Source organism: Leiobunum rupestre, chromosome 8, assembly GCF_980474605.1.
Source record: "Leiobunum rupestre chromosome 8, qqLeiRupe1.1.hap1, whole genome shotgun sequence".
In the NCBI taxonomy this organism is placed as follows: domain Eukaryota; kingdom Metazoa; phylum Arthropoda; class Arachnida; order Opiliones; family Sclerosomatidae; genus Leiobunum; species Leiobunum rupestre.
Genome location: NC_143391.1, coordinates 27,280,428 through 27,352,516, shown reverse-complemented (window position 1 = coordinate 27,352,516; position 72,089 = coordinate 27,280,428). Strand labels below are relative to the sequence as shown.

At 36.3% G+C, this 72,089-nt stretch overlaps 3 protein-coding genes and 2 long non-coding RNA genes across 6 annotated transcripts in view; 1 reads left to right on the top strand and 4 right to left on the bottom strand.

The window, feature by feature from the left end:
* The window catches only part of LOC149932971 (gamma-aminobutyric acid receptor subunit rho-1-like), a 2,960-nt gene extending 1,239 nt beyond the window's left edge, over positions 1 to 1,721 (bottom strand). Inside the window, exons 1-9 of the mRNA XM_090157212.1 lie at positions 1,654 to 1,721; positions 1,523 to 1,602; positions 1,379 to 1,446; positions 961 to 1,067; positions 784 to 903; positions 705 to 717; positions 635 to 644; positions 417 to 557; positions 12 to 346 (exon numbers count right to left, since the gene is read on the bottom strand). Of these exons, the coding sequence (XP_090013338.1) occupies positions 12 to 346; positions 417 to 557; positions 635 to 644; positions 705 to 717; positions 784 to 903; positions 961 to 1,067; positions 1,379 to 1,446; positions 1,523 to 1,602; positions 1,654 to 1,721 (942 nt within the window). The remainder of the gene's footprint in view (positions 1 to 11; positions 347 to 416; positions 558 to 634; positions 645 to 704; positions 718 to 783; positions 904 to 960; positions 1,068 to 1,378; positions 1,447 to 1,522; positions 1,603 to 1,653) is intronic.
* Positions 1,722 to 10,414: 8,693 nt separating this feature from the next.
* On the top strand, positions 10,415 to 11,667 carry LOC149932970 (uncharacterized). Of its 2 annotated transcripts, XR_016472969.1 has the most exons (4): positions 10,415 to 10,557; positions 10,609 to 10,698; positions 10,777 to 11,022; positions 11,080 to 11,667. It is a non-coding gene; the product is annotated as an uncharacterized LOC149932970 (long non-coding RNA). The 2 variants fall into 2 exon arrangements; XR_016472968.1 differs by having other exon boundaries at positions 10,415 to 10,698.
* A 10,110-nt stretch (positions 11,668 to 21,777) lies between these two features.
* On the bottom strand, positions 21,778 to 28,735 carry LOC149932969 (glycine receptor subunit alpha-2-like). Its single transcript, XM_090157211.1, has 9 exons — positions 28,641 to 28,735; positions 27,179 to 27,346; positions 26,935 to 27,108; positions 23,735 to 23,844; positions 23,590 to 23,657; positions 23,288 to 23,523; positions 22,989 to 23,077; positions 22,127 to 22,458; positions 21,778 to 22,065 (listed from the first exon to the last, which is right to left on the bottom strand). The coding sequence occupies exons 1-9, from the start codon at positions 28,733 to 28,735 to the stop codon at positions 21,778 to 21,780; spliced, it is 1,560 nt and encodes a 519-aa protein (XP_090013337.1).
* A 27,441-nt stretch (positions 28,736 to 56,176) lies between these two features.
* Positions 56,177 to 56,660, bottom strand: LOC149932968 (uncharacterized). Its single transcript, XR_016472823.1, has 3 exons — positions 56,512 to 56,660; positions 56,368 to 56,450; positions 56,177 to 56,299 (listed from the first exon to the last, which is right to left on the bottom strand). It is a non-coding gene; the product is annotated as an uncharacterized LOC149932968 (long non-coding RNA).
* A 10,224-nt stretch (positions 56,661 to 66,884) lies between these two features.
* Positions 66,885 to 69,911, bottom strand: LOC149932967 (gamma-aminobutyric acid receptor subunit alpha-5-like). Its single transcript, XM_090157210.1, has 8 exons — positions 69,871 to 69,911; positions 69,720 to 69,793; positions 69,470 to 69,537; positions 69,288 to 69,401; positions 68,736 to 68,818; positions 68,521 to 68,666; positions 67,245 to 67,630; positions 66,885 to 67,172 (listed from the first exon to the last, which is right to left on the bottom strand). Exons 1-8 carry the CDS (start codon positions 69,909 to 69,911, stop codon positions 66,885 to 66,887), a joined length of 1,200 nt encoding a protein of 399 aa, XP_090013336.1.
* Positions 69,912 to 72,089: the final 2,178 nt, after the last annotated feature.

The window sequence follows — 72,089 nt, the reverse complement described above, 5'->3', positions numbered from 1 at the left end:
GTCTGGCGTACTTCGCTTCTAGAAGTTTTTCGCGCCCAGGCTTGGGCCACCGTGAATTCGACGAGAGAAAGAAAGACCATGACAAGACATCCGAACAGCCAGATATCCATGGCAGTCATGTAGTCCAGGGAGGGAAGCGACCCTCGAGCGTGGGCTATATGGGTGGCCAAAGTCAACAGAGCCGTCACACCCAAAGTCACCCGACCCGGAACGGCAGTCACGTCCAACCAAAACGAAATCCAAGACAGACACACCACCAAAAAGCTCGGGATGTAGGTGTTGATCAAACTGGACTTGATGGAGCGAGCGAAAGCAAAGTTACAGAATAATCGAGTGTAGTTGACTCCTTCATAAATAAACCAAAAACAACAGCAACGTCACGCAGACAGGCAATATAAACCATATGAAAAACTAACCTTTTTGGAAAACGTGGTGATGTATAGTTGGCTCTAAGACTTTCAGCGTGAAACTTAGAGGTTTGACGGCGTCGAAGAAGTTGACGGGAGGCCTTTTATCCTTCACCCAAACTAGTACGGCTTCATCCGATCTTGTAGACACTTTAATAAAAATATTTTGAAACTTAATTTTTTTAATTGAAAATTGGTATATTAAAAAAAGTTTCCGAGATACATACTGAAAGCAATCTGAAAAGAACAGTACTGTATGTCTAGCGGAAAGTTGTAGAATTCCATATTACAACTTACCGTTAATTTATACCTAAATTAATTAAATTAAATAAGGGAAATTATCAAGAAATTGAGTAAATTTCATCAAAGACAGAACCTGGTGTGCCGGTGAAGGTGCTTGTTCGGTTTAACCTTTAAATAGGTGTTGGGGATTGTTAGGTCGAACAAGGTCGCTTCTTTGCAATTAGGGAAGATAATGTCCGGTTGCCAGATACATCTATAAAGTCGATTATATAATAGTGATAATAAATTCTACAGATTTACCGATACCGACTTAGCAACGTGTTCGGGTACTTTTTCGGAAATATTGAGTTGAACGTTGTCGAGTCTTAAGGAAGGATCCACCCAATATTCGGTGAAAAATGTTTGAAGACCAAATTGCTGAAACCGATCACGGGACGTATTACGAAAAATCAATCAAAACATATTCCAAGTGTAATCAGGGTCTTGCAAAGACATTTCAGACCCCAGGACCAAGTGTAATCAGGGTCTTGCAAAGACATTTCAGACCCCAGGACCAAGTGTCATCGCGGGCTCTTCTAACTGGAATTTAGAGGGGCTGCTGATGAAGAGCTAGACGATGGGCCCTTATCGTACCGGGCCTGCAAAAAAATCAAGCTTGTGGGCTCTTTTCCGCCAAGCCCTGGGGATTTAGCCCCTCTCTGCACGGCTCTGAGTGTACTTAGACGTACCATTTTTTCTTCGCTGACGTCGTACACGTCCGTGATTCCCAATCGAATTTTCACCACCAAAGGCCCTTCTATTGAGAAGTTAGTAATAAATTAGACAAAGGTTATCCAAAATTCTAAGATTATTTCCAAAACTTGAAGTATTACTTGACGTATCGATAGCGAAGTGATCGTCAGCCGTACATATTTTCGGTTTATGCACCAGCCAATCAATTACCCCTGCCCATCTGAAATAATTTTTGCGTAAAAAGGTATTTATATATCGAACGAAAGCTTACCCGTGGAAGCTGCTTTGCAGAAGTAAGACGGAGGTAATAATCAGTCGTACTGGCTCGCGAGCGGGCATAATTGCACTCTGTCTCTTGCTAAAACTCGAACATTTTCAGTAATACGGACTTTTAATGAATTATATCGAACAATTTATGCCATGGAAATAAGTATTCTGACGTGACTAAAGCGTTCTAATTTATATTTTCCCAAAACTCAATTTGAGAGAGAACTGTTGATCTTTCGTAAACGTGCTATTTGCGGATAAAGGCATAGTGACTTGGTGAGAAGATAAACACCTTTGCGGACGCGTTTCACCAAGAAAAAAAACTCGGTCTGGAGAAACGTTAGAAAGATTCTTTTTGGTATTAAGAATTACTAATATCGAGGAGGTACATGTATGTGCACTTTTCCTAGAAAGACCAAAAATGAAGTTAGCGCCTTCAACAATCAATATCGAGTAAGAATAAAACGACGTACTACGCCAAACTAACAAGTATTTGCACTTATAAAGGTCGTCGTAATGCGTGAGGCGTTCATCTACGCAAACGAATTGTAGCATTACGTAAACGGTTATTAATCGCTGTAAGAAGGCCTTTCATTTTTGTTTTATAAATTAGGGCGTGTGGGACAATTTAGGTCGCTCGTCCAAATAATTAATCAGGGGTGTGATCTATGTCAAGGCCACACCAACGGCGGAATACTTGGATAGGGATGGAACACCCGTGGCGCAAGGGTAACAACGACCCGTTGGGAAATTGATGGTTATCCACTCAAGCCTCGCCACATTATTGGTCTATAAAAGACGCATAGGATTACAGAACTACGCCACTAGCCCCGGCTTATAAGGAAAATGAGTCCAGATGGTGGCCTAGGCGTAAAGGCAAGACGCGAAAGATAAAAAAGGCATGCCATTAGTATTCCGAATTAGATACGACGACGTCACGTTAAAGCTGCGCCTGAGAGCAAAGTTCACGTAACGTTTAGGCGAATATTTTGAAATTTAATATTGATTTCAATATTTGCCAGAGTATGGGACTTGATAAAATGTAGAAATTTTGGTTATATATAACATTCGAGGCTTCGCCATTGGTATCGCAAGTCATCGTAGATTATAAATAACTCTTTTAAACAGAAACCATGTAACTCGACGTACATGGCTTTTGCTTTCCGGCAATGATATGTAATGCAACGAAATAAAACGAAACATTGAACTTTTAATATATTTACCATAATTAGCCCTATCAAAATTTACACGCTACACCGTCCAGAAATTCGGGCTTAACATAAAATCGACAACACAATTAGGGAAAATACTCATTCATAATTGTTTTGAAAAAAAAAACCCCAAAACAATAATTGCACTTCACGTTATTACGTTCAGCATAAATAACGATAATTACGGTTTGTTGCTTGTTTTTAACACAGCCACTGAAATTTAGATCTAACCTTTTCTGGTCAGTTTAGAAGTTTGCCAATGTAGAAGTATTCAACTTTGAACAGCATTTATCGGACACTCGTGTGCCGACGCGATAATGACGTATTTTTTATGGGCCTCCAAAACTCCAGCTAGGCCTTTGCCGTGGGTGACCACAGAGATTTTCTAAGGAGGGGGTTCAATTTTTATAGCTATATTAGCTAATAAGAGGGGGTCATTTATCGTGTTAGCCCTACCACAGGCAACCATGGCCAGGAGTGAATTTTTAACCACCAGGGCACCTATAGCCGTGACCTTTATTAGGGTGCCCTGAAATGTGTTTTAGTCTCGTCACGGGCACTCTTACCTTTTGGAAAGCTGCCCTTATGCTTAAGCCTATCCATCCTATCCTGGCCAGTGCGACGCCAGACGTCTTCTATAAAACTAAAAAGTATGTAAATCTGTGGCGGAAAATCAAAAGAGAGTAAAACTTGTTTGTGGGTAAAATAGTAAGGTCATGATAACATTTTTAGAGCACAATGTTTTTACTAACTTATTTTCTATATTTATTTTAATTTTCATTGGTTGCCATACGTTTTCCCGCGCTTGATTAGTATCGCTATTATACGATTGGTTGCGCCTTGGTAAGGGCGGATTTTCACTAAATTGGGCAAGAGGTGACTCATAAGTTCAACTTGATGAAAAAATGGTCCATATAATCCCTTTACACCTTTACTCTTAAATTTTTTACCGTACAGATAAATTATCTCTCGCCTTTTAATCGGAATAAAATAACGGCGTACAGTACGAGGGGTGCATACCGATTACGTCAAGTGATCATAATCACTTTACTTAATCGGTGTAAAAGCCTTTATCTTTGGTAGCGCTAAAGTCATTACGTAACTAGAATTGCCAGTTACATACCCCAATAATCGGTGTACAGGAAGTGGTCAGAGGATAACCATGTAACTCTCTCAAAACTCAACTATTTCGCCAATTTTGTCTGAAATTTTCTTGGCTTCCCCGCAAAAATGCCAAAAGTACCAACTTGTGAAGATGATCATTATCGCTGGAAAAAGGAAGCGACACACTCGGTCCAAAATGTTATCATTTTTTTCCGAAGGATTATCCTTCACCATTTTGCGTTTAATTCTGCTAGCGAACCCTTTAGTAGAGGTTTTGGGTCGTTTTATCAACTTTTTGTCCCTCGTGGATAATTCTTTTCGGTAAGGAAGGGCCCAGGCTGTTAAATCCTTCTCCATCGACGAAGAAAAATACGTTTGCTTCTTTGAAATTATTTTGTTCACCGGCTATAAATAAAATTATAAGTGACTAGAATGATCGGCTTGAGTCTATTTGATCGATTCCCAAATGATCGAACGGGTCCCATTTGATCTAATTTCCATTTGATCGAATTGCATTTGATCGAATGGCATTTGATCGAACGAAGTTTGATCGAAAGCTACTGTAGGGTAAAACTACTAGTTTTTGGGAGTAAATCGAAAAGGCAACATCTAGTCAAAATGAGATACAGTAGACTCTATGAATAATAATTATTCACCTATAATATTCAACATTGGCCTTCGAGGCTCTTTCTTTGACGTATAAAAAATCGTCAAAACAAACACATTTACCGACAACACGATAGTTGGATGCCATAGTAACAACCTATAATAACAGATTCAAACTATTCTCCGCTATATTTATAATACAACTAAAAAACAACAAAAATTCAAAAATAATATACAGAAAAAAACCTGAGCGCAGTGACGTAGAAAACAAAATATTTTCTCGGACATAATTAATAGAAAGACCTATTAAAAAAACGAACTCTGTACCTAATTTTTAGAAGGGCCGTGAACGTGGTCAGACAATGGTGCATCATCAACCTAACCTAACCTGACCTGACCCTATTTATATATATCAATATCAACGGGCCGTTATCGTTGATGTCATAAAAAATTCCATCATATAGTGTATAAAGTAAAAATCTCTTCATTTTTGTGGCTTAATACAGTTAAAGCAATGAATTATTCCATCATTATTCCTTCTGCACTTAAGCAATGAATTATTCCATCATTATTCCTTCTGCACTTCATATTGACATTCGGTAAAATAAAAACATACCAACTGGTACTATAAATACTTTTGAATTCGATCAAATAGTATTCGATCATTTGAAGGTTTGATCTTATGAAACAAATGACAAATGGGATTCGATCAATTGCAACGTATAATGATCGACTGTCGATCACATATTTTTCGATCAAATGGATCAACACCGAATGATCTTGTCTTTGATGAGTACACTGTAATAATAATTCATCAAATTCTTACGGGAGGTTCGGGGCTGATCTTTCGCCGCGTTAAAGCTTGGGCGCACGTAAACTCTATTAACGACAAGAAGACCATGACCATGCATCCGAGTAGCCAGATGTCCATGGCAGTCATGTAGTCTAAGGTGGGAAGCGCGTTTCGGGTGCTAACGATTTGGGTTGAGAGGGTAAGAATCGCCGTCACTCCCAAAGTGATCCTTCCGGGAACAGCGGTGACGTCCAACCAGAACGATACCATCGATACGCAGACAATTAGACCACTTGGAATGTACGTGTTGACCACGCTGGCCGTCAAAGAACGAACGAAGAGTAAATTCGCGTGAAGAACTTGGGATATTTCATTTCCTGTCATTGAAATTTAAGACGTAGTTACTGAGATATTGATGTCTAAAAGACGAAGTCAAGCTTACTAGTTAGACGCCTTTCGGAGCGAGTAGGGCTCAAAAACACTATCTTAAAATTCAAAGGTTTGATTTTGAAGTTGAGTCGAAGAGGTCTGATGTTCAAACTTTCGACATCAAATATCCAACCTAGACCCACTTCGCTTTTTCTCGAATAAACTGTGGGATATATATTCTATTTACGAATAAAACACAATAAGAGAGATTAAGCTCTGGAAGTTTGAACGACAACCTCGAGGATAATGTCATCATTTTTAACGGTTGGTTTTCGCGTTTATACTTCGGAGACGAATATTTTAGAACTTCAAGACTATGCAATATTTCTGTCGAGCTTAAGTAACATTTTGTATAATATCAGGAGTAATTAGGGGGAGTAGGCATTTGTAGCTTTGACCAGTGCAACTTGTGCAAGTCGGCGTCTTATACAGGGAAGGGGGGGGGTGAAGCAAAAAATAAGATAATATTTGAATTTAGCCAATCATAGAACACTTTGGAAAAGATCGACGGGTGCGCTTGCCTGACGGAGCAAAGCCAGTACGCCACCAATCAGTCACTGAGGTAATTAAATAACGCGTACGTGGAGAGGTAATCGGCGCCGGATTCGATAATGTACACTCTGTTTAAAAAGTCTTCGACTGGTGAAATTTTTGCCCTTTTTCTAATTCTGCTAGAAAACTATAATAGATAGATCGATAAAACCAATTGCAACTATTATTTATTTTCCAATATCTTTCGTTATTTATCGGTTTCGTCCGCCCAAAATTAATAGTTTGGCGGGAACCGTCCAAACTCATTTTTGAAAACTTTTTAAATATTGGTTCTACGGCACTGAGTCGCGCGTTTTTGAATTAACAAGGGTCAGTTCATATTTAAAAAGTGGAAAAATTATCCCTCTACAACCAACGGTTGAGAAGTTATCGCGTTTACAAACTTTCGTCGAAACTAGGAAACACCTAAAATGCATCAAGCGATTATTAATAACGCAACTTCGACAGCGATCCAACAACATATATTTAACTAAAGGCTGGTTTAAAATTGTGGTTACAATTATTATAAACAATTTATAACGCAAATAGCTTTTTAAAAGCTTTAGCGTATAAAAAAGGATATTCTCAAAACCACTTGCCAAGTTGTCCGAGGAATTTGTTTTTTTTAAACCGGCCTTTAATTAAATATATTTTCAATGTTATTAAAAGGTGTAGAAAGCCCGCGAAAAAGAGATAGTAAAAACCAGTGACGTTGGTTAGTGAAAACGGTGACGCTGTTCAGCGCGTGTAGTGGGCCAATATCCGGTATGGTCAGAAAAGAACTCGAAGGTTTCGAGGAAACAATTTCCAACTGAAAAAGGTCAGAATCGCTCAGGGTTCCTACTCTGACCACGATCCCGATACGTTGTGAAGCAGTGATGTTCCGGAATGAAAAGTCCGGTGATAACTTTACCCGAAAATAGTGATAGCGTGTTCGGATTGTACACGGTCAACTTTGATCACGCGTTGTTCACGCTACAGTGGCCAGCCCATTCGTTGAAGTTTCTATGTTAACCTATGAGCAAAAGATATCTGTAAGGTTTGAGCGCCCCTAGCGGAATATTAATTTTAAAATAGTTTTTGCATTGAAGCCAATATAAAAACGAGCGTGGCGCTGAACTCTTACAGTTTATAGGGGGAAAATTCTTGCTCACAGAATTTCAACGAATGGGTTGCGCGAGAGTTCAAAGTTGGCCGTGGATTGTAGTAGCAATTAAGCCAGTTCGCATCTGCAGCGCGTTTCAACTTGCCAATTATAGCTACGTAAGGAACCTCAAAATGCCGTAAGAGCTGCTGCTGCTAAGAGTTCTCGCAGTATAAATCGGAACAAAGCCGGTCAAAGAGTTCATGGTCGCCATAACCGTACCAATGAGCTAAGTACTGTAGAACATTCAAACCCTCCCCACTCGCATTAGCGAAGGTTTATATCCACTAGGTGGCTTAAGTTAGGTGCAGTGGGTTATGGCAATTACTATACCATAGCGACGTTAGTGGTTAGTTTAACCAAGAGTGTTTTAAACCGTCTATATTAGTATCGACAGTGCACTGACAAGTAATTAGGTTACGTAACCGCAAATACGTATTGTCTGTATATATTTTAAGCCCAATCTAAATCGTATTATTAGATTTTCAGGCATACTTCCGTGATTTAATGTTACTTAATATTGTAGTCATAATTTTCACCATGCTGAATTAAATTTTGTTTAGTATCCTAAATCGAGATCCTTCTCTTCACTTCCCATACATTTATTATTATTAATTAGATTATTTAGAATTTATCCAGCAGACACTACTGAGTTGGTGGCCTTTAAGATCTGAGAAAGGTAACTAGAGGTATCTGCTATATGTTAACGGATAAATATTTAAGCCTGGGGATAAAGACACATTTAAATACTTCAGACTTCCTCCCAGCATTCCAAATTAAACGTTTTTGCGTTACAAATAGTTAAAATATTAACCCTCGACCGAAACGCCAGCTAGATCTGGGGCGCTTAAACGCGTCTTACTTGCTCGGAGCATTGTATATTATAGTTGGTTGTATTCATCCATGTAAAAACTCCAGAAAGGAGAAAGAAAAGCTGGGAAAATTCTTGAGCAGAATATGTTGAGACGAATTTAAGAGTGGTTCACATTCCCCCTCATGCTCCATCCCCCTAAATATAAACCAATCAATCACGTATTGCAATGTTTTCCTAAGACTTACGCCTTTCAACGCGATTACAGCTGTGGATAAATTCGACCTATTCCCGCATATCGTTTCAATATTGTCATTCACCCTACGTATAAATAAATACGTGTTTTCTCATACACTGTTAAAAATATTCGTTCAGAAGACGTTCAACTTAGAACAGTCTGTTCAAAAATGAACGATAGCGTTCTAAAGGTATGTAACAGAGAACGGTGTGTTCAAGATATTTTATTTCGTTCAAATGAGAACGAATGCTCTTTCGCCCTCTGGAGGAAGAGTTGTAAACTACACAATACAATAGATTCGTTCCCCTAAGGTTTTACACACAATCCTATGTGGATTTCTTTGTATTGGTTTCATGTACATGTACTAACATATAAGTGTGACATTATTTTGCGGAAAACGTCGTAAAGCCAAAAGTAACAAGTAAGTGTGACACTATTTTGCGGAAAACTTCGTATGGCCAAAAGTAACAAACAAGTATAACATCCATAAAGCAATAAATGAGTGGTTTAGAGTGCGCTTTGTTACGGGTAGTTTTTTCGTACATTATTATGTTGTTATAAGTTAGTGTACTGGTTGATTAAACTATTACTCATAGTAATTTATTTACAGGGTGAGTTAGCACATGTTGTAAGTTTTTTTTTAGTTGTATGTACAGTGTGTTTGGAAATTTACCGAAGATTCAATTTCATTGTTGGAGCGTAGCTCCTTCACTAGCGATTCAAATTGCGTTAGGTCTGTAACGCTGTTTCTCAGAAACTACCCCACCTATTGAAAAGAAACTTTACACAAATAACGATATAAATAACCTCCGTGTCCTAACGAAGTGGAAAACGAAAAAGGGTTATGAAAGGTCCGAATTTATAGGACACGCACCGTTTTTTTTAAGTATATTTTTATTTGATTGGCAAGGTAGACGAAATTCGTTCGGAAATGTAATTGCCCAAGTTCTAGAATTAAAGTTTACAGAAAATATTTCGTAATATACTGCAATTAGGTTTGACGTTTTCAGCATAGAAATAAATTAGAAAATCGTTTGTTACCAGTTCTCGGCCTTTCAGCTGAGAATAGAATGTAATATCTTTTACGCTATGAAAAGGTTTTAATAATATTGCGCATATCATTTTCGTGGTAGATGTTTTAAGCTTGATAGGATGGTTGTAGTTGCGGTTGGAACAAAATTCAAATAATCTAGTTACAAGCCTGGTTTTCCTTTACGGTGGGCAATGGGTTAGGTTAGGTTACTTTTATTAATTTATCATGATGAACCGCCGGCAGGAGACATGAGCTATAATTTTGAAAGCAATAATTTTATGTACTTTTTGTATATGATAACGATAAAGCATTCCAAGTCGAACGAGAAAATGATCCACGGTGAACGACAAAACGTTCTAATTTGAACAAAGAAGGTTTGTTCAATATAGAACATCTAAAATCAATATCAACCATCGTTCTTTATCGAACGAATATTTTTTGTTCATATTAGAACAAAATGGCGTTCTTTCACAGGGACAACCTTCTGAACGGCGATTTGTTCAAATTAGAACAATTTTTTTTAACAGTGTAGTGTTAAAAACAAAACAAAGAATATTATCATTTTCAAGCGGAACGAATCGAAAGAGAATTATTCCATGTTGTTCTTATTTTAGATATATATTATAATGTATAATAATAATCAGCTAGGCTTCAACCCAAGACACCACCTTAAGCCCAAGTCATCGAGCGACTTTTAATGCCTTTAAATAAGTGGCCGGGTTACAATGCGTAGGAGGGTGGTGGCAAGCCCTTCATGCCACGCGAGCCTACAGCTTCCAACACTTACTATTACCGTTAACCTCTACACGTTTTTATTTAGCTAATCACTTCCTTAAAGTCTGTAGACCGATTATAAATGAGTACCACCTTTATTCATGTCGAATATGTAATCTTATTTTATGCGTAATCACTTTAGTACAGTCATCAAAGCTACCGAGTTTCACAGCGATTACCATAAGTAATCAGCCTCTAGCGCTAAAAGCCGATTTTAAAATCGCGAACCTCCAGGTACTCCTGACGTTTCAATCTTCTAGAGCTTAACATAATCTCACTAATTAGATAGTGGTATCTTACGCAAGGCGATATTCATGGAGCAGTTTTGCGAATCGAGTGGGAACAGATGGAAATCCATGCCACAAGCCACCTTCAGTTTGTATCTACATATAGCAATATAAGTCGTCATTATTGTAATATCTTACTATGGACTCTTACATCCCCGATCGATAGATCATCCCCATCGGAAAGGTCAATTTGGTGTATTTATTAGGCAATGTTTGATCAAAAAGCTTGACTTCTTTGCTATTCTGAAAAACCGTATCGGGCTGCCACAAACATCGGAGAAACCACTCCGGAATGATCTTGTTTCCTTCGATATCTTCCAATTCATCCGGAAGCGTGATATATGGATCAGACCAGATCTCCACCAGTTGAACCGCCATACCGTACTCCTTCAAAGAATTATTTTCAAATCACGTAATATCAGAAGTGTATTATACATGTATATTTCTTACGACAGAATTATCCATCTAGGTCATTAAAACGAAACATGGTTCTTCGCGGCTTCGAGGCACTTAATTTCAAAGCGCGTCAAATTCCCGTCGAAACGAGGATGTGTATACCGCACCACGGCTTCAAATTTACGACATGGAAAGATGTAAAATAAAAAAAATTAATGGTTTTAGAAAGTTAGTATACGTCTATATTTGTTAAATAATTAGGGTAATGTCGTATATGTTTGAATATATCCTAATTAAAGACAACATTAAAATTTTGTTAAATGAAAAACCATTTAAAATTCAGTGAATAAATTAATTTTAGAACCGTAAATAATAACTTCTAAACCGAAAATTGTAAAATTGTAGTTCTTTAAAAAAAATTATTTTTCCATTTAATATATGTAGCGTATTTTCCCTCGTAGAAAGGGCGCGAATATTTTCTTTTGTATAGAGTATATTGATTCTAATATCCCCGTGTATACTAGAAAGTGCCACGTCACCTCAATCTCTTCCGAGAAAATGGAGTAACCCACTAACCCCTTAGCTTCGTTCGACAAAGGGTCGAAAAAACTGTAGTTAATAGTCGGACCAAAAGTCTCTTCGCAAAAGTGAAATTAATAAAAATTCTAGTCGTTTCCAAATGAAACTTTGCCGTTATTTTAAAAATTTTATAGTATAGTATAGCATAAAAAGTTCATCGCTAATTAGCCGTTCTATCAATTTGTTTCAGTCCGCTTTGATATAATTAAAAAATAGCTCACCCAAAATAAAAGAACCTAATAGTAGGAGGTTAAAAATAGTTAGCCTAAAATCAAACGAATATTCCATATTCTTCAATATTAAAAGGTGGGTAAAAACTACGAAATTTTAATTTATATGGATACGATAATTTCCTGTCTGGCGTAGTTTCGTGTTTTCTTTTTAAAATTATCTGCGTTTCAGATGACGTGTAACGAAATAGCAGTTTCTTATTGGTCTTTCATATAAATTAAATTTTTCTAGGTGGGTTGGCATTTTTTTTACCAACCTTTAAATATAGGCGCATATTATGTATTTCACCCACACAATTTTTTAATCCGAAGTATATTTTAAAAAATAAAAATAATCCGGGATTGGTACATGTTTAGTAGAATGGAAAGATGAATATTTCTGGCGTAACCGATATATTATCAACTGGTGGTAATCTAGATTTTGTCGCGTATACCATTCTCGCTTCTGAAATATCATAGACTGCGTTTACCGTCAGCATTATTTTAAGGTCAATCGGGTCGTTAACTGAAAAAAATGAAGATTTTGAAAACGTCTCATATACCCAGCCTATAATAACTATATACCCGGTAAAGTGTAATTTTCCTCGTAAACGCAGATTTTAGGTTTGAGATCTTTCCATTTGAAACTGGGAATCGTATCCGGCGGCGTATCTTCGCTATATTTTACAGTACCATTATTGTCAAGAGCCGTTAAAAATACTTTAAAAAACTCACCAAATGCATGGTAAAGTCAGATACGTCATTCTCAGATAAGTCATCCAAATATTAAACGCGTTGAAAGAGAAAATGAAGGTTCCGCTCATTACGCTTCGTATTCGCTACTAGTCTAACAAATGAACGCGACTTTTCAAATCATCAATTTTTAATTAAATAAACATAGTTTAATCTAGGAGCAACAAACACAAGGAGAACGCAGCTAGCCTTTAAACTCGCTAACGAAGGGTTGTGTACGAATTTCATTGGACGAGCGTCACGAGCCTTTACGCTGAACGTTTTACGGGCGGGGGGAAGACAATTTCCGAATTTTCCCCTTCCGTAGGCAGCAGGCACTAAAGCGTCTAGCCAATGAAAAACTTACGCGAGAAAATCCACGACTTGGGACGGGTTGCGTTCTCCTTGTGTGTGGTGTTGTGTTTGTTGCTCCTAGGTTTAATTAACTAAAAGGCTATACGAATTTAGAACTAGATTAGCGGTTTTCGTGGAATAATAATAAGTCTTCGGCACCGAAATTAATAACGTAAACATTTAAGCGGTCACCCAGTCGCTCATTAAACATTGATTCCACAGAAATCAAATAATAATATTAAGTAGTGCATTAGCAGTCTGAGCGAAATGCGGTAAAAAGTCTATATTCGTATTATGTACTCTGTACGCAATCAGTATTTACATTTCATTTGACCTTTTAACGTAGTAAAGGTCAAGAACACGCAACTGCAAATGATCATGGCGCCAAGAAATGCAATTCTCGCAGCCCGGTCGGAGACATTGTCTTTCTTTCCTTCTGTAGCACATTTCAGTCGGGCCAACGTTGGCCAAAGCCCTCGATGGCTAGGCTGACCGATAGTCGGCCGACATTCGCTTTTACTGTCGAAATGTTTTAGGGGCCCAATTTCAAAACGTTACTCTATGCCGACTATAGATGTGATGGTTAACCAACACAGTCAGCCCAATTTCCAAACGCGACTCTATGCCGGCTATAAATGTGATGGTATACCGACTTCAAAACGTCGTCGGGCCACAGTTGGCCCAATTTCAAAACGTGACTCTATACCGGCTATAAATGTGATGGTATACCGACTCCAAAACGTCGTCGGGCTACATGCAGTTGGGTCATTTTCAAAACGTGACTCTATACCAGCTGTAAATATGATAGTTAACTGACTCCGAAACGTCGTCGGGTCACTGTCAGCTCAATTTCAAAACGTGACTCAATAACGTCTATAAATATGATGGTTAACCGAAACGTCGTCGGACCGTCTGAATAAAATGTTGTATTTCCTACTGAAAACTGACTATAATAATGATTTAATATCATACAATACATAAATTATAAATAAAACAGAACAGTGAATTTTCAACAAAGGGCTGTTTTATTTCTAGTTCACGTATCATTTACATATTTATTTTCTACGATTACACGAAAACAATTAACTGATAGAGACAATTTTATTGATAAAATAACACTTAAAAATGCTCAAGATGATTATATCCAAAACAAAATTTTTAAACAACTATTAAATACCACTTGTATTTATAAACGTATAAAATATAGGAAGATATTTTAACCCTATAAAATATAGGAAGATATTTTCACCTTTTAAAATATAGGAAGATATTTTAACCTTATAAAATATAGGAAGATATTTTAACCTTTTAAAATATAGGAAGATATTTTAACCTTATAAAGTAAAGGAAGACATTTTAACCTTATAAAATAAAAGAAGATATTTTAGCCTTATAAAATATGGGAACATTATCTTATATCACCTTATTTCAAATGTTATAAGTTTATTTTATATTTTCCACTTCGCTCTGGGGATTACTTATGTACATTCAAATTTAGACACTTTTAAACTTTGATAAATTTGAAAACACAGAACGTCTTTATAAACTAAAATCTAGTATGACTCTGAAGAAGTCTGAACTGCACTGTACAGATGTAATTAATCCACAGAGCGAAGTGTAAAATATAAAATAACCTTATAATATTTTAAAAAGGTGATATAAGATGATTCTATATTTTATAAAGATATAAATATCTTCATTTATTTTATACGTTTATAAATGGTATTTAATAGTTTAATAACTAAAAGTTATTAGTACCTTAAAGTTGTTTGAAAAATTTTGTGTTGGAGAAAATAATCTTGAGCATTTTTAAAGTTTTAATTTATCAATAAAATGAAAGACGTCATTGTCTCTATCAATTCCTTTTTTGTGTAATCATAGGAAATATATACTGTATATATATATATATATATATATATATATATATATATATATATATATATATATATATATATATATATATATATAGAGTTCCGCGGAACACCTTTTGGAAACCGCTGTTTTAGACTATCGAGTCGGGTAACAAGTATCTGAATTTGCTTTCGTCGAGTATCGAGTCGGGTAGTATTTTTGTCGAGTCGGGTAATCGAGTACTCGATTAAGCCAAAACAATTCCTTATTTGAGTAGTCGAGTTGGAGTACTCGATCGACTTTTTTTCTGGGTAATTTTCTTTAATTATTCATAACGAGGCGATTCATATGGGCATACTTGATTATTAATAGCTGTATAAGTTGGTTGATTAACCGTATTAAACATTTAAACTACTAAATTGATAGCTAAGTAAACTAAGCCTAACGGCGCCGAAGCCGCCAAACCGTCATCCGAACTAGAGTTCTTAAATTACGGTAATTTAATAAATCAGTAAATTACGCGGTTATTTACCGCGTAATTTACCGTGTTGCGGTAAATTACCGTAATTTTCTTTTTTTTTAAAGTTTTTTTTACAATTAAAACAAGGAATACAAAGAAGAAACCGTTTGTTGCTCAAAATATTTCTGAATAACTAGGTCTACTTTCTTTTTTTTAACAATTTTACCAAATAAAACTTTATTTACTTATTTAAATGATATGAAATTATAGAAAGAATACTATATTCTTTCGTTAGACTACTTCGAAGTAACGCTAAACCAACGCAGATGCTCAGAATAACCACGGCCAACTTTGATCGTGCGGTGTTCGCGCTACAGCGGCCCACACATTCGTCTAAATTCCGCGAGCAACGATTTCCCCCCTATAAACTGTACTTTAATGTGTAGGAGTTCAGCGCCACGCTCGGTTTTTATATTGACTTCAATGTAAAAACTATTCTAAAAATAATAATACGCTAGGGGCGTTCACGTCGTACACATCTTTTGCTCATAGGTTAACACAGAAACGTCAACGAATGAGATGGCTGCTGTAGCGCGAGAGATCAAAGTTGGCCGTGAGAATAAGACTAACATTTTAGCAGACGACAGATGAATCATTAATGTGATTTTTCTTAAACAGGGCTAGACATAAGTATTCTTCCTATTAAACGTATCAAACTATTCTAACACGGCCTTCGACTTCTTGGAAATTCGCAACCAAAACGAATCTAGGTGGCGCAGCGGTGCCTAGCTCTTCAAGTTAGTGCGTTACGCCTATGACCTAGTGTTTGCTGGAGTGAAATTACATTATTAAACGATGCAAAAATACACTAAAACGCGAATAACGTTAGGTTTTGAGTTTTGTAATCTTGCGCGACGTATTTTAGGTACATTTTAGCCCGAAAGATCAAAGAAAATTGAGAAACAGTGAAACACGAATACGATGGTAAATTACCATGGTGATTACCATTTTCGTAATTTACCTGAGAAAATTGTAAATTACTGTTACCAGGGTAATTTACCGCGTAAATTACCAGGGTAAATTACCGATTCGTATCTCTAATCCGAACTCAAGGGGAAGAAAGTCACCAAAGTGTTAAAGTGACACTCAAAACCAAAACTAAAACTGAACTCTAGTCGAACGAGGAATTTCCAAATCGTGCAGCCGCTCTACGGAACAATTGTCGAATGTCGATGTCGTCGACTGTACTTTCTCTCAAGGTCATGGAAGGGGGTTAAACGGTTTTTACCGTTCAAACATTGTTTCAATCCCTTCCCTTTCCCGGACCTCTCTTTCAGTTACAAACCTTCTCTTATACAGTAATATCAGAATTATATAATTCGCGAATAAGTAGATTAGTCCATTATGATTTTTTTTATTAAAAAAGTAGTAGTAAAAGTGGTTTCTACTGAAAATCTGTTTTTATTTGGTAAAAATGGTTAATATTTGTGCTTTTACGCATTGCTAGTAAAACAATAATAATAATAATAATAATAATAATAATAATTTATTGATGACATTATTTGATACATTTGTTTTTGTCTTAAATAATTACATCTCCCCCGATTCCACTTAAGCCGTAGCTCGTGCGTGGAAAAGGTTTCATTCCATAAGTAGGATTAAATTAGAATAAATATAAATATTCTTTCTTATTTAAAATCTTTATATAACTATAGGTTTCCCTTATCTAAACTTACAATACTTTATCAATGGAAAATTGCTGTAAATCGTGACAACTGGTCACCTTCAAATCATGATTTAATTTGTAATGATCACTTTTTAAAACGGGATATACAAATTGTAAATGGTAAAAGGTGGGTCACGCCAACTTGGGTTTTGTTTCCATAGAATTAAAACAAGTCTATTTTTTTATTTAATGTAAAGAAATTACATCCACTTGAAAGTGAAATAGAAAAAACTTTAATTTTTGACCAAGGATCATTTTGTGTAGGTTTAATTATGTTATTATAATTTCAGCGAGATCTCCTTGGTTTTTAGCCAATTTTGTTAAGTTGTTATGAAGAGATATTCTTCTCTCTTTAAAAGAAATGTAGTCTAAGAACTTGCTGTATTACGAAATATTGTTGGCATGGACATCTTCCCAGATCTCCACGAACATATTTTTGATGCTGAAGTTGGAACCGAAGATCATCGCATCAGTTTGATTAAGAAAGTTATTAATTTATATTGCAAGCTCAGACTCCACAAATTAGCGAAGCACAAAAATCTAGAAATGAAGGGTCAAGCCATCAAACTTAAATTGTCAAAGCTCATTTTATTTCAAGGACAATAGCTACAAATCTTTTGTAGAAACATCCATTTCATCGAAATTCCATTTACTTTTGTTTACAATTTAGAATCTTCGAATATTTCCATAACAATCCATAACCACAACACCTGTATAGTACACGAGTTACTTAAGCCTTTGACAAAATATCATTTCGTCAATTAGAATTTTTTTTTATTAAAAGATTATCTGTTGCTTTTTATTTGGGTTTCGACGGAATTAATTGACTTATTTACAAATTATAATTAAAATTAACCTTATTTAAATTCTCACAGCCGAAATATTCGCGAATCACGTCAGAGTACCTAAAAACTTACAAACACGAACACGTGATGATTTTTTTATTTTCTCACCTACTCGACAGGCGTCGCTTAAAAGTAGTACCCCAGGAATACGGAACAACTACCGGTTGTCTGCTTGGCGTCGCCTCCGTATTAACCACCTGTAGAATCTTGGCTCCATTTCTTTATTATATCTATGAGAGAGAAGCTCAGGTCGAAGGTCAGGCCTGACAAGAGAGGGGGGACGCCGGTACAAATTACCGGGACCCGTACAAGCTTTGGGGCCCCGCGTTTGATTCCTTCTACTATTCTTCTCCCGCGAAACATGGTCAATTAGAAAAATAAGGTAGCTCTTGGGGCCCGAAAGTATTGTTTTTCCAGGGCCCGGGCCCGCTCTCGGCGGCCCTGCGAAGGGTAAAACGCGTTATCCGCTCTTGTGTCGTAAAGCGCGAGATAATATAAAGTGTTGAGGATAGTAGTTTAATATCGGATGATTATGCTACTAAATAATCTTAATAATCGGGATTTTATTTTAATTTAATCGTCGATAAATGGTGGGTGAAAGAGTGAGGTTTGAAAGTGGGCGGAATTGGCTGCCTGATAAAGGTTTTTATAATGAATCCTATTTTATTAATTTTTTGGTCAGGAAGACTATTCACGTGCTTATTTTATATATAAATGTTTGTAGTTTTCACTGCTTTTTCGCATATAGATAAATATCTTTTGCATCTAGTTTCTTAGAGGGAAATGACAGCTTATATTGTGAGGAGTGTTGGGCAACATTCCCTTAAATTTGCATAACCTTAATAGGACTAATTCGCGGTGTCGTGTAATTAGACTCATATCTTCCTTAGTTCTTCGAATTTCATTTAGCCTTGAAGTGATATTTTGCTGATAGCTATTTAATCAAGGTATATAATAGACCTTCATTTGAAGGTCTACAATTGCGTATATCAAAAGTAAACTAATATGAACAAAAGTAGTCGGAATTGGAAGTGTCCGGAATTACACGCCACCACCCTACTTTATTTTTTTTAAATAATTCCTAAAAAATCTCTAAATTTAAAATATCATTAATAGTCTCCAGCTTACGACGTTAGTTCCCCCTTAATTCTGCATTTAAAATGCTTTGGTAAAAGCATTTTTGTTTTAATATAAAATAGGCGTTAAAACTCTCTGAATGTTTGAAGGCTATTGATTTTGAGTAATAAACTTATGGTTAATAATGTTTCGATATACGGCACTAAAGTCTTAAAATTACCGTAAGTTAGTAGCCCCAACAAATCGTGGGATAAAATTGTTTTCCCAATTGATCTCTTTGCGAGAACTTTAGAAGCACTAGAGAAGGCTGGCGGGCTTATTGATTTTCAACTACTCGAAGAAAACGCCAATGCCATCTATAACACAAAAAAAACGAATAAACTTCAAACATGAGCGGTTCCAGAAATTGTTTCCTGGTTGGGCCTTTGTTTTTTTTCTGTGACCGGGTTCTCTAATTTTTATCATTTATAGGTCTATACAAATTTTTATTTTTCTAGTGAATTTAAAATATCCCCGATTGAGATTTATTGGATTCTAAAGAAATTTGGTCACCCATGTATTGCTCTTGGGGCAGCTGGAATTGTTTTGTCCGAGGGGTAAGACACTCTGCGAACTCGGTGTACACTGCCGTACCTTTGACAGTTTTAAATGGAACACGCGAACTCTTGAAAATATGTATCTTTAACAGTGCTAAATGCACGAACTCGGTGTACAGGTTATCTGAGACCGTCTTACCCCTCGGTCTAGTCATATAAGATCTTGATTGTTTTTGTTTGTTTTTTTCAATATACGGGTACTTCATTACAAAATTGATGATTCCTCAAGTTTTCGGAATTAGGGACACAGGCTTTAGGACCATATCAAGCATGCCCGTGTTTTCTGTAAAACGATTTTCCATTTTACCAAACATTTTGTCGATGACTTCGAAGAAAGTCGTTTTCAAGGTAGTTTCTAAATCAATGCCAGAATTTTTGCGATTCTTGTCTTATGAACCCTTTTTCCATGGTCGCCTTGCGTTTTAATTGATCCTGACTTCAGACTTTTCGGCTCTGGCTTTAGCCGTCGATAAAATCTCGTGGAAAGGCTCATGGAACATTCCTCGTGCAGGGGGACATTTACTAGTGTAAAATTTAACCCAACGGTTCTCGAGATAGATAGATTCCTACTACACGTGGAATGTTCCATAGCAATTTTAAATTAAAAAAAATTAATTTATTATATTTAGTATTTACTAGTGTAAAATTTAACCCAACGGTTCTCGAGATAGATAGATTCCTACTACACGTGGAATGTTCCATAGCAATTTTAAATTAAAAAAAAATTAATTTATTATATTTAGTATTTTAGTGGACCCCCTTGTTGATCTAACCATATCAGTTGCTGAAAACAAATCAAGGCTAGTAGCCCTGGACATATTTCGAATTTTGTGATTTAGGGTACATCATAAGATCTATATTTTAGAATTCTGGACATAAAAATCTATGTTACGGCACCATTATTTAGTTATTAAAATTAACTTTCAAACATTTACAGGTTAATCACTTCGCCGAAATTTTACCCATTGTTGACGTCAACAATTATTGCGGGGAGAAAGAAATTTAGAAGTTTTCCTACCTAATTCCTACCGTTCTAGTTTTTGTAAGGATTAAATACGTGTATAATATGATGGGTTGGATTTTTGGGAGCGCTCTTAATATTTGAGAGGAGTGTGGCTCACCTAATTTTGCGCGTTCCCTTCAAAAATTAAAAATTAAAACGCGCGCGCTCAATAACTTTAAGAGTGCATCAATATTTTTCGAAAGCTTATTACATAATCGTTGGTTTTGGAAATAAGGTATTGATTTCTGTTTATTGAGAATCAAATTCCTTTTACGTAAAAAAATTAGTGTTCTCCATAAGGGTTAAAATTATTTTTGAAAATCCCAAAGTTAGGCTTAAGATATTAGGCTTGTGAAATTTTTGTCCTTTTATTTTATATCTGGTTTCCCTCTAAACAATCCATTCGGCTCACTCTATTAGCAACTAATATAAACAATGACGGCTATAAATAGTCACCCAAGGAATGCAGGGAAGTCTACCCTTCCATTTAAGAACTTCAATTGGATAGTGACTATTTTATTTCAAGTAAAATCGTCATTACCATTATAATTAAAATTATCTATTTATATAGCCCACGCAAAATCTAATACACCAAGAAAATTCTGACACTATCTCTTTAAGTTGAACGAAATTTTTTGGGTGGGCACTGGGCCACCCCCTAAAACCGCACCCGACTACAAAGTGTATTGATTGTACATCTCAAGTAAAAATAAAAAATTAATAAATAAATATATGATGTGTGTATTTATTTACGGTACGGGGTATACAAATCTTAAGTGACTGTACATCGCAAGTGCTCAAATCTTCCTTATCTCGATAGCATAATTCAGTAAATCTTAAGTCTTGAAAGTGGGAAACTAACACCTATTTCAGCCCAAAGATTACACGAAATTAAATTTCGATCTTGCCAATTTAAAATCACGTATTTAGATGCTTTAAAAAAGCCAAGAAGCTAAGTAAACTCCAATTCGAGACAAGGCGTAATTAAGGTCGACCAGGAGCGGAGTCTAGCTTATTAAAGGGGCTCCAAAGTTCGGTGGCAAAAAAGAAAAGAAAATTGAGCATGCTTTGCATCCCCCCCAACCCCTCACTCGGCCTTGGCAAAGGCGGACAGAGTCAACCGTAAATTTCGCACTTTACTGACTTTATACACATTTTTCCACCGAACTTTGGAGCCCCTTTAAGTCTTAGACATTTCAAGTAAATCCATATATAGTTTCTTGGTTATGGGTAAATACACTACTTAAACAGAAAGACAAAAAATTAAATTAAGACTGTTCCCTTATATAAAACATTAAAAATAAATACTTATAGATTTTACGAGTGTAAAGCGTAACTTTTAGCGTTTGGCGTAGGCATTGTGAAGATAAGAGCCCCAATATCCACAACTGAAAATTAACATCACGAATGGAAATAGAATTCTCGATGTTTTGTCGAAGTTGTTGTCTTTCTTTCGTTGTAAAATCGTCGCTACTACTGGACTCTTCGGTTGTTCTTTTTGATTTGATTGAACGGCTACATTTCGGTTAGAGAGCCTGGGTCTTGTATTAGAAAAATGTTCCTTCTCATTCCAAGGAGAGGCTATCTCGGGCTTAAAGTTTCCCATCGAATTCGTTATTTGGTTATTCTGAAAAGAATGTTTGCGATAAATTAACGCAAATTTAATTTTAAATGTTTGCCTAACTTACAAACGTTTTTCTGGAGAACGAATGAGCGAAAGTAAACTCGATCAAGGACAAAAAGACCATTACTAAACACGCCAGCAACCAAACGTCCATGGCTGTCATGTAGTCCAATATTGGTAATCCGGCTCGAGCTTGAACTATCTGAGTAGACAAGGTCAAGATGGCGGTAACGCCGAGAGTGACCCGACCAGGCACGGCGTCGACGTCCAACCAGAACGACACCATGGACAAGCAAACAACGAGAAAACTGGGAATGTACGTGTTGAAGAGACTGGCGCTCAGAGATCGTTCGAAAACAAAATTTTCGTGTAAGTATTGAACAACAAAAGCACTCCCTACAAATATTTTTTCAATGAGAGGAGCTCAGCCGTGATGCCTATGACTATTCACATGCCTAGAAGTATATAATATCGGTCTCGGAAGAGAAATATCCATCTACGACGAAAAATGAAACATGTTGCCTCGCAATCTCGAGTCTGTTTTCATTTCCCCGCCAACATGTAAAATGCAAATCTTATTTCCGTAGCAGATTCATTTAATCCGATTAAATATTTTTTGAAAATCACAATCCCCCCGAATAATGACAATCAGTATAAAAACGAATCTATCCGAAGGTTTTTCTGGCGAAACGTATTTCGAAAGCGTAAAGCATTTACAGTATAGGAAGCATGGGTACTTCTCTCAAAGATAAAAGGCTTCAAAAGTCGCTTGATGACTTAGGCCTAAGGTGGTGCCTTGGGTATTAGCCTAGCTGATTATTATTATTATTATTATTATTATTATATTTATTATATCCATCTGGTATAAATAATATCTGAATACCTGAAATTTTCCAACTTGATTTTGTAGACTTTAGTGTTCTTACATCGTAATTCAGGGGTGTGAGATCGGCTAGAGTCCAATTCACGTTCCTCGGGTGCCAAGTCATGTTTATATCGTTTTGGCTTGATTCGACTGATTCCGCGTTAATTAAAAATAAATTACAAGAAAAGCTATAAACGTATTGGCTGCTGGTTTCTTACGCAGTGAAATATTTAGAGAACAAAATTGGGAATCCATTGGGTAATATTCAAACTTCATGGGACAAGCCAGCCTTACATTATACCTATAGTAAAGAATACTTTACAATAGATCAGGGCCGAAATATATTAAGCTCATATGTACCGGCTTCCTCGAAAAAATTCTTGGTCTGCAATAGAAAATTTGTAAAATTTATTCGGTTTTGTGACGTGGTACAAAGTTTCTTCTTTGGCGTTAGCAATAATCGTGTCTGGTTTCCAAATACACTTTGATATTTCTTCCGGGACGTGCAGGTGGACCCTTTCTTTAATATCTAGATTTGGAAATTTCATGTAGGGATCTTTCCAGGATTCGCCCATGAAGAGTTGAATCGCAAATTCCTGAAGATAAACAATTGTATTGATAAATATATATATATCAAGTTACTGAGGTTCAGAAATACGAACCATTTTTTCTTCAGAAATATCGTAAATAGCGAAAATCTTTACCGAAATCCCTAAATCAATAGGGTCGTCTAGAAATAACGATATATGAACATTCTATAATCTACGAAAATGATTGGAAACGCCAAAACAAGTACTCGGCACTAACCTGGCAAGGTGAAGTTCAAGGCTCCGAAACAGGTATCCGGCATGTGTTTGCTCCAATCTATCGAGTAGTCCGAACGAACGCGTCTACCGCAAACATCGGCAAACAAGCATCTACGAACGGAAATAAGTGAAACAAGTTGGGAAGCCAAAATATACCTCTCCTCGTAAGAGCTTTCCTGTTATATTTTCTATTTTCACTATCGTGAGATGAAAGTCAATGAATCAGTGGTAAGCAATTCGCCTGCTTAAATTATGACCCGGGTTCGATTCTTGGCCACGGTCACATTTTATAGTAAAATAATTAATTAATTTTAATTTTAATTTTAATTTAACTTCTAAATAAATAAATTGACGTTAATATGTTTATAATAGCGTAAAGGAAAACAGACTTTTGCCATAGCTGTTTTTCTAAATATCGTTGTAGCGTAATATGTGTCGGCATAAATCTAAAATATTATTCCATAAGTTTGTCACTTTGGGGGATATTTTAGTGAGACATAGTAACGAAGTGATCGCTGGATTTCTTTTTATTCAACATTTAAATTTCTTCTACGCAATAATTTAAATCGAACACGAAATCTCGTTCTATTTAAATAAGAACCAAAATTTAAAACTCTATTAGGCCTAACTATTAATATACGCTTCCGCTTAAGCGGAATTTCTAATTTACTACGAAAGTTTCGGTACTTCTATAGTATAGTCAAGCAGGAGGGCCTGGGATCAAGTCCCATCCGACGCTTTAGTAAATTGATAACAAGACGTATATTGTTAACATTTAGTGGAAACCCAGCCATTTGTATGCTAAGACGTTTAACGTAACCCTTAGCGCTCGGTCCGTCCTAAGAGTCAGTAACTAGTAGCGGACGAAGGGTAGAAATACAAAAAACCTCAACATACACTTTATAATACACAAATAACACGGCACTAATACGCCATAATACACACAAACAACACTTACAAATTGCACGTACACACATACTATGCCCAATGGAAGACAGACCGGTTTTTGGAAACACCTTTTCCACAATTTCAGAAACTGCGAACGCGGTTTTTACACTACGTCCTGATACTGCGAACATGGCGATTGTAAAACCTCTCTTAGGAAACATAAGTTCATCGGAGAGGTAAAATTAACTTCCATTTATTACAAACCCAGAATACCAGTTACAGTTACTCACAAATATAGGACACAAGTGCTAAGATTGACAATGTAAAAAGCGAAGGGAGTTCTGACGGTTTCCATTCGCATTGCAATGCCACCGAAAACTTCAACGATATATTTCTGACTAAAATGGAAGGTCTCTGAAATCGCTCAGAAATGCTAATAACTAGAAGGCTAAGATATTTTAACCACGCGTTACTTCCTTACCCGCACTAGTGCTATAGTCTTTTTATTTAAGGCACGCCCGACTTTCTTCCAGTTCTTTAACGTTCCGATTTAAATGTTGCCCGCACTCTCCTGAGTACTTTACCTTAGAATGGCTCTTCGTATTAGGCAAACTAACACCTCAGAACCAAAACTATTTCGACCTAATCGATGGATATCTCGGTTTAAACAGCGAAAACCATTTATCGGTACTCACGAAAAAAGCTTTTAACGCAAATTGAATTCTGAAAGTTGCATCGTGTTGAGGTATAAAACTCTACGTTCAGCAAAGCCTGTTGAAAGTAACCACAAAGTAATTTAATAATAACTATTTTATTGATACGACTATTCAACTGTAGATACACTAATGGGCTGATTAAAATATTGTATATATGCAATAAAATATTCCGTGGTTCTGCGGTAGAACGCTCAGCTGTCGTGCAAGAGGGCTCGGGTTCGACTCCCGGCCGGTTAAAAAATTATACTACACCCAATGACAAAAAGAGGGCGCTTTTGGAAAAACCTTTGCCCTGATTCTAAGAAACTGGGTACACAGTGATTACTCTTTGCCCCGAAAATGCGAACGCGTTCGCAGGCCTGGCAGACAGACCCACCCACAGACAGACACAGTGGTGGTATAACCCCTCCTAGGGTACTAAGTCCCCTCGGAGAGGTAAAAACGTAATGTTTAGCTTTTATTCTTATTTACATTTATATAAAAAAACCAACCTCCTATAAAGGAGGATAAAAAACTTCACGACTAAGAGTCGATATCGTTATCTTCAACACATCGAAATGAGATCGAAAACATAAATGATATTCCTGACTAATACAAAAAGTCCCTAAAGTCGCCAAGAAATGTCTAATTACTCGGAGTGAGTCTTCCTTCGTTACACGATCCCGCTAATAATTTTGGCTAGCAACTTTATGGCTTTAGAGTTCTTATTAAAATGTTTTTTTTCCGAGAACCATTACACTGTTCCACATTTTCATGGTTACTTTGTGAAGCCTGGAAATTGTCTGCTTATGTTCAAACCATGTACGAGAGACAATCTGTAAAATACTCTTTTATTTATAATAATATATTTTTACCAATTTGGTAGCGGCATTGTGCGAACAGAAAATACAAATATATTTCTCTAGAAGAGAGAACACACTAAAAGAATTCGGCCCGCTAGTTCACACTTCGGAACCAAAGAGACCTTGTCCAGTGGGCCCCTCGGAGAATTCCGAAGGTGGACAACGCGAGCGAGGATAAGTCATCCCTACCTTAACCAGCAGCGATGGCCCAAAACAACGAGATAACTCTCTGAAGTAAAGAAAGGCTGTTAGGGACAATGCCTAGTAAAATATACTATAATGAACATCAAAATAGGTTTTAAACGGAGGTACACATGGACGTTAACGTACAAATTTATTACAATTGAGTTAGCTTTATTGTTGAGCGTAGCTCTCTTAGCAGCGAGTTCATTGGGAAAGTTTTGTCCGTCCGTCCGTTCGTTAGTAAGTTTCAAAGCAGGGGGGCGCAAGAGAAAGAGGAATGGTATGAGCCACGGGTTGCGGGAGAGAGAGAGAGCGCGTGAGAGGGTAGGGGGGCGCTAGACGGGGATAGGAGCGAAATGTACGGAAACGTTTTGTAGATAAGTGGAGGGGGTGGTAGGGGGCGCTAGAGGGGGTGTCAGAGGCCAACGTATAGCGGCTCGTTAGCAGAAGAGAGACAGAGCGAGAACTGGTTTAAATTTTGTCCGTTCGCGCTCCGAGGGGATGCTAGAGAAAAGGGGTAGATAGGTAAAGACTACATAAAACCATTTCGAATTTTTAAATTTTTATTCTACGATTGGATTACACATTTATTACCCCCACTGCCAGTTTCCTCCACCTCAACTACTCTTCTCCCTAATTTCATCACAGTTTCCCCAGACATTAAAGTGAACGGTATCGAACTGGCCAATTTGTCGAATTCGTCGTCACTGTCGACGTTAAACTCCAGATCGTCCGAAAGGTTTCTCCTTTTAGAATTACGTAATTTAATAAAAAAATAAAATATTTTAGAAATTCATGAACGGGAAAAATAGTTACTTTGCTGGAGGGGCGGCTGCCTTTTTAACGGGCGTTTTGTGGGCCGGAGAAGTATAGAAATCAACAGCTGCCTTTTTAACGGGTGTTTTGCAAGCCGTCGACGGAGTAGGGAAGCGGGTTGATTTGGTGGTTGTAAGCGGTCGCGCAACAGAATTGCAAAGGGAACGTCTAAGAATATATTACAAACGGAAGACAGACGTAATTTTATAATGACAAACGTAATTTTATGATGGAAATTTTATAATGGCAAACGGAAATTTTATAATGGAAATATTGAAATATATTGTGCAATTACCTTTCGCTAGCTTAAAAAAAAAGAACTCGAGAGACTGAAACTACTATGATATAAAGTTATTACCTTAATTTCTTTAAATGTGTGTTCAATATTTGAATTATTTATATCGCCGCTAGCTCGCTCCACTTAGGGTTTTGTAAAAAATACCCGTTGGGGTTTTGTGACGCCCTAGTAAAATACAATTTGAAATGGTTTTTACCCACAATCCCAGATCCCCAAGCGGTTTGGGTGTACTTAAAATAACGTTTCAATCGTTAGGAATAAAATTGGAATTGATTTGCCAATCGATGGTGCATCACCAACCCTCGATCTGCCAAAAATTAATTTCGACGATTGGGGCCCAGAAGTTGGTCAGATGCCCACTTTATAATGATTTTTGACAATTTTTGCTGATTTTAAGTAGTATCAGCCAATCAATTTGGGTTCATTCAAATACATTTGGGTAAATCCATAAAATTTCGGTTAACTCAAAAAAATTGGGTTAAACCGTGAAATATTAATTTATTCAATTAAATTTGGGTTAAACCATCAAATATTTATTAAATTGGGTAAAACTCTCCAAAATGAATAAAAGTGGGTAAAACCATCAAATTTGCGTTAATTCAAATGAAATTGGGTAAAACCATCAAATTGGGGTTAATTCAAAAGAAATTTGGGTAAAACCATCAAATTTGGATTAATTCAAATGATATTGGGTAAAACCCACACATTTGGATTATTTCAAATAAAATTGGGTAAAACCAACATTTTTTTATTATTCCAAATGAAATAGGGTAAAGCTATCAAATAAAAATCAACTGATGTTCAAGTTTTCAAATAAGTTAAAGCGTAGGTCTTCAAAAAATATGTTGTGTTTGTTGTAAAATAGATATAATAATAAAGTTTAAATATTTCCACGCGTAAATAATAAATTGTACTTAAACTAATTTAAATGTGGTAAATACAATGACTAGAAAATTCCATAAGCCTTTAATAATATCGGAGTTTTAGAAATTTTAAAGTTAAAGTAATTTAATGGCTCTTAAAGCAATTCCTTATTTTAAAAATATTAAATAAACATATTGATTTTAAAGGCTATTACCACAATACTTTTAAAAATGAATATGCTAATCATTATAAAAGCATTAGAAACACAAAATATCTCTGTAATGTACACATTTTATAAACCTATCCTTAGCGCAATTAGGTGGGACACAAGAAGGGGAATCTTTTGCAGCAAATGTCAAGCAAGCTTCTTTGTGGCTTTGCATCGCAAAGTCCATGTGAGAGTCAATAATACTTGATCAAAGCGTTAAAAATTGGTGCGGAAAATTGGTGGTGTAGTCGAGATTGTAAACGTATTATGTTGTTTCTTGACGTTTATCGTAAATCAATTGCTTTGTTTGACCTGACCATGAATCCAAAATAAGAAGAAATTCTTGATTAATCGATGTTAAAACAACATTGTCAAGAAAATATTCCACATGGGAAGTCGATACGCTACAAGTCAGCGTGACGAAAGGTCCTTCTTGTACTATATGACCTAATCTGCCTGACCGTTCCGGCAAACAAACATAAACATCTACAATAATATTTCCGCCCATGCTAATTTCATATTGCGCAGTACTAGAGTGCGTGACAAGGTTTGAAGGCGATTTATCGTACCCAAAAGTTAACTTCTCTCCGTTGAGAGTTAATGTTCAGCCTGCATTGAGCTCGTAAAAGAACTGGGCTTGATCGGTATTTGTTACGTACTGAGGGTCGTAATTTGGTGATATTGATTTAATCAAAGCCTGAAATTCTTTGGCATATTCACCAGGACCGTAGCCAGGTTTTTTAGTTGAGGGGACCCAGCAAATTCCTAAGGGACACCCTTAAAACATTTTTTTCTTCCAAATACCTAAAAGGCTAGGATGAATTTAAAATGAGCTGAAGGGTCCACACGCGCCCCACTGGCGTTTGGCATTCGAACACGTGGTTTAAATAAATATAAATTAAATTTATATAAAACGAAAATCGAAGTGGAATTACAATCACCTTAGTAGGTCTTTATTTCTTTGTGTTTTTACCACACATTTATCTATACCTAGACTCACAATGACTTGATTAATATCACGCGAGTCGATAGCGAAACTAAAATAGTGTATTGGGCTTTCGTTGGGAACATGGTGAAGCAGACGCTATTTTAACAGGGTTGCCATGCATATTTCGTTCTAAATTATTTATTTCGCATCGAAAATGTATGACAGCCATGCGTTCCAGCAACTTATTCACAGGGTTGCGATACATTTTCGGTGTGAAATAAATAATTTAGAACAAAAAATGCATGGCAACCCTGTTAAAACAGCGTCTGCTTCACCATGTTCCACACGAAAGCTTCCGAAAACCGCCGCTTGAGGGAAATACGAACAACGCCAATTGAGAACCTTCTATTATTCTGAACCATAGAACGTCACTACACGGAGGGAATCAAGTGAAATAAGCCGCAGTTAGTGTACGTGGGTTAAGCTAAATAAATGACGACACCGTACAATAGCATATAGACTACAGTATTACGGGAAATTAACCTTAGTTTGTATAGCCCAATCAATATTTGTACCTGATTACGTGCCATATTATTGTTTATGTTACAGCTAAAACTTTCAACTTCAAATGGTGAAAGTGATACTAATATATAGTAAAGCAAGGTACACGAAAGTAATGTGAATAGGATATTTTTTATTGATTTTGTTTACTTACTTTAATATTTTTCTAGGGGCACAATGATATTTTTAAGTTGGCACAGAGACCTTTTAAGGGGGCACGATGGGGCACAATATTTCTTTTTTACTCTCAATAAAGCAGCTATCTGTAATTTCATAAGGTATTTCAACTCCATTGGCATTAACTAGTGGAGTTTAGCGGTACAAAGATCCAAAACTACTGGTTGATGTTTGAGGTGAAGTGGTCGAGTGACACTCTGTACGGATACATTATAACAAATACTACCAGTTAAACGAAAATGTATAAATGTTTTACATATAAAAAGCTTCATGTCTTTGCGAAGCAGAATAGCAAGGAGATGGGACGATATTTCTTAACATCTTCAACGAATCAATTTTGAAAAATGGAGAGACCACGACGATCTTCTACAATGACGGGATAATGCCACTGTCGAGTGAAAGATTGAACGCATGGCAAAGAAGTGTTGCACAGCTTTTGATGACGAACAGTGGTATGTTATCTATGCCTGTCGATTTTGTAAGTTTTAGTTCCTTGGCCGCGATAAGAATTTGAGCTTCGTTCACTAGGATGTGAGAAAGTGGATCGAATATGGCTTTTTTGCCTGGAAGCTGCTTGCTTATTTTATCACGAAGAGTGTACGAAGCAATATCTGATATTTTGTTCGAGTGTTCCGTGAGTGTTATCGGAAGCGATTTATTCTTCATTCGGTCATTAACGAAATTCCACTGGTGTTTATGGTTTTTTAATGATTTTTCGTAAGCCAGGTCTGCATTCTGATTTTGGTCGCGTGTGAGAAATCATTTGACGTTTTTTTTTTAATAATCCGTAGGCTTCTCAAAAGTACCAACAGGGGTACTTATGACTCGATCACCGCGGCGTGTAGCTTTAGGAATGTATTTGTCTCTTGAACACGACGTGTAAGGTCTTCAACGCATTTGTTGACATCTTGAGAACTGCTAAATCGTTATAGAGACTCGCATAAACTCCCCCCTGAAAGTTATATTTGTCGTTGGTTTAACAGGCGGTGCTATTTCACTGTGGTAGGTGATGACTAGATTTGGGTGGCAAGGGTTGAGCGAAACCAGTCTATCCTGAACTACTTCTGAGGTTACGAGGTGAACCTTGCCTTTTTGGTTATGAACGTCATTTAGTTTAGATTTCATTTTGACATAGACTAAGAAATGTTTACATTTCTAAGTCTATGATTCCGAACAGAAGTCGATGACTGCTTGCACCTTGTTGCGAAGATATTAATTTCAGTTGATATTGGATAGAAACGACCAATCTACTCCAGGGACGTTAAAGTCGCCTAGTTGTATTAGGTCGTCATCGATATTAGGGAGTTTATCTGATAGTAGAGTAATATTATACTTGATTTCCTGGCGGCTAAGTCAAGGTGAGAAATACAGGTTTCCAATGATAAGAGTGCCGTCGTTTGAAGTTTTTCCCTGTACAAATATGCATTCCTGGATTGATTTCAAGTTTGATCCCGGTGAGTTGTCTACCGATTCCGCACCTAAAACATCGGCTTTGTGTTTCTAGCCCTTGCTTTTAGAAGAGAGCGTTCTGTGTTTGTCATTTCAGCAGTTTTATCTAATGATAAAATGTATACATCTCCCCAGAGTCAGAGAATGATAATTCTTTTTAAGTAGTTAGCTTTAATAAAATAACGATGAACGTTAAAGCAAAATGTATATTTTGTTCCGGTTTCCGGCACAAAAATCCCCGAAAAAATAATCCCGGCATAAAAAACCCACAGAAAAAAAAGTCGAAGTTCAAAAAAATTCAAACGTAAAAAAAATCCATACAGTTTGTTTATTTTTTGTAAATCGTTAAAATAAGAGTATTTACATTATCTAAATCTAATATTGTGTGATATCGCTCTCAAAAATGTAGGTATATCCCTAGTTCTATCTAGCCTCTCTTAAATAATTCTGAGTAAACGTTTCGTCGTTTCTTTGGTGGTAAATTTCCTATCACACGTGGGACCAACTTGGTTTCGTCCGCTGCCACTTCAAGTCGAATCTTTTCGATTAGAGTCCAAAGAACAGGATGTTTGTGACAAACCAAAATTGATAATCGATTGTTCCAACCTTCACATTCGTTATTAGTTCGATTATCGTCATTTAAAGTTGTCTCGTGCACGTTCCAAAGTTTTGGGGGAAATATTGGTTAGAGGCAAAAAAAAAAAGAGTTCCGTTAATCGTACCAACAAAGTGTCTGAATTGCTCGTCACATCTATACGTCGTTTCTAATCCCAAGTTTTGAGTACTTTGAGTTAAAGGATAAAAACATCCACAAACCTCGATATCATCTCCAAAAACGTCTTTTGGTGCTTGAATTACAGCTTTTTCGAAGTCGACGTCAATAGAAGTTGGATTGGGGTATATGTCTTTCGCGGCACACGCGTCAAGAATGGTTTCAAACATATCTTTATAAGTTTTTTCCGATTTAGATTCAAGAAAACAGTAAACTGCTTTAGTAAAAATCTTTTTTACCTGAACTCGAATTACGTAGAGTTGCAAAAAATGTTTAGGTGCTAAAGAAAAATTTCGATCCATAAACCACACGGAAGCCTTTTCTAGATTGCGAAGACCGTACGTCATCCGTCGAAAATATAATAATTCGCTCTTTTGCACTTGAACCATTATCACTTAACAGTAATCTTTTATTTTCCGGTTCTCCAGTAGTGCATCATTCACCTTCAATCTTAATGTCGTCGAGACAACTTGGTTTTTAGGGTGGTGTGAAGTTTTCAAGTTTCTAATTGTCCTCCTGATGGTGTTTTTGGGTGGCTACATATGCCCAACCCAACATCATTTGTCGTTTCCTTGGTTTGATTTCACTATTTCCATTACCAATTAAGACTCGAAGCAAAGTGACTAAAATTTTTTTTCCCTCGTAGTTTGTCGTGATAATATGTTTTTATCTCTGGATTTTATTGAAATGGATTTTTTATTTGACTTTTATTTCCGTGGATTTTTTTTATTTGGATTTTTTTTGGCAACTACCGTTTTGTTCCAGTACTTCTCACTCAGCTCAAACGAATGCAATATCAAATCTTCTTAAACATTTGGGAGTAAGTGTTTAGGGCTATGGCAAATTTTAAATTATAAATATTTGGTGATTTCGTACAAGGTAATGTTACGCATATTTTGCTTTATAAAGAAATAGACTGATAGATAATAATTTCGAGCAATTATTCTTACTTAAAGCCAATGTTCCTAAATAGAGTATTTTATTTTAAAATACTAAAATAAAGTATTTTTGAAATACTTTTTCAAGAGAGTATTTAGTATTTTATTTTAAAATACTAAAATAAAGTATTTTTGAAATACTTTTTCAAGAGAGTATTTAGTATTTTATTTTAAAATACTAAAATAAAGTATTTTTGAAATACTTTTTCAAGAGAGTATTTAGTATTTTATTTTAAATACTTTTTCCAAAGAGTATTTAGAATTTAATTTTTAATACTTTTTCCAAAGAGTATTTAGAATTTTATTTTAAATACTTTTTCCAAAGAGTATTTAGTATTTTATTTTAAATGCTTTTTCCAAAGTGTATTTAGTATTTTATTTTAAATACTTTTTACAAAGAGTATTTAGTATTTTATTTTAAATACTTATTCTATCATTTATTTAGTATTTTATTTTAAATACTTATTCTAGCAAGTATTTAGTATTTTATTTTAAATATTGAGAACTAAATATTTTACCCAACACTGGCTCAGTTAAACATATAATGATAAAATTGTTGAATAGAATATTTTTATAAAGTTTTAGATGTTGAAGGAATAGCGTCTAACTCTGAGATCGTAAAAGTCGAGCATCGTTGGCAAAAATTGAGTTTTTTCATAAAAACCCAAAAAACCGATTTTTTACTTTCAAACATGTTTTGTTTTGCCTAAAACTAGTTTTTTATTCCTACAAATAAAATAATGTTTAAAACATGTTTTTTTATTTGCTGAGTTAAGCTTCTGTAGAACCCTTCAGTGTTGGCTAAAATACGTAACAATATTTAATCTTAAGTTCTAAATATTTTTAGGGAATTATTTAACATAAAATATTTTATTTTAGTAATTTAAAATACTTGATTCTTTAGAAGTCAGTACCCAAACAATTTGTTTTAAACATGCCAAGTTGCCAACCCAGGCTGAATCGGAGATAAAAGATAATTTTGTTTATCCTTGACGACGCGTCGTGGGAAGTGTTTTAGCAGCGCATATTTAAAACCAATGAAAATATAAACAAGGAATGGAAACTGTATCACAACAAACATTTTATATCGAGGTTTAAAATAAATTTTTAGTCATCATTTTCGTTACTACTGTCGCTTAATAATTTATGTCTCATATTACGCTTTCAAAACTTCTAAACACTTAACAACTATTACTTTTTTATTTATGTACTTTACGGCCGAGATATGATTAGTTTTGGGGTGAAACACGAATAATTATTTTCTGGTTACAAAACATTTATCTTGGATTTATTACTGTATAATATAACACATGTATGCTGATAACATTTAAAAGAGTTGCTGCTACTTTATCCGTTGCACTAATAACTCTAAAACAGTTGGACATTCTTTTATCAGGTGCACTAGGAATTGATTTCCATGTACAATAACATAGTTTAGCTTCCATTTACAATTTTAATCTTTCTAGCACAACTTATTAAATATGTCATTGAATAATATTCAAGTGGTGCTCATTTTTTATAATGAATGAACGTGCAATTAAGAATTCCTGAAGGTATACTTACGACGTTAGTTAAATTCCAGTGGAACACACTTACTCTTCGTAGCTCTAAAGGAGAATATATTATTCAAAAACAGTTTTCCGAAATGAAAAACAACCGTGTTTATTCTTATTTAATTTCACATTAATAATACTCATAGAATGACCTATAAAATTAAAGCATTTTCATTTTGCAAATAAGTATCACTGAGATTTTGACCACCACGAGGAAATTTCAAATTCGGGCCCCTCCAGGAACAATGTTTAGCATAAATCACAGTCACTTGGGAAAATTGAACAAAACTTTGAAATTGGTTGTGAACCTTTAATATCTGTCCCCTCTAAGCCGCAAAATTTACATGAATAACCACGGTTTTTTCAGTTCGGAGAACTGTTTTTGTATAATTAAATATTACTATAACGAGTTGCGTGTTTGAGTTCGTGAAAATAAGATTTTTTAGATTTAGTGGTGCTCTACCAAAAATATTACAGTGAGTCTGTATGAATTTTCAAAGCTGTATGAATATTACGAATAATTTAGGTGTTTCTTATTACCATGCGCTCCCACTGCATTTGCGCGAATACACTACTTAAACAGCAAAGACATCAAATATATAATAAAGTTTGTTCAATTAAATTAAACATTAAAAGTAAATTACTTATATAAATAGCTAAGCTATTTACGAGTGAAGAGCGTCACTTTTAGCGTTTTGCGTAAGCTTTGTGAAGATAGTAACTCCAATATCCACAACTAAAAATGAACATCACGAAAGGAAATAGAATTCTTGATGTAGTGTCGAAGGTGTTGTCTTTTTTTCGTTGCAAAATCGCAGCTACTACTGGACTCTTCGGTTGTTCTTTAACATTTGATTGGATGGTTACATTTCGGTCAGTAAGCCTGTGTCTTGCATTAGAATAAAATTCCTTCTCGCTCCAAGCTATCTCGGGTTTAGAGTCTGCCATCGACTTCGTTAGTTTTTTATTCTGTAGCTAGAAATAGCGGTAAATTTACGAAATATTCATTCCAAATGTTTGTTTAACTTACATTCGGTTTTTTAGAGAACGAATGAGCGAAAGTAAACTCGATCAAGGACAAAAAGACTAGTAGTAAACACGCCAGCAACCAAACGTCCATGGCTGTCATGTAGTCCAATATTGGTAATCCGGCTCGAGCTTGAACTATCTGAGTAGACAAGGTCAAGATGGCGGTAACGCCGAGAGTGACCCGACCAGGCACGGCGTCGACGTCCAACCAGAACGACACCGTGGACAAGCAAACCACGAGAAAACTGGGAATGTACGTGTTGAAGAGGCTGGCGCTCAGAGATCGTTCGAAAACCAAATTTTCGTGTAAAAATTGAACAACAAAAGCGCCTCCTACAAATATTTTTTCTATGAGAGGAGCTAAGATTTGAGGTTTTTGAAAACGCGTATTCCTAGATGTATACAATAATTGTCTCTCAAGAGAAGTAGGCATCTACGACAAAAAATGAATCTCAGGCAGTTTCCATTTTCCCCAGTGGTGTATTCCGGTTAGGGCGCCACCCCGGTGCTTTTTTCAAAGGCCAGCTCCTGCTCCGGCTCTGTTTCAGACTTAAACGCTATCGGCTCCATTCGTCTCCGGCTCCAGTTCCGATGAAGGCCGGAGCCGGATCTATAGCCACGGCTCCGGCGTCAATGGTTTTAAACCGGCTCCAGGAGCCGGCTCCGAATTAAAGAAGCCGGCTCCAATACTTTTATGGTATTTTTTAGCGGTCACTCTTTAAGCACCAAAACTAATTACCAGTGAGTAAGCCTTGGTTTTGAATTTTTGGTCTTCTACTTTATGTCTAAGCTTTTTTCACGGCTCCGGCTCCGAGATCGGAGCCGGATTTGTGGAGCACTACTTTTTAGGGCGTGCCTTGCTTCTATTTTGTAAATCATTAGGTGAAAACTATTCGCCAGTCCTGGACTGCTCAAAGAACTGTTCGGGACTGAGCTCTGACGTCAGCAAAATAACCCGGACAGTTCGGGACTAGATCACGAATAGTCTAACCTAAAATAAAAATTAAAAAATGGCGGCCGTAATGGGCATGTTACTTAATTTATTAAATTCAGATATATCAAGCTCAGAATCCTCATCTGATGATGAAATGGAAGTAATAGAAAATGTTTTAAGTACGGCGCAAAATTTCCGAATGAGTATAATGAGTTATGATAGTTTAATTGTTAATCACTATCATGATATTGAATTTAAGAGTATGTTTAGAGTTAGGCCTATCATTTAGTAAGAGCAAGCCAGGAAATTTGGTAGCTCATAGCATCTGAACATTCTTCAGGGATGTTTCATTACTTAATATTGTAATGGTTTAAATAAAATTGTAACATAATTATAGGGCGTGGAAGACAGGTATTGTCACCAGATAAACGTCTATTAGTATTCCTCTGGTTTGCTAGACATTGTAGTGTATCATTCCATGAAACTTCAGACAGATTCAACATAACATAAAACAGTGTTAGAAACCAAGGCTCCTACAAGCGCTCGAACACACTGGTTAGAAATATCTTAAAAAGACTCAATACATTTTTGTATTATGTGTCTGCAAGTATAATTCGATAGCCAGAAGATAAAGAAGGTTTACGGTTTGAAAAGATATCAGATTTACCTAATTTCTATGGGATTTTAATGAACTCTTTAATATAATTCAGGGCATTTTTTAAAACAAACCTTGAGCAAAGGAAAAACAATAAAACTAGTACAACCGTAAATTGTCCATTTTTATAGAAAACTAGCTTTAATACCCGGCTTCGCCCGGGGTATTTTTTTTATTTGTACGTAATAAAAGTACGGTCCCATAACAAAACCTTCTTCACAAAACTTCGTATTTTTATTTCCTTTTGACGATTCTTCCTAATACCTTTTTGGAGAGCTAACTTTGAGTTTGTTCTTTAATTAGCCCACTGAAAAGCTAACTAAGATTTAAAAACCCAGCAAAACCCGCTAACTTTCAATACGTGAAAGAATACGGGCGAAAAGCAAAACGCGCTAACTTTCAATACGCGAAAGAAAACCGAAAAATAAAACGGTACGCGAAAAGCAAAACTCGAAAGAATACCGAAAAATAATACGGTAAAGAATACGGGCGAAAAGCAAAACGCGCTAACTTTCAATACGCGAAAGAAAACCGAAAAATAAAACGGTACGCGAAAAGCAAAACTCGAAAGAATACCGAAAAATAATACGGTAAAGAATACGGGCGAAAAGCAAAACTCGCTACCTTTCAATACGCGAAAGAAAACCGAAAAATAAAACGGTACGCGAAAAGCAAAACTCGAAAGAATACCGAAAAATAATACGGTAAAGAATACGGGCGAAAAGCAAAACGCGCTAACTTTCAATACGCGAAAGAAAACCGAAAAATAAAACGGTACGCGAAAAGCAAAACTCGAAAGAATACCGAAAAATAATACGGTAAAGAATACGGGCGAAAAGCAAAACTCGCTACCTTTCAATACGCGAAAGAAAACCGAAAAATAAAACGGTACGCGAAAAGCAAAACTCGAAAGAATACCGAAAAATAATACGGTAAAGAATACGGGCGAAAAGCAAAACGCGCTAACTTTCATTACGCGAAAGAAAACCGAAAAATAAAACGGTACGCGAAAAGCAAAACTCGAAAGAATACCGAAAAATAATACGGTAAAGAATACGGGCGAAAAGCAAAACGCGCTAACTTTCAATACGCGAAAGAAAACCGAAAAATAAAACGGTACGCGAAAAGCAAAACTCGAAAGAATACCGAAAAATAATACGGTAAAGAATACGGGCGAAAAGCAAAACTCGCTACCTTTCAATACGCGAAAGAAAACCGAAAAATAAAACGGTACGCGAAAAGCAAAACTCGAAAGAATACCGAAAAATAATACGGTAAAGAATACGGGCGAAAAGCAAAACGCGCTAACTTTCAATACGCGAAAGAAAACCGAAAAATAAAACGGTACGCGAAAAGCAAAACTCGAAAGAATACCGAAAAATAATACGGTAAAGAATACGGGCGAAAAGCAAAACGCGCTAACTTTCAATACGCGAAAGAAAACCGAAAAATAAAACGGTACGCGAAAAGCAAAACTCGAAAGAATACCGAAAAATAATACGGTAAAGAATACGGGCGAAAAGCAAAACGCGCTAACTTTCAATACGCGAAAGAAAACCGAAAAATAAAACGGTACGCGAAAAGCGAAACTCGAAAGAATACCGAAAACTAATACGGTAAAAAATACGGGCGAAAAGCAAAACTCGCTACCTTTCAATACGCGAAAGAAAACCGAAAAGATACGGTACGCGAAAAGCCAAACTCGAAAGAATACCGAAAACTAATACGGAAAAAATACGGGCGAAAAGCAAAACTCGCTACCTTTCAATACGCGAAAGAAAACCGAAAAGATACGGTACGCGAAAAGCCAAACTCGAAAGAATACCGAAAACTAATACGGTAAAAAATACGGGCGAAAAGCAAAACTCGCTACCTTTCAATACGCGAAAGAAAACCGAAAAGATACGGTACGCGAAAAGCCAAACTCGAAAGAATACCGAAAACTAATACGGTAAAAAATACGGGCGAAAAGCAAAACTCGCTACCTTTCAATACGCGAAAGAAAACCGAAAAGATACGGTACGCGAAAAGCCAAACTCGAAAGAATACCGAAAACTAATACGTTAAAAAATACGGGCGAAAAGCAAAACTCGCTACCTTTCAATACGCGAAAGAAAACCGAAAAGATACGGTACGCGAAAAGCCAAACTCGAAAGAATACCGAAAACTAATACGTTAAAAAATACGGGCGAAAAGCAAAACTCGCTACCTTTCAATACGCGAAAGAAAACCGAAAAGATACGGTACGCGAAAAGCCAAACTCGAAAGAATACCGAAAACTAATACGGTAAAAAATACGGGCGAAAAGCAAAACTCGCTACCTTTCAATACGCGAAAGAAAACCGAAAAGATACGGTACGCGAAAAGCCAAACTCGAAAGAATACCGAAAACTAATACGGTAAAAAATACGGGCGAAAAGCAAAACTCGCTACCTTTCAATACGCGAAAGAAAACCGAAAAGATACGGTACGCGAAAAGCCAAACTCGAAAGAATACCGAAAACTAATACGGAAAAAATACGGGCGAAAGGAAAAACTCGCTACCTTTCAATACGCGAAAGAAAACCGAAAAGATACGGTACGCGAAAAGCCAAACTCGAAAGAATACCGAAAACTAATACGGTAAAAAATACGGGCGAAAAGCAAAACTCGCTACCTTTCAATACGCGAAAGAAAACCGAAAAGATACGGTACGCGAAAAGCCAAACTCGAAAGAATACCGAAAACTAATACGGTAAAAAATACGGGCGAAAAGCAAAACTCGCTACCTTTCAATACGCGAAAGAAAACCGAAAAGATACGGTACGCGAAAAGCCAAACTCGAAAGAATACCGAAAACTAATACGTTAAAAAATACGGGCGAAAAGCAAAACTCGCTACCTTTCAATACGCGAAAGAAAACCGAAAAGATACGGTACGCGAAAAGCCAAACTCGAAAGAATACCGAAAACTAATACGGTAAAAAATACGGGCGAAAAGCAAAACTCGCTACCTTTCAATACGCGAAAGAAAACCGAAAAGATACGGTACGCGAAAAGCCAAACTCGAAAGAATACCGAAAACTAATACGGTAAAAAATACGGGCGAAAAGCAAAACTCGCTACCTTTCAATACGCGAAAGAAAACCTAAAAGATACGGTACGCGAAAAGCCAAACTCGAAAGAATACCGAAAACTAATACGTTAAAAAATACGGGCGAAAAGCAAAACTCGCTACGTTTCAATACGCGAAAGAAAACCGAAAAGATACGGTACGCGAAAAGCCAAACTCGAAAGAATACCGAAAACTAATACGTTAAAAAATACGGGCGAAAAGCAAAACTCGCTACCTTTCAATACGCGAAAGAAAACCGAAAAGATACGGTACGCGAAAAGCCAAACTCGAAAGAATACCGAAAACTAATACGTTAAAAAATACGGGCGAAAAGCAAAACTCGCTACCTTTCAATACGCGAAAGAAAACCGAAAAGATACGGTACGCGAAAAGCCAAACTCGAAAGAATACCGAAAACTAATACGGTAAAAAATACGGGCGAAAAGCAAAACTCGCTACCTTTCAATACGCGAAAGAAAACCGAAAAGATACGGTACGCGAAAAGCCAAACTCGAAAGAATACCGAAAACTAATACGGTAAAAAATACGGGCGAAAAGCAAAACTCGCTACCTTTCAATACGCGAAAGAAAACCGAAAAGATACGGTACGCGAAAAGCCAAACTCGAAAGAATACCGAAAACTAATACGGTAAAAAATACGGGCGAAAAGCAAAACTCGCTACCTTTCAATACGCGAAAGAAAACCGAAAAGATACGGTACGCGAAAAGCCAAACTCGAAAGAATACCGAAAACTAATACGGTAAAAAATACGGGCGAAAAGCAAAACTCGCTACCTTTCAATACGCGAAAGAAAACCGAAAAGATACGGTACGCGAAAAGCCAAACTCGAAAGAATACCGAAAACTAATACGTTAAAAAATACGGGCGAAAAGCAAAACTCGCTACGTTTCAATACGCGAAAGAAAACCGAAAAGATACGGTACGCGAAAAGCCAAACTCGAAAGAATACCGAAAACTAATACGTTAAAAAATACGGGCGAAAAGCAAAACTCGCTACCTTTCAATACGCGAAAGAAAACCGAAAAGATACGGTACGCGAAAAGCCAAACTCGAAAGAATACCGAAAACTAATACGTTAAAAAATACGGGCGAAAAGCAAAACTCGCTACCTTTCAATACGCGAAAGAAAACCGAAAAGATACGGTACGCGAAAAGCCAAACTCGAAAGAATACCGAAAACTAATACGGTAAAAAATACGGGCGAAAAGCAAAACTCGCTACCTTTCAATACGCGAAAGAAAACCGAAAAGATACGGTACGCGAAAAGCCAAACTCGAAAGAATACCGAAAACTAATACGGTAAAAAATACGGGCGAAAAGCAAAACTCGCTACCTTTCAATACGCGAAAGAAAACCGAAAAGATACGGTACGCGAAAAGCCAAACTCGAAAGAATACCGAAAACTAATACGGAAAAAATACGGGCGAAAGGAAAAACTCGCTACCTTTCAATACGCGAAAGAAAACCGAAAAGATACGGTACGCGAAAAGCCAAACTCGAAAGAATACCGAAAACTAATACGGTAAAAAATACGGGCGAAAAGCAAAACTCGCTACCTTTCAATACGCGAAAGAAAACCGAAAAGATACGGTACGCGAAAAGCCAAACTCGAAAGAATACCGAAAACTAATACGGTAAAAAATACGGGCGAAAAGCAAAACTCGCTACCTTTCAATACGCGAAAGAAAACCGAAAAGATACGGTACGCGAAAAGCCAAACTCGAAAGAATACCGAAAACTAATACGTTAAAAAATACGGGCGAAAAGCAAAACTCGCTACCTTTCAATACGCGAAAGAAAACCGAAAAGATACGGTACGCGAAAAGCCAAACTCGAAAGAATACCGAAAACTAATACGGAAAAAATACGGGCGAAAAGCAAAACTCGCTACCTTTCAATACGCGAAAGAAAACCGAAAAGATACGGTACGCGAAAAGCCAAACTCGAAAGAATACCGAAAACTAATACGGTAAAAAATACGGGCGAAAAGCAAAACTCGCTACCTTTCAATACGCGAAAGAAAACCGAAAAGATACGGTACGCGAAAAGCCAAACTCGAAAGAATACCGAAAACTAATACGGTAAAAAATACGGGCGAAAAGCAAAACTCGCTACCTTTCAATACGCGAAAGAAAACCGAAAAGATACGGTACGCGAAAAGCCAAACTCGAAAGAATACCGAAAACTAATACGGTAAAAAATACGGGCGAAAAGCAAAACTCGCTACCTTTCAATACGCGAAAGAAAAACGATAAAGAATACGGTAAAAAATAATTGTTGGCTGGGGACTAATTAGCGGCTGCGGGAGGGCGAAAAAGGAGGGGGCAACCGGAACGGGTTCAAGAGAGAGAGCGAGAGACCGAGAGCGAGGGGGGAGTAAAGTTAGGGGACGGTCGTCGATCGGTTCACGGAAGCCACAAACATACAAACACACAAACACACAAACACACAAACATTGAGGATTATATATAAGATATAATATATGTTATATTGATTTTTAGTACCTTTTATCCATTTACTAATTTATCTTCACGTTTCCTTATTTACTGCCAGCCTTCATATAAACCCCGTCACTCTAGTGTGTTTAAGCGTCCGGTTACCGTAACAATAACGGCTGTTTCTAGACTCCAAGTTTTTTCTCAATTTAAATTTTATAATAATATTAGCGAATGATATTATATTTAGAAAACACGATTATGGTGTTTGGTTATCGTAGTCTAGACCACAAATTACGTTTAATGATTGTTAGAAAATATAAATTTTTATTTCAAAGATTATACGTAGAATTCGGTGACATAGGAATGCTGAGTATTACCATTAGTAATCAAGTATGCCACTGTACCTTTATTCCATTCAAAAATCTTCACTAACGGTGTGTTTCACCACGAACCAGTAAAAAGGTGGACTACGTTAGATTGAACCTTTTTATTCATCCGAGTAATTTTGGGAGTCGCACTATTGGCTACTAACATATGTATTTAAGCCAATGGAAAACCTCTAAATTTAGAAGGAATTGTTTGTGTCGGAATTATAGTTAGCCCAATGTAGCTTTATCGAAATTTATAAACTCGGTCGGTTTGTGCGGATGAAGTTAAATAATGAGTTTAGAAAAAGGAAAAGTTGGGGAAAATGACCAACATGGTACGGTTCAGTGATCGCTTTCTGAAAATGGAACAAATCGTCGAAATGTGATATTCCATCAGCGTTATTAAAATCCATACCAAGCCTGGAAGAGTTAGGCCTTAATATTAACAGCACTTGACAAAACTTGACACTATATTGTAGTTCATTTTAGTTCCTAAGCCTTGGTTGTTCAAACCGGTTCGTTTACTAAAATAATGGCCGTTGGTTTATCAGACGTAGAGCTAATTGTGCGACGGCATAATCGGCATTAGATATTCAATGATGTCAAATAGGGCGTCAAATATTACGTAGGGTACGGATGACGCAATATCTGTGAAACAAACCGTTAGTAAAGAAATAGAGCTAGTTACATATGCTATTAGCCTAGCCTTGCAGCCTCGAATAACGGGTGTGGAAAGTACCATAAAAATATCAAATCACTACCTAGGTACGGCCAACTTCAATCACGATAATCATTGAAGTTGGACTTACATTTATGGAGGCCAGTACAGCCAACTTCACTACACCACTGATTTTCCCACCAAACCGCGGGCACAATTATATTATCGGATTAAATATGTTCCTTCGCCGTCTCGAAAACTGAATTTTGTAGGGACATTTATTTATTTATAAAACCTATATTTCCTATTAAAAAGTTTGAAAAATCAGTATAATAATGAATTCCCCCACAAAAGGTTGCTCTTACGAAACGTATTTCGAAAGTGGAATGTTTGAAGCGAATAACATTTGCAGAATAGCACGATAACTACTTCTGTCTGAGAGATTTATTATATACATCTGGTATAAATAATTTCTGAATACCTGAAACTTTCCAACTTGATTTAGTAGACTTTAGTGTTCTTACATCGTAATTCAGTGGTGTGAGATCGGCTAGAGTCCAATTCACGTTCCTCGGGTGCCAAGTCATGTTTATATCATTCTGGCTTGATTCGACTGGTTCCGCGGTAATTAAAAATAAATTACAAGAAAAGCTATAAACGTATTGGCTGCTGGTTTCTTACGCAGTGAAATATTTAGAGAACAAAATTGGGAATCCATTGGGTAATATTCAAACTTCATGGGACAAGCCAGCCTTACATTATACCTGTGGTAAAGAATAACTCACAATAGATCGAAATATATAAAACGCATATGTACCTGCTTCCTCGAAAAAATTCTCTCTGTGAAAGCGAAAATTTGTAAAATATATTCGGTTTTGTGACGTGGTACAAAGTTTCTTCTTTGGCGTTTGCAATAATCGTGTCTGGTTTCCAAATACACTTGGATATTTCTTCCGGGACGTGCAGAAGGACCCTTTCTTTAATATCCAGATTTGGAAATTTCATGTAGGGATCTTTCCAGGATTCGCCTAAGAAGAGTTGAATCGCAAACTCCTGAAGAGAACCAAAATGTATTGGGAAATCTGCATCGAGTTACGGAGAATCAGAAATACGAACCATTTTTTCTTCAGAAATATCGTAAATAGCGAGAATCTTCACCGAAATCCTTAAATCTATAGGGTCGTCTAGAAATAACGGAATAAAGAGATTCTATACTCTACGAAAATGGTGGGAAACGTCGAAACAGTGAAGCCGCACTGACCGGGCAAAGTGAAATTCATGGCTCCGAAACAGGTATCCGGCATATGTTTGCTCCAATCTATCGAGTAGTCCGAACGAACGCGTCCACCACAAACGGTGGCCAATAAACATCTGCGAACGAAAAAAAAAGTCGATTTCAATTTATTCAAATGAATTCGTTATTTAGAAAACCGGGTACCGGTACTCACGAAAATAGAACACAAATGCTAAAATTGACAATAGAAAATGCGAAGGGAATTCTCAGCGTTTCCATTCGCAGTACGATCGGAAACGATCTGGGTAAAATGGAAGGTCTTTAAAGTCGCTCAAAAACCTAAAAGAAAGCAAAAATATTTTAATCATACATGCATAGCATGCGTTACTTCTTAAGTGTCCGTTTCTACAGTATGCGCCGCTAAAAAGCTCTCAGTGCTGTCTATTGTCGTATGCTAAACATGAGTTTCGAGAGAAAGGGTAGTTAAATATAAAATATTTTATTTACCAAATTTCAAAAGTTTGAAGTTTCTAAAACTACAGTAACAGTATTTTTTAAAAGAAATCCAGCCGATTGGCAAACTAACACCTCAGACCAAAACGATTTCGACCTAATCGATGGAAATCTCGATATAAACAACGGAAAACCATTTACTGGTACTCACGAAAATTGCTTTTAATGCAAATGGAATTCTGAGAGTTGCATCGAAATAAGATCGTAAACATCATTGATATTCCTGACTAAAGCAAAAGGTCCCTAAGTCGCCAAGAAATATTAAACAACTCGCGATGAATTTTCTGTCGTTCCAATAATTGTTGCTAGCAACTTAAGCACTTTAGAGTGCTTATTAAAATGTTTTTCCCAGAACCATTACACTGTACCACATTTTCATTGTTACTTAAATGTTGACTGTTTCAGCTACGCTACGGTAGATCAAAATCTGACTTTAGAAACTGTCGATTGGCATTGTGAGTATGACGTATGCTAGCTTCGGAAAAATACTGTCGATAAAACAATTTTTTAAATAGCAAAAAGAAAATGTTTTACTGAATATTATATAAGTCGAAATACGATCGTATTTTTAAAACTGCGGACAGGCGCTTATCGGAGAAATAAGGGTCGCAAATTGTGAAACCTGCACACATCCGCGATATGGCCCGAAATTAGCTCCCACAGATTCTTAATGGGGTACGTGGTTGTTCGTTTATGCTCCATCACTAAGACAGTCTCGAAATTGTTTGAAGGATCATAAGGATGGGTGCATGACCAGATTTTACGATTAGTCTATAGGCTTCGAGCTTAGGAAATATAGCGCCATCTGCCTTAATATCCGTCAACTAAATATGTGAAGAAATAGCAGAGAACTTTTGAATTTCCATTTTTCGGTTGCACTTTCGGCTGTTGTGCAGGGATCATTTCGAACAGTGGCGTAGACAAGGGGAGGGTTTCCGTGTCCAACCCCCCCCCCCTTGGGCGTAGCTTTGGCTGTACTAAAATTTTCCCACCTTCTCGACCCCTCCCATATATTTTACATAGTTTGAACCCCTATCTTGAAAGAATTCTGGCTACGATACTGATTTCAATATATTCAATTTTAAACTCGGTCGGTAGGCGGCGAGACTTATGACCAGAATTTAAACTACGCACGAAGCCTATTCCGGAGATTTCTATTTTTGATTAAAATAACTTATACCTTTTATTATTTTCTATTTAAAGCTTAAGTTGACGTTTCCGTAACAGATGGTATCTTAAGTAACATAAGTATTATTATCCCGACGATATTTTTTTAAATTGTATTTGTTTCGCCAATGACCATATAAACATTACATGGCTAAGGATTGAGAAAATCGAGAGCTGTTACTAGTCTTTGGAAGTGTCAGTTAACGGCGACCGTCTATCATTAGCCAAAATCGTTCAGTGTCACGCTTAGGTTTATTATGTTTCGTAATGGGCTAGCGCTTTTAACCAGTTTATAAACGTGCTAGTGGTAAATGTTGATGTATGTTAATTACTCACGTACTCTTCTTGTTACATTTAGTCAGTTCTATATCTTCGTAATATAAAAATCAAAATCACGAATTTACGTTGGAACCAGTCGTGTACAAGCCACCAGTACCACGCCAACCTAACATTAGCTTAATTATATCACTCATGACTCAATTTTCAAATTTGAATGAAATTTTTACCAACTGTGTTCAGAAATATTAGATTTTAAAGTTGCTTTAAACTTTCTATACCCGCCTGAACTAAGCTATTGTGGAATGTAATTATGGGAACTCGGAATTAATTCAAGGTCTTAAAGATAAAGCTTTAGAAGAACGGCTTCTCCGTGACCACATAAAATCTATGAATCTCCAAGAAGTCTTAACTGCACGCTCGTAGAAGAGCTTAAAGATGTTTTTACTGGACTTAATCAAGTTGTTTAAATACATCTGAAGGACAACGCTGTAACACACTTATCCGCATCCTGAGAACATCCACTGGTCATACAAGGTATAATGGCCACGGTGGAAAACCTACTTATTGGGTCAGTTTGATTAAGATAGATACTCTCAAGAATAAAGGGCCTGACGTTCGAATCTGCCCCTCAGTGATGCCATTTAACGACTGCACGATTCAATATCAAGTCCGGATAAGCTAATCCCCGCTTTATAAGGATGCCCAGTTTCCACATTACTTATTGCTAAAGATGGATTCTGGCCACTCAATCTCGAAGGAGAGTGGTCGTGACTAAAAACATTAGCTAGGCCATGGGGACGATATCATTTTACTTTTAGGATAAAAGGACATAACTGAACACTACGGCTACGAGTATTCACAATTGTTCGACGTGAAAATTTCAATTTGAACGTGAACAAGCTCCAACATGCTCCGTTACATAAGACAATAATGATTCGTTTCTCAAAGAGAAATTAGAGAACCCGCAACCACAAAGCTCAGAATACTTACTGCGATTCCTTGACATGGTATCTTATCAGGCGACATACACAGCAGATTTGTCGAGCAAAACCCTCTCGTTACGGCAGCTTTTACGAAAAGGCACTGATTATCGCGTAACACGTGAACTTCCGAGTATGAGAAGAAACCATATCGTGATAACTGCTAAAACACGCGAAAATGTAGAAAAGTCCATCATGAAAAGGGAAGAAAAGCTACACTCTAAACAAAATAGTAATTACCAAACATAAGAATTACTCGTACCAATAGGTCTTCGAGGACGTGAAACTCGGACCAAATAGCGCTTAGAGTCAAGAAAAAGAAATTAAAATAGCCACAATTTTCAACGGTAGACTGGTTTCGCCGTATTATTTGTACGACTAATTCTTATGTTTCGTAATTATTTGTTTATGGTTTAGCATTTTTGCCCCTTTTTTCATTTTGGACCTTTTCGCGTGTTTTATCAGTTTTTGCGTTACAGTCCATATCTGATACTTATAAATTTTAACTTCTATAATAGATCGTGATAGTCAATCCTTGGAGGAGAGAAGGGGTTCCTGGAGCAGAAAATATAATACCAAGAGCATAGGCGATAGGTACCCGAGCGCGGGACAGGGGGAAGGCAGTGGGCGGTAATTTTTGGTCGGACCCTAGGACTTTAGTAGCATCTAGCGGTGGATTAATTTATTAAAAAATTCGAATTAGTCGTCTGCACATTTGCAAGACGTTATTATGCCCAACGATCTTTTATGCGTTAGTTTAAATATTAAAACTTTTACAATTAATTCATTAGTACTCGGCAAAACCCACAGTTATAGTTAAATCAGCAATAAAGTTTAATTCGTACAAAAAATGACTCAATTGACTTAAATTGAATTTAGAATACAATATCACAGGCATATTCTATTTTCACTAACTTAATTCGCATTAAAATAAGAACATTTAATTTAAATTTGTACTTATTTGAGTTTGCTTTTAGGTATGCCTTATCGCAATATCACAGTCATAATCTAATCCTATTGCCAGTGGCGTAGCGTACACGGGGTTTGCCAGACAGGTTTCCCTGGGCCCCCGACCTTTTGGGGGCCCCATCGCGATCGCGAACAATAAGAGGTGGCCCGCGTGGGAATCACTGCGGGTGGCAAAAATTAGGGTAAAAATAATTATTTCAACTATTCCATAATTTCATCTAAAATAAAAGCTTATACTTAAAAAATAAACCACCATTGAGTTGGGATTATAAATCTAGAGATCCAACCAAATCTGCTCCCCGCGAAACAAGTTTTGAAAATTATTAATGTACCGTCTGCCCTAAAATGGCGAGAAAACTTTATCATTCGACTCGTGGCGCCATCCGTTTTTTAATGTGGTGATCTTAAATATTTTGACGGCAAACGCGATAGATGGCCACACGGGTAGAATGATATAATTTTCTTGTCAATTTAGAGCAGACGGCAGTCACGACACATTCGTATTTTTTAAAACTTGTTTCGCGAAATACCGAAATCCGAAGTCCGGATTGGACCTCTAGATTAGTATTCCCAGCTCAAATTTCCATCGCCACTGCTTTACCTAGACTCATAGTGGAATAAAATTTCTACGAAGTTAATTGCGCCCGAGGTCGGGAGAAGTGGCGTACTCCTGCAATCCCAAGCGTCTCGGAGGCAGATTTTGAGGACGACCACCGATCCCCCAATGGGTGGTCGGAATACTTCCGCCACGGGTGTCCCACTTCTATCCCCAAGTATGTCCCCGTTGGCGTGGCCTTTACCTCTGATTAATCGCATAGCGGTTAGCGGATTCATCGACAAATAACATAGGGACTCTTAAGGCAAGCATAGAAATGTTTGCCCTTTTCTGTCTAACCTAACGACGCGCCCTCTAGCGCGGCTCTCTGGAGTAAGAAATTTAGGACAAAATGGCAACGTCCAAACGAGTCAACGAGAAGTTGCTAATAAAAGGTAAAAAATGTTTTTTGAGTAATTTTGATACAGGATTAATTAATTTTGTGTTAGTAATAATAAATTTGGAATAGTTAGAAAATGAAATTAATCTTTCTAGCGTTGTGTTTATAATTTGTTTTTTGATAATTGCTTATGACTTCTAGGCCTTGGCTAATAGATTTTTTTTCAGATATTCTTAACAACGATTTTGAAAACCTAATATGTGAAATATTATAAACAGACTGATTAATTACCTTTCCAATTAATGGCACTAGATGTGGATTTAAAATAGTTGGTCCAGATTGTCCTGTGAAATGTAGTGAGCAAACATATTTGGCACACTTCTTGTAGTCGAATTTATCAATATAGGCCAAGTCCCAACCGCTGTTCATTGTGTTCAATAACCACGTTTCAAATTTTGTAAATTGTTTTTTAGGGTTTGGAAACCTATAGTATTTAATTCCCTTAACTTCGCGCCTTGAATCATTCTTGCAGTCGCCATAAAAACACTTTTTTACCGTCATTATACGTAAAAAATTAAATTTTTTCGTAAATAAACAGAGAGCTAGGAGGCAGTCATATTGTCCTATATTTTTGTTTCCTTAAAAATTCGCGAGGTGGCGATCCAGTCGTTTAGCGTGACCGTTCTTGGGAAATTTCCCTGCTGGGAGTTAGGCTTACCTTATGAGTCCCTATGTTATTTGTCGATGGCGGATTGTATTGTTCCATCTACTCTAACAAAAAAATAAATTGCGCCGGAGAGCTCCAGATGCTCTGAATCGTTAATGACAATAAGGTTTTTTTAAATCATTTTTAAATATTAGCTTATTTAGCCTCAAATCCTTAATTCAATAATTTTTACAGGTACTGTACTGTTACTAAACTTATAAACTTATAATATATTATTTAAGTATATTTGAAAATCTAAATTCATAAATTATTCTATACATTTAATTTTTATGAGTAGTGACCCATTCAAAGCTGGATATTATTATAGTAGAAAGCTATAATAAACAATGCGATACTCTGCTTTTCCTGCACAAGTAGTTATCAAAAATTGTTTCGTATTGCACTTCAGACTTAAGTTATTGTTTTTATGTTTTATAAGATATCTTCAAACTTTAAGTAAAGTGGGATACACGAATTTAATAAGTGTACAAATTATACTTCGTAGCTAGAACAGCTGCTGCCTTAATTAAATTAGGCATATGTGTTTTTTTATTTTTTTTTAAACTCGTTATGAGCGATTGTGACGGGTGGGACAATTCAGTCCGCTCGTCCATCTGATTAGGTGTGAGATGTGTTACGGCCACGCCAACAGGGGGATACTTGGGGATAGGGAAGTATGACAATCACCCGTTGGGGGATTAGTGGTCGTCCTCACACGGCCATCCCCAAACTCTGCCTCCCAGACGCTTGGGAATACAGGAGTACGCCACTACTCCCGGGGCATATGTGTTATTTTGTTTACGTTTCTACCTGAAATTCGAAGGTTTGACCTTGAAAAAATTACTAAAAAGTTAGGTAAAGCAGGGTACATGAAAATGTAAAATGTGTCTGAACTAAACTCACTTTGTCAGGTGAAGTCGAGGCTAAGAATTGATTTTTGAAAACTACATTTTGTATATTTCGTGCGGCAACGTATATAATTATTAAAGGGATATGCAAGTGATGTTGCATGGGCCTTGCGTCATAATTTTATGAATTGGTAAATTTGTTGTCATAATTTTAACCAAATTACCTAAAATCTGTACCGTTTAGAATTAAGTCTGAACTTGTTTAAGTTGACTTTTGTGGGTGCGTTTTAAAAACACGTAGGGTTGGGGCCCCTTTTTCGCGTTCAACCCTGGGCCCCACGTCCATTCGCTACGCCACTGCCTATTGCTTATGATAGAAAGCCCTTTAACACCTTCTTAGTTTTAGTAACTTTAGGTTTTTTTGCAGTGGTTTTAGTTTCACACTCATTGTCACGACATTTTGGGCATTGTTTTTGATTCTTCATTTCCTTTCTTAGACTAACTGTTTTAAGAGAAGCTCGTTTGATCATTTGAAATTCCGTTTTACTTTTGTTTACGAAACCTTTTCCTGAACAATTTAAATATATTTTGCAAGCCATTTTCAAGGCAGTATCTGTGTGTTAATTTTTACTCCATAATTCTAAAAAGGTATTTTAACAAATGAGTTATTTATCAAATTATCTAAGACTATTTCCACTCTATCTTTTCGAGGATTATTTTCCTTTTTTTAATATAGTTTACCAATGTCATTAATTTTTTTAATCAAATCGTATGCTTTCTTCTTTAAGCATAGAAGCCCACCATTACTGAGTTCTGCTGTCAATTCAATGAGGTTTTCACAAAATTACTTACAGAATACCCATATTTTTGGTTCAAGGTCAAATAGGAAAAAAATAATAAAATAGTTCCAAATTCCTCTCAATTGTGGTCCGATCAAAAAATAACGTCCCGAGCTGTGGTTTTCATATTTTCCCCTCCAGGAACCCCTTCTCTCCTCCAAGGTCAATCTCTATAGCGCTGTCTATTCAAACCACAGTGTCTCTAACTGTTGCAAAAAAATCGGTAACTTTAGCCCGGGATGCCAGCAAATTTGGACTCGGAGCGGTTTGGACGAAGACAACCGCGTTGCCACCTGCAGCGCTCTTTGCCTCTCAACCACTCGATCCAAAAAGAGGTTTTGACAGAAATTCTTGGAATATACCATTTCAATTATTACACCTATTTAAGAGCTGTGGAAGTTCAAACACACCATAAACCGCTGATAGGAAACTACCCGAGGTGTTTATCATCGATTTGGTTCAAACTCTATAAGAGGTTGGTAGACCTTCGTGTAGCTTGAAACTCGCTAAAGGGAAAAGTTACAATAGGCTTTCGTTTTGCCATGAAAACCGAAAATGTTTTGGACAACTAAAAATTAGAATATTCCTATTTAAAATAGCATGGGAATTTCACAGATTTTATGAAAATATTCGAAAATTTATATTTTTTTTTTGGAAAAACTCTAAATTTCAAATTCATAAATAATTGGGTAAATGTAAGAAAACTTGGATCACCAAGTTATGCCACACTTGCGTACAAGAAGTATCAGTGCAAAAACATTTTATTAAGTTGTACGTTTTTGTTCATCGTTACAAATTAATGTATATACAGGTAAAAATAGTAAGTGATATAAAAAGTAAAGTATTCTTTAAAGTAACGAATAAAATAAATAGTTCTAAAAAGACGTAATTGTTATATTCCAAGTGGCCATACATTTGTTACAAATATCATTAGTTGAAACAACGGAATTAAAATGGTTCTTTATACGGTTTGTCAAGTTGATTTCAGGTGAACCTGCATATTTCGGTTACACCTTGAGCTACAGTTAAGCGATAAATAATGATATAGTTCTGGGCACTTTATACGGAACCGCATTATATTATTTAAACATTTGGTATCGAGTTTCTTTAAAGTTCGATTAATTGAACCTAATCGTATAAGTTACCATGGTTTAAATACTAAATAAATTAAATTATTTAAACATGACTGATACTTTATGGTATTTTTATTAAAAACAGTTCAATTTTATTTACATGTTTCACCGGAGCTTTAGGGTTCGAGACCCCGCTTCAAGCGGTATTCAGAACTTGTAGCCAACCGCGGTCCGGTCGACATAAATTGTGTCGACCTGTCGAAGGCATTAGATCGGGTGTTTCTCCCAAGATTATCGCTTAAACTAACGGTTTAATATTATGATGGGTAATTAACTACCTCACGAGTCGTTCAAACTTTGTCAAAACAAACGGGGAAAGTGTCCTATCACGTGACGTGCGGAATACCCCGAGGATCTTCGATGGGGCCTCTACTCCTTTACATTTGATATGGCTCACATTTTTAAAAGATTCTAAATTGTTTCAACTGGCAGACGATCACAAACTCTGTAAATAAATTATTTCTTGTGACGACTGCAAATCACTGCAAAACGACATCTACATTTTAAACGAAAGGTGTGAGAGTAACAACATTCCGATTAACAATGGCAAAACAATTCTAGTTTCCTTTACGTGTAAAATTAATCAAATTTACGGAAATTATAAATTACATGACAAATTACTAAACACGCAAAATATAGTTAGAGACTTAGGTATGTCATTCGACACTAGTCTTTTGTGCTCATCTCGTATAAGTCACATAATTACAAAAGCCAATCAACTTTTAGGCGCAGTTTATAAAATCTCGAGACAATTGAAATCTACCAAAGGTCTCAAAACTCTATATTGTTCCGTAGTTTACAGTAGTACGTGTGAGACCAATTAAGATAAACTTGAAAATATACGGAAATAGTGAATTGTTTATTTAATGCCATTAATGGAAACCCGAACGTTGAATTAATAGATTCCGGCTTAAGGACACCTGTTATAAAATTTTTAAATATGTTTTTTTTGTGTTACGCATTCTATGAGCTTTTGCAGACAGTGAAACTAAATTGTAATACCTAGAGTCACAACAAAAAACTTTATCAAATCGAATTATGAATAATTTTAATAACCATGGAAACAGTAACAACATTTTCCAAAAACAAATCGCAATGCGAAATATCAAAATAACCGACGAAATAACACAACTCAAATTTTAATTAATATATTATTTACTTTCAATTTTTTATTTAACGGACTTTCTTTTATTTTATGTTTTACTTCCCTAAACAAATACACTACAGCAAAGGCACAAAACGTGGAAAAAAGTAAAATAAACAAAACATTACCAGCAAATTACTTATATAATTAACTAAGCGATTTAAGAGTGTAGAGCGTAACCTTTAGCGTTTTGCGTAAGTTTTTTGAAGATAGTAACTCCAATATCCACAACTAAAAATGAACATCACGAAAGGAAATAGAATTCTCGATGTTGTGTCGTAGATGTTGTCTTTCTTTCGTTTCAAACTCTTCGGTTGTTCTTTGACATTTGATTCGACGGCTACCTTTCGGTTAGAGAGCCTGTGTCTGGCGTTGGAACCAAATTCCTTCTCACTCCAAGCGGAGGCTATCGCGGGTTTCGAGTTTTCCATCGAATTCGTGAGTTTCTTATTCTGAAGCGAAAGAGTGCGGAAAATTAGCGTACATTTTAATTCCGAATGTTTGTCTAACTTACAGACGTTTTTCTAGAGAACGAATGAGCGAAAGTAAACTCGATTAAGGACAAAAAGACCATTACTAAACACGCCAGCAACCAAACGTCCATGGCTGTCATGTAGTCCAATATTGGTAATCCGGCTCGAGCTTGAACTATCTGAGTAGACAAGGTCAAGATGGCGGTAACGCCGAGAGTAACCCGACCAGGCACGGCATTGACGTCCAACCAGAACGACACCATGGACAAACAGACAACGAGAAAACTGGGAATGTACGTGTTGAAGAGACTGGCGCTCAGAGATCGTTCAAAAACAAAATTTTCGTGTAAAAATTGAACAACAAAAGTGCCTCCTACAAATAATTTTTTTTATGAGAGGAACTTATATTTGAGGCCTTTGGAAAGGCGTATGCCCAGAAGTATATAATATCCCTCGAGAGAGATACGTACCCATCTACAACGTGAAATTGAAACAGGTACTGTCGTAGTCTCGATTCAGTTTTCAATGCCGCGACTTTCCCGCATCACGATTAAAAATTCACCACATCTATTACTTAGCCTAACTAATATGGAAAGCTTCATTCTGTAGGGATATTAAATAATTTATAAAACCTATTTTTCCAATTGAATAGTTTTAAATATCAATATAATTACGAATTTTTTCCCCAATTAATTTCTTTCAAAACGTATTTCGAAAGTGGCATGTTTGAAGCGAATAACATTTGCAGAATAGCACGATAACTACTTCTCTCTACGATATTTATTATATAAATTGTACAACTTGTATAAATAATATCTGAATACCTTCAATTATCCACCTTGATTTAGTAGATTTTAGTGTTTTTACTTCGTAATTCAGTGGTGTGAGATCGGCTAGAGTCCAATTCACGTTCCTCGGGTGCCAAGTCATGTTTATATCATTCTGGCTTGATTCGACTGGTTCCGCGTTAATTAAAAATAAATTACAAGAAAATCTATAAATGAATAGGCTGCTGGTTTCTTACGCAGTGAAATATTTAGAGAACAAAATTGGGAGTCCATTGGGTAATATTCAAACTTCATGGGGCAAGCCAGCCTTACATTATACCTATACAGTAAAGAATACTTTACAATATATCAGGGCCGAAATATATTAAGCCCATATGTACCGGCTTCCTCGATAAAATTCTTTGCCTGCAATTGAAAATTTGTAAAATATATTCGGTTTTGTGACGTGGTACAAAGTTTCTTCTTTGGCGTTAGCAATTATCGTATCCGGTTTCCAAATACACTTGGATGTTTCTTCCGGGACGTTCACTAAGCCATTTACTTTGGTATCCTGATTTGTAAATTTCATGTAGGGATCTTTCCAAAATTCGCCTAAGAAGAGTTGAATCGCAAACTCCTGAAGAGAACCAAAATGTATTGGGAAATCTGCATCGAGTTACGGAGAATAAAAAATACGAACCATTTTTTCTTCAGAAATATCGTAAATAGCGAAAATCTTTACCGAAATCCTTAAATCTATAGGGTCGTCTAGAAATAACGGAATAATGAGATTCTATACTGTACGAAAATGGTGGGAAACGTCGAAACACTGACGCCGCACTGACCGGGCAAAGTGAAGTTCATGGCTCCGAAACAGGTATCCGGCATATGTTTGCTCCAATCTATCGAGTAGTCCGAACGAACGCGTCCACCACAAACGTTGGCCAATAAACATCTACGAAGGTAAATTAACGAAAAAGATGATTTCATTTTAAAGTCGAATGAATTAGCGATTTTAAACCAGAAAACCGGTTACCGTTACTCACGAAAATAGTACACAAGTGCAAAGATTGAGAGTTCCCATTGAATCCATTCGCAATGCGACCGAAAACCATAATGATATATTTTTGGCTCAAAAAAGCTAATAGAAGGCAAAAATATTTTAATCAAACATGTATACACTCATTTACGAAGTCGGCCATTGCATTACAGGCCTAATTTAAAATAGTACAGGCAAGGGCGCCTACACGTGCTCATCAGCTCGAGACGTCGCGTACACTTGATCGCGTGAAGCGGCCTTGCATGCGCTATTTGAAATCAGACCTGTAATAAAATGGCAGCTCTCTCAAATAAGGATATAAAAGAGGGTATAGCAAGCGGTCAATACTTTCTTACCCGCACCAGTAATATTTTCATTTAAGGCAGGCGCGACTTAATCCCATTGAAAATAATTCGCTCCAGTTCTTTAAAGTTCTGATTTAAATGTTTCCAGCACGCTCAAGATTACTTGATTATAGGCTGAGTTTTTCTTCTGCCATTCACCCTTGAAATTTTCTCACCCTCGATGCGTCGCCAAGCATTTTGGAGAAGGTCGAGTGGCCGGCCTGCCCGGTCAACATGATGCGATTTCGTCGCAAGCGACCGTACGCATGCTACAAAAATTCGAAAATCGCGTCGTGTGAAATAGTTTTTTCAAGTTGCATGCGGCTGCGACCACAAATAGGTATGAACCTATTTTATCACGTGCAACTGCTAGCTTCAGTAGTACAAAAAGGGGGAGTAAATAGGTGGCATTCCTTCGGAAAATTTCTAAGTTTCTTCAGCGCGTCAAAAATTTATTTTCACGTGCGAAAAGAGGATTTTCCACAGTTTCTTGAAGGGTTTATGAAATCGGAAACACCTGGATGTCCGAAACATACTTCGAGAAACGGGTTTTTGATAAAATTTTTAAAATACGTCCGTAGCTTTAATCCTTTTATTAAAAATTATAATGAACTTACCAGTGGCTAAAATTCGAAATAACCTAAAGCAAACGCGAGTTTTTTTGTTGCGGCCCATATCGTTCAAATGTTTTGGCTAAAGTGAGAACCGATGGTGCCTTTCTCTATGACTTATCTACGGAATTTGATGGGTACACCTTGTTTCTTTAAACATCTGCGATCATTTGGTTTCGTCTTTGTTATCGGCTTAACCGAAAGCACGGTGTGAATGAAAATCACGCTAAGGGTGGGCTGAAGTGGGCTTTAGCCCCCCTGCATTTCAGAAACGGGCCACATATTTATATTAAAAGGGCCACATATTTATAATTAAGAATTTAAGAGGCCACATATTTGAATTTATGAATTTTCTTTATCTCTAGAAATTTTTTTTATTGCCAAGAAAAGTTTTTCTGGAAAAAAACTTTCAAAATCAATTTGTTTACTCAATAAGATAGTAGACCATAAACAGATAGATTCGGGAGGAAGTGAGCGAAAATTGAGAGAAAGTTGAATGGGCAATAGAAAGAAAAGAAAGGGGATTTAGGGAAATACCCCGGGCATGCACGTGTCCCCTCCAGGTCGGATACAAGGTCATAGGGGGTCCAGTAAACGCGATGAGAGCGGCAACAATAAACGACCTTGCTCTTCTCGCTTCCTGGAAAATTTTTAAGGGGTCACTAAAGTTGTAAGGGCCACTAAAGTTGTAAGGGCCACAAAATAATTAGCCCACCTGTGAAAAAACCGTAGCGACGCTACTGACTCACTATAGTGATATTTCAATTTCTTACCAATTGATACCGGCGCTATTTAACTCCAAAAAACATTCGGCTTGAGTGAAAATTAAATTAAATTAACAGGTACAACGCGTTCGCGTTTCGCTACCTTATTTCCAGAACCAGGTAAATCGAAAAATTCGCTTTGTCTACAAATTAATTTAAATTAAAGTGTTAGCGTTTCGTTACCTTATTTACAAAACCAGGTAACCCGAAAAAATCATTTTCAAGAAAATTCCTCTTGGGTTTATTAACTTAATGTAAAAGATGATTTGTTCAAATTTAAGTTTAATATTTAAAATTTATTTAATGCATCAAGGGGATTGATTGTACTTAAATGTTCGTGACATATTGTTAAAGTTACAACATTTATTAATTCCTGAGAAAACCGTTTGAAGCACTCTACGTGGGCCACGTTCGAAAAATGCCTCCTGTCGGAGAAATATAGCGTTCTGATAAGTTTGGATCGTTTCATTAGGTTAAAGAAATTACCCAGGTAGCAAAAGCACGTGTTAAACACGATATATGATAGTGCGGTACACGTGTGGAGTTCACGTGGGGAAAACGGCGAGCCTGTCACCCTCAAACACGTGTTTCAGCACGATTTGATAACGTTTTTCGCATGTGTGCATACACCGAGCGTCCACGTGTATATACACCGACCGTCCACGTGTGCATAAACCAACCGTCCACGTGCATATTCATCAATCGCTACGTGTGTAAATACGTACCATGCACGTGTTTAAAATCGAACCATGCACGTGCTTACACACACATTTTAAAGTGTTTAAACACGAATCGTTCACGTGATCATATACTGATCGTCCAGGTGTTTGAACACCGGTTATTTACGTTTAGGGCACCATTCAATACACATGTTCGAACACATAATTAGTTCCTGTATAACACCTTTAATTGTACGTGTTCAAACACCGTAGTAACATTAAACGAACATCGAACTTCCATTCTTTAACCCTAGTAATTCTCCTACATTCATAAATGAAAATATTGCATTATTGTTAGTTAAAAACACCCACAACCTTTTCATTTTAAATTTTTTTAACATACCCGCCTAAAATTAAATAATAACTACGATTAAAAATTATTATGTCCAATATTATTTATAAACTTTCGAATAAAACAATATTTTCAAATAATTATTTATTGAAATGAATTTTTCAATAAGCAATATGAACAAAAGTCAAAATTTTTAGGTCAGAGTTTCCAAAAGTAGACCGGTTCTACCCTTTCGGGGCTTATCAGTGCTGTGTAGGAACTCTGGCTCTCCTTGGAAATCTGCCGATATCAGTATAACTAATAAACAATCAGAGTGCCCTATAAGTGAGCAGTCCATTGCAACTTATAGTGAAATTCTTCACCAATGATTGCATAGCAGTCGCTATTCAGCAGACATCTTTTACGCTCGGGCTTCCGTTGAATTCCAACGTTAAGATATTTATATCAAAGGTCAAAAATTTTAGGCCAGAGATTCCAACAGTAGACAAGAACAAGACGTACGACGGTCAGAATACACACAATCCTTCTAATGTGTTAAGTTTGTTTGAGCTATTCACAGCAACCTGCAACGCCGGTATTACAACCAAAATATATCCACGGTCACACATATATACATATTTACACATATTTGTTACTTCTAATCATACTTTGAAAGCATCGAAGATTCTTGCGATCAGTATCACTCTTATATTTTACTTCTGATCACACTTATTTGTTACTACTATTCAGCCGTTGAGTATCACACTTATATCTTCTGGTTATACGACAAAAACTAGTTCGATCAGTTTCATACTTATTTGTTACTTCTGATCATACTTATTTGTTACTTCTGATCATACTTATTTGTTACTTCTGATCATACTTATTTATTACTTCTGATCATACTTATTTGTTACTTCTGATCATACTTATTTGTTACTTCTGATCATACTTATTTGTTACTTCTGATCACACTTATTAGTTACGTTGAGTGTCACACTTATTACTTCTGGTCATACGCCGAAGACTAGGTCGATCAGTGTCATACCTTCAGGGCACGTGTAAATTAACACAAAAAAACAATCGTGAGTTAAAAACCTTTAAAACACGCGGAGATCACGTGTGAAATTACACGAACTGATTTTCGTGTAATTGAACATATAAAAAACACCTTCAGGGCACGTGTAAATTCACACCAAAAAACCATCGTGAGTTAAAAACCTTTAAGACACCAGGAGATCACGTGTGAAATTACACGTGAGTTATTAACCCTAAATTCCACGTTTTCTACACGTGTGTAATTTTCAAACGCGTATTATCCACGAAAAATACGAAAATTCCACTATAAATACACGTGTTTTTGCTACCTGGGTATGCACTTCCATTAGGTTCCGGTAGCGGAACCTTATTAAAGGCGCTGGAAAGTGGGGTTTTGAAATCCTGAACCTGCTTTATTTTCTTTTTTCCCCGCTTGAGGAATTTGGCTCTGACGGAGATGTTTTGAAAATAGTGAGGAGCGACCCGAGAGGGACTAGTGACAGGTATTCATACGCGAACTAAGATATTCGGGCCTTCGTGGACGTGGTTTTGCTTCTAGTATTTTAATATTTATTTAATTATACTGAAGTTAATGAACGAGTTTAATTCAAATAAAAAACGGAAACGTGATGATACGAAAATATCTCTTGTTGGTGAATTAGATAAGTGGGAAAAGGCAAAAGAACTGTGGTGTAGTACTAAGGTTTATCAAAATGCTCCAGTGAAACCCAGGCCCTTAGAAATTGACTTCGATTCATCTAGCGTTTTTTTACAAAATTCGATGAAACTCGCAAATAATAATTTAAAAAATTACGAACACACTACTACTAAAAGACTTTATCGATCAAATGAATTTTTCGTTAAACATTTGTTGTTCACTAAACTAAATCTCAATAAAGATTAATGAAATTTTAAAACTTTCTACGAGCTCAGCTAACACTAACCAAGACCACGCTGGATTTCGTCATACAAAAATCCCAACACAGCGGTGCCTGTTTACGTCTTCTGACTAAAAAATTAAAATGGCCCCTATTTGTAACAAAATCTTGAAATTTTTAAGAGTGAAATTGTCTTACAGATAGTTTACTGATAACAAAACTACAACGATTGATACGCCTTTTCACGGTCTTCGTGACGACGTAACAACAATGCTGGTATTTTGAAGCGAAGTAGCGAAAAAGCGATAGAATAAATTTGAAAAAACGCGGAGATGACATGACGCCTACCCAAAACATATTAGAATAAATGGGCTATATATTTAAATTTATCTATTTTTTCTAGGAATTGGTCAGAATCCCATGTTATTTTCAACAGGAAAATTTCAATTTTTTTTTTTCAAAAACATTTTGCGTTGCCATGGCAAAACGGTTGCCCATTGAATAATTTCCCTTTAGAATTTTTCAAGTTACATCAAGGTCTGCCAATCCCCCAAGTTTGAACAAAATCGGTGGGTTACACTTCGGGATGTCTCCTTTGTAAGAACAGGGAAGTTATTGTGGCGGCTTATTCGATTTATTCTGGTATACTTATTATATTTTTATTATATTTTATTCATTCTTGATGTTATATGTCAATATTAACATTTTACTTTTCGCCTTCGAATACCGGGAGTTTTAAAACGGGTAAACTGTGTATGAACTCCCTCAGAATCACACTTCAGCAAATAGAACATCGTCTTTAGATTAATTCATATCTCAGCCGAAAAATAAGCCAACTAAAAAATAAAAGTTGTTTCCTGTTTAGAGGGGTTAAATCCTAATAAATAGTATAAAAACAATCTATTAGGTGCTATAAGTATCGATACCTATGGCTAAAATGTACCATTTATCAGAGGCGTACCGTTACGGGGCAGATGGGGTATGTTGAACCAAGGGACGCTCTAGAGGTCTTCTGACCAGGCACCCAAAGGCAAAAAAAAATATTCCCTTCGGTACGACACTGCAATTCTCAAGTCTATATAATATTTAACAAAACATTATTTAAGGTCTAAACTGAAAATTTATTTTATCTTGATCCTTGTTATGTTTTAATGTTTTAATGCTTGATATTCCGAAGGTCGATTATTTTATCTCTATCGATGTACAATATATTTTTTATATGGTGTATATAAACATATGTTTTGTAACCGCGCGGGCAGATCCCTAGCTATGTAACTATCCGACTACAAATTATCATCAACAGAATAAATCCAGTTTTTACCTTCTACTTGTTTTTCTTATTATATCGCCCCAGTAAAAGACATAACAATCCTAGTCAAATATATATTTATTAAAATAAGGAAAACCATCCCCGTAAAAACTAGCGTGCTTTTTGTCCCAAAAAAACCAATTGTTTTAATTTAAACGACTACAACGTTTGTTACAAAATAAACTTGAAAACTATATTTTCTTTTCCCTTAAAAGTGCCATTTTTTTAAGAATTTAATTTTGATTTTAATTTGCTCTAGACCGCCACTTTCCTTTAATAATTATATTTATTATAAATTATGAATTTTTTGGCGTAAGTATTTCTACCCGTTCTATTTCTGAAATAACCTAGAATTATTAAATATAATTTTTAATTTATAAATTTCCGTTCCAAAACGGAGTATTCTTCAAAATGCATATAAATAATGAATACAAATGTTAAAAAAAAACACAATTTTATTTTAAACATACACTATACAAAAATAATACAATAACAAAATCTAGTAAGGATTGTGGGTCCACCCAGATCCTGGACCCCAGTTTTGACCAGCCGACAACCACGTTCACTACGCCAACCATGACCTCCACGACCTCCTCTTCTTCCACCTCTCTAAACCAAGTGTTGTGTCTGTAATAATTAAGTCTATTAAGATAAGTTTAGACGAGCCCGCAGCCATTGCACTCTCAACATATCAGTAGCCATTTGTTGAAGTGCCGCATCAAACGTTGGTACAAAGAGGTGGACATCCAAAGGGCGGTATGTTGCTACCAACTGAGCTTGACGCGCAACTTGCGATAAAAGTTGCCTTCAATGCTCAGATTATTTATGGTGTTCGACGTAAATTTCCACCACGCGCTGCTTTAGTTAATCCATTTCTCACTAAAAAAAGGTTGGTGTCAGCCGGTGTGGTATACACTCTAAAAATGGTTGGGTTTAAAATATTGGGCGATTTTGAGTCACTTTTGACCCAATTCGGGTAGCTGGGTTTCACCAATGCTTTTGGGTTATTTATGAATGATGGATTATAGCACCAGCCCAACCTGGGTTATTTTCTGCCCACAAAGTAGTAAAATAAATTTTGTCGTCTTCTCAACTTTCAGGTTCATAAAATAAAACAAACAAGCGACAGACGTTGGATTCGTTGGAAGGATTTTGTTTAAGGGTAAATTAATTTATCCTACTTAGGATTGCCTTAAGAATTAGACCCGATTTATAAATTAATTATTATTAGATTTAATTTGCATAAATCTAGGCTGTTGTGTTGTCAAGTTTACACCTCTCCACTAGCAGCTTTCCAGACTGTTGTAATAAGCCTTAGCTCTTAATAAGCCTTTGAACTTGTTTATTTTTGTTTTTTTTTAGTCGATTGTGACGTGTGGGACAGTTCAGTCCTCTCGTCCATTTGATTAATCAGGGCGAGATATGTCTAACGGCCACGCCAACGCGGGGATACGTGGGCTGTTTGAAAATCATCTTGTTTCACTCGGTCAGGAAGCCCCACTGAGCAATTCCAATGCGAATGCTGAAACGTTCCTGCCATGAAGGTTCATGGCGGGGTGATCGAGATCTTTGGAGCGTCAATGAGTGGAATACCATATTTGGTTTTTTTTTCTTGAAGTTTTGGTCGGTAACAAAAGTTAAAATTTCAGCCAATGATTCCAACTGTAGACCGGTTTCACCCTTTTCTCTTGCTGAAATTTTGACTTTTTATATAATTCTTAACCTAACCGTCACATACTAAAATATTAAACTACTCGATTTTATCGTGAGAAAAATTCAAACCTTTTCGGGTATAACTTCGCTACCACTTTCATCATCAGGGTTAACTTTGTCAAAGTTCAGAGTAGGATCGAACCAAATTTCCGTCACGATGGCTTGCATCCCGTAATCCTGTGTCATTACAAACAGTAAAGATTACGGCAAAATATTTAGAAACGACCGAAGGCCGGTAATTCACCATCGTTTCCGATAGACCTTTATTTGCGAATCTGATAATGGAAATTTAAGATAACAAATGAACCAATTTTAAAAATTCTTATCATTTTTATAATAATGAACCAGGCGTTCAAAATTGTTTCTTAATCACGTCGTTCCGTAATGAGTTGGGAAAGTAATTACCTGGTCGGGTGTAATTTCGGTGCTCGTAACAGGTTACAGGAATCACCTTATCCCAATTAAATTTTATTAATATCATAAACGAAATATGTTACAAATTTGATGCAAAGGGCCAAGTCAATTTGTGACTTATAGCCCTTTTGAAATATCTTGAATATAAATCAAACGTATTTAACACTTATACAACATTAAAAGGTAAAGAAAAAAAGAAATAAAATATAAATAGGGAATATAAGTATATAAAAAAAAAATAAAATACATTATATAAAAAAAGGTTACTTCCTAAACCATGTTTTGTTTTCCAATAATTTTTTAATTAAGGGAATGGAAGGGCATGTTTTTATCTCTCTGTATGCCATGTTATATTTTTTAATTCTATTATAAAATATTGAATAAATTTTTTCTCCGTATTACACTTTTCTACTTCAAGATAATAAACATTTCTAGTTTTCCTTATTTGGTTATTCAAATTAAATAGCCTCGTATTGTAATTTTTTAAGTTTTTAAATATAAACATTAGATTCGAGTAAACAACGATTTGAAATATGGTTAAAATTGAGGATTTGTGAAATAGCGGTAGCGATGGTGTTAGCCAAGGCACATTATAGATATATCTTTGGACTCTTATCTGAGGTAGATGAACTCTGTTTAAATAATGATTTTTGGTGTGACAACACGCCATTATTCCGTAGATTAAATAGGGGTAAAATGGTGTGGTATAATTCCAATAATGTGCGCTTGGGGAAAATAATTTTACATTGTTTCAGAGTATAGCTAGATCTTATCAGTATACTGCACATGTGGTTAATGTGTGCGTTCCAGTTTAATTTATCATCAAAATAAAGTCCAAGATATTTATAAGAAAATACTCTGTTTATGATATTTCCCCCTACAGTTATCTTACACAAAGCATCCAGTATTTTTTTCCCAGGGAGACTGAATACAATATATTGAGTCTTTGCTATATTAGTTTTTAGACCATTATTATTTAATGGTTAAGCGAGTTCATAAATTCATTGACTGTTTTTATTAGAGCCTCTAAATTTGAAATTTTCTACTAGCAGGATCGTATCATCAGCATACAAGTGAAGTAAATTTTTCGGTATTGAGTGTACAAGGTCATTAATATAAATGTTAAACAATAGGGGCGATAATATGGACCCTTGCGGAACGACAATTTTAATTCTTCTTAAGCTAGACAAATTATTTTTAACTTTGGTAATGCATGTTCTATTAGATAAGTAACTTTTTAACCAAGTAAGGACCACACCTCCTATTCCTAGTCTAGCCAATTTTCTTAGCAGTCTAACGCGGGTTAGGAGTTTGACACTACAAAGACGAGAGACGTTTATATAAAACTAAAGATATTCAAATAGTCTATTTTTAACTTCTTACCATACAACCCTTTGTAATAAAATCACAGTTAAGATAAGGTTTTTTACGGTTATATTATCCACCAGCTGCTACTTTTCAAATAACAACTGAAACGGAAGGAGACGTAGTGAAAGAGAGGTACGAAATTAAAGCTTTCGTGCCACTTTCCGAGTCTCGAAATGTCGAAAAGAGAACGCGAAATGTTTCTGACATTTTCGTAATTAGCATTAAATTTAAACGTAGAGGGTAAATCATTATAAAACTTTCCGTCACACGCTTAGCTTACAGTGTATATCATCGAAATTAGTTTTTTTAAGAGTAAGCTTTATTGTAAAAGTAAATCCAGTAGATACACGTGAAAGACAACATGGCAAGTGGAAAGAGGAGTCTGGATAATCTGTCCAATAGATTGTCCTCTTTTGGCTTAGTCTTCCCGACGTTTCGTTTCTTATTGTCCTTGCATTTGGATAAGTTCTGACTGCCGAAGCGTGCCCTCAGTTTTGGCTTTGTCTTAGGTGAACCATCCACTTGGACCGGCCACGCGATACTCGGCACCTCTTTTTCCTGTTCTTTAAAGGGCAATATTTCGCATTCTTCAACCTTTGAAAAACAATAGTGGTTATAAGACCCTACCTTAATTAAATATATGTACAAATACTTAACCCGTCATACTTCTAGAATAGCCGATTTCCTGGCCCACGACTGAGCTAAGGTGAACTCAATCAAGGATAGGAATACCATCAGCATACAGCCGAGAAGCCAAACGTCGATGGCGGTCATGTAGTCCAAAGTAGGCAGCGAACTTCTAACGTGGACGATTTCGGTGGACAAGGTCAAAATGGCGGTAACGCCCAAAGTGACCCTTCCCGGAACCGCGGTGACGTCCAACCAAAATGAAACGAATGACAAGGACACGATCAGGAAACTCGGAATGTAAATGTTGACCACGCTAGCAACCAATGACCGAACGAAGGCGAAATTAGCGTGGAGAGTCTCGTCGATCGTATTGTCTTGTGCGTGTTGGAAAATCATTAAACCGTAATCATTCAACGTAACGCCTGGTTTTATCAAGGGCCAAAACTACGCAACGGCGAGATACGAAGTAAAATATTTCCTTGAAAGGGACTCAGTACAGTGGCGGAGCAGATGGTCCGCAGGGCCCGTGGCGCGGGGGGGTGGAGAGCTTCGGGGGGCCCCGCTCACCATAAAAAATTTAAAAGGGGGGCCCCATAGAGATTTTGGCGGGGAGGCCTTTGAGTTCTCAGCTACGCCACTGACTCAGTACCGTTTCAATTTTAGTAATTTCCCGCGCTAATCCCCAAAATTGGATTGGTCGAATCTGCTATTACTAGGAGAGGTCACTTGAAATTCGGATAAAAATTTTCAAATGATTCTGTAAACGAAGCTGTAGGTATAATCATATGTAATATAATTACTCATAAGTGTGCCTCTGTTTAACATATCTGTATTAAAAATTTAAATAAGACCTTGTTTCACAGCCACCAAAGAAAATACGGACTAAAACTGGTTTTAACTTCCTTCCCTCCCCGCCAGAACTATAGTTTTGATGACGATAAACCGTCATCGACTAGGAAGTGACGTCAATTACGTCATATCCTCGCAACAAGGTCTCATTGAGAAAAAGTTCTTTCTGGCACACTTATGAGTAATTATGTTACATATGGTATGTCATGTTTAGTTTCCTCTAGTACGCGAAACGGCATGAATTTAAACTTCAGCGCGTACAAATTTTGAAGGCGCTTAAAAAAATAAACTATTACACACGCTAAACGCAATTAATTTTCTTTTGCATCAAGTCATCGCATCGTTTTTATCCTTGTGAAAATTATCCCTTCAAAGAATTGGATTTTGTATCGTTGACCATCGCCATGGCGCCGTTTTCGCGAGGGAAAACCAAACTTATCGGAAAATCAATTTCCTATCTTACCAATAGATTTTACCCTTTCACTCGTAGCGTTCAACATATAAATTTGGTAGTTTAGCGGTTTGACATTGTTCAGAAAATTAACGGCGGGAAGAATAGTGCCATTCACTTCCGATCCGTCTAACCACGATAATCGTACCTCGTGCTGTCTATGAGCGACTTTGAGAAAAAGGGAACATTGCTCACAGATGCTTACGGATTACATTGATAAGACTCACGTAGCTTGATGTCCAACGAACAGAGCTGAGAATCCATTGGGAACAAATGGAAATCCATATTGCAAGAAGCCACTATTTTGTATCTGCGGGTGAACAATCGAATTAGATATCTTATCTATACAAGGAAGTGAAAAAACCTTATACCTGCTAACGCGTATTATGAACTCCAGCGGTAAAATTAACTTGGTGAATCGGTTGGGGAGCGTTTCGACGTAGAGCTGATTTACTTTGGCGTTATCGAAAATAGTATCAGGTTGCCATAAACATTTTACCTTCACGAGAAAATACTTCAATCATTTTAAAATAAAATTTGTATAATATACCAAGAATGAATTAATTTACGCTTAGTTAGAGAGACTATGATGGGGGAGGGGGAATCGAAACACAGGTTAGTTTCAATCGCGTCCAAAAATGCAAGCTATAGGGGAAATGAGCTAACCTTTCGAGCATGAGGAACATTATAATTATTATTATTATTCGTTAGAAATCATGTCATCGTAATCCCTCTCCCTAAGTTTAAAAAAAATACATTCTTGGTATTCAAAACATTACAACGTGATCTGGAATTAAGAGAGATTCCAATTCTTCAACTTCCTCCGAATAACGCTCCAAGCTTAGCTCAAAATTATCTCGAATTTCCGTCAGGTAAATTTGCATACCAAACTCCTACAAAGAACGAAATACCTCGCTATGGTCGAAGTACGTGTTAAAAATGAAATCTTTAAATATCGCACCATTTTTTCCTCGCAAATTTCGTAAATGGAAGTTACGTGCAGTATGACTCGGAGCGATACGGACGATTCTAAACAAATTTGATGCGTGAAATAAATTAATATTAATGATCGTTACATACCACCCGTTGATAAAAGGCTTACGTGATTTATTCATTAAAATAAGTCAATTAGGATCAGACAATGTAAATTGGTTAAATATTAACGTAATCGTTACCCACGAGCAATTTAACGGCAATAATATTACACTTACCGAGAATCACTTGATCATTTCCGGTGCAGTTTTTAGGTTTCACTTCGTCCCAGTTAATTTTAAGGCGCTGAGCCCTAGTAAATGTTTTCGTTACATTAGCTATTACAACGCGTAATATTACGCGAAAAATACTTACAAACACCACTCGTACCTTGCGAAGACAGCTAAAACGAACAACGTCCAAGCTATCATTTTTCAATGTGATATTGGCTATACGTTGTCATTTCCATGAAAATTACCTTCGTAAGTCGAACACGCAAACCCTCCCTCAACACGAAACCTGACCACAGTAAAAGACCGAAACATGTCAAATTTGAATAAAATTACAATGATAATGAGTTTCTTACAGTCTACGAGGACATCTACTCTTTATTAAATTGAAATAGCTGACAACGCGTGTCCAGAGCAAAAGTCAATTATGTCTAAAACCCTTAGTTTGGGAAAAACGAGTTCTTTCGAAATTCACTTATATCGACTTGCTTGACTTTTTCTGTCAATTATTATTATTATTATTATTATTATTATTATTATTATTCTTGTTTTCCCCTGTACGAATCACGTAAAGTTTACGTTGACTAAACAATTAGTAAGAACTATTGAGTACACTCGCGCTATTCGCAGAATCAATAAGCGTAGGCGTTTTTTTTTTGCTACACTTTGAGTCAATAGTTCGTTTTCGTGCAAAGTTAGTGAAAAGTGTAGCACTAAATGTGTCACTGCGTTCAAGTCCTCGGCTTATCAAAATATAGGGATAGATCAATAAATGTAAAACAAATTATAGCCTGAAAATTATTCTGAGATAATTCAAAATTGCAATGTGCATAAATAATTGTCCAAAATAAAGGCAGCTGGACAATTTTCTCATAGTTTGTATTGAGACGTCTTTCAATATACGAACTCTAGAGGGAAATAATTGTATTTTTGGGGTTTTGTGATATAGACTAATCAATTCATATAGCACACGTAGGAAAATACGGCAAATATTTTATTAAACAAATAGAAAAATATAAATAAAATAAATCGAATACTGAAACGAACCAGGTCAATAAATCAGAATTAAACTTTATGTAATATAATCTCATATAATCCATCTTCTAATTTCAATATACTTTCAATCCATCTACTGCTAATTTATGATTGGCTTGAAACATGTACCTTAACAGGTTCCTGCTTATTTTACAAACTACGGAACAAAAAAATAGTGCGCAGTGTAATTAATTGCTATAGTGATTTTCTAAGACTCTTTCATAGAGAAAATATTGTTCATTAGTAATTTTTACGTTTTACGTTGGCGGATCAAGTAATGAACCATTTTGAACTGTGTTGCTGTGTACGCCTCCGCAGTTTAGGGGTGTCTAGGTTTCATTTTTACAGTTCTAAATGAATACTTCTGTCGTAAAAGATTTATAATAATTCTGGAATAAAAATAAATAATATTGGACATCAAATACATAACCTGGCTAGGTTAGTATGCAGATCGCCAAAATTATTATTTCCGTTCCAATTTAGGCTGTAATTAAACACCAATGTCTTTCATTTTTTCACTATGGCAGATTTTAAAAAAGTTCAAAATGAAAAGCTAATTTTACGGTTTCTTACCTGAAAATGAGGAATGGGTGTACAAATAATGAAAATAATTGGAAAAAAATAAAAACTAAGAATACCGCGTTGTAACGTCTTTGGGAAGTGAAAATATACCAATATCAATCGGAAAAGATTCGTGTAATTAGACTCTTTTAATAACCACGAAAACTATGTCCATCCGAGTTTGAATCCGAAATAAAATCTAAAAGATCATTGATTTTCTTGGATTAAACCAAAGGTCCTTAAATACAGCCATATATGGGTTATTACTATAAATGCTTGAATGTCAAAAATATTTCGATCTTGCAGAGTGCTCTAATTCGTTACACGTTCCCGTGATTAATTGGTTTCTTAGAGCATGAGTCAACAACTTCACTGCTTATGAGTTCTTATTAAAATGTATTCCACATAACCATTACACTTTTCTACCCCTTACCAAAATCGAAGTTGTATTTTTTAGTATAAAAACAGACTCCTTTTAAGCTGCCACAGTCCCAAATACATCCTGGTTTCAGAGTTAATTCATTCTAATTTGGAGTAAGAATCGAGACTTATGTAAGATTGCTATATTTTGGTTTGTTTACGTTTCAAACAAGTTAGAAAAATAAAACTTGTCTAAGACTTTTTTGAAACTGCCATAGTCCCAAATACATCCTTATTTTAGATTTATTTAGAGAGTCTTATTTAAGACTCCTAATAACGGTTAATTTCAGTTCAATTTAAGTCTGATATTCCTCCTCTAAATTTAGGCTTGTTTAAGATTAAATTTAAGCGTTTATTACTAGG

Excerpts from the sequence above, each read along its gene's own strand:
- LOC149932969 (XM_090157211.1), bottom strand. The coding sequence starts at position 28,735 with ATGGACTTTGCGATGCAAAGCCACAAAGAAGCTTGCTTGACATTTGCT. Across the intron at positions 27,347-28,640 it reads CCTAATTGCGCTAAGGATAG|ACGTTCCCTTTGCAATTCTG; the intron begins GTTTATAAAATG and ends ATATATTCTTAG. Across the intron at positions 23,658-23,734 it reads CTTGAACTTCACCTTGCCAG|ACGACCCTATTGATTTAGGG; the intron begins GTTAGTGCCGAG and ends CGTTATTTCTAG.
- LOC149932967 (XM_090157210.1), bottom strand. The coding sequence starts at position 69,911 with ATGATAGCTTGGACGTTGTTCGTTTTAGCTGTCTTCGCAAG. Across the intron at positions 69,538-69,719 it reads AAATGATCAAGTGATTCTCG|AATCGTCCGTATCGCTCCGA; the intron begins GTAAGTGTAATA and ends AAATTTGTTTAG. Across the intron at positions 68,667-68,735 it reads TTCGTTGGACATCAAGCTAC|ACAGCACGAGGTACGATTAT; the intron begins GTGAGTCTTATC and ends AGTCGCTCATAG.